The sequence below is a fragment of the Ruditapes philippinarum genome, unplaced genomic scaffold (genome assembly GCF_026571515.1).
Source record: "Ruditapes philippinarum isolate M1 unplaced genomic scaffold, ASM2657151v2 ctg3470_1_1_1_1, whole genome shotgun sequence".
Classification (NCBI taxonomy): domain Eukaryota; kingdom Metazoa; phylum Mollusca; class Bivalvia; order Venerida; family Veneridae; genus Ruditapes; species Ruditapes philippinarum.
The window spans coordinates 6510-78598 of NW_026864916.1; the positions used below are offsets into that span (position 1 = coordinate 6510).

At 32.5% G+C, this 72089-nt stretch overlaps 1 protein-coding gene and 1 long non-coding RNA gene across 2 annotated transcripts; one reads left to right on the top strand and one right to left on the bottom strand.

Moving 5' to 3' along the window:
• Window positions 1-12237: 12237 nt before the first annotated feature.
• LOC132727273 (zinc finger protein ZFP2-like) lies at window positions 12238-49065 on the bottom strand. The gene is made up of 10 exons (XM_060712703.1): window positions 49003-49065; window positions 25300-25429; window positions 24278-24431; window positions 23544-23723; window positions 21945-22024; window positions 20377-20485; window positions 18550-18626; window positions 17104-17301; window positions 16222-16489; window positions 12238-15802 (listed from the first exon to the last, which is right to left on the bottom strand). Exons 2-10 carry the CDS (start codon window positions 25321-25323, stop codon window positions 14517-14519), a joined length of 2376 nt encoding a protein of 791 aa, XP_060568686.1. The 5' UTR covers window positions 25324-25429; window positions 49003-49065; the 3' UTR covers window positions 12238-14516.
• On the top strand, window positions 38616-40642 carry LOC132727274 (uncharacterized). Its single transcript, XR_009625323.1, has 3 exons — window positions 38616-39053; window positions 39459-39524; window positions 39845-40642. It is a non-coding gene; the product is annotated as an uncharacterized LOC132727274 (long non-coding RNA).
• Window positions 49066-72089: the final 23024 nt, after the last annotated feature.

Consider the following 72089-nt stretch of genomic DNA (forward strand, 5'->3'; position numbering starts at 1 on the left):
CATTTTCTATTATCATTTTATCATTATTATTATTATTATTATTATATTAAAATTTTTATATTTATTCTTTTTATCATTATCATTTTTTTTATTTATATGTTCATTTCTTCTTATCATAATTTTTTTGTATTCATATATCAAAATATGAGCGGAATACACATACATAGGGTTTCAGATAATATTTTATAAACAATGTTAACCAAATATCAAACATTGCTATGATTAACATTTGACTTATTTGTTGGCAGAACAGCTGGTTGTGCACATGACTGGCATAGTGTTAGGTATGAGTGTAGAAATAAAGTTAAATAATCATCGTTTGTTCTAATTTCTAAACAACTACTACGTCTCAGATTAGACAATTAAATGAAAAGACAACAAAGTTGTTTCATCGCCTGACATCAAACGATATACCTCCGCGAATGTTGTGCACATCAAATACTTCTCACAATTTGTTGAATGATAAAAAAAATCGTTATCAATTTCATATAAATTCAAGTACAATGCACTTAGTTGTCTTTTCATGATGTGATATTCACCGGCAGATGACATATTGACCGGGGCGATAGCCATGGTCAATATGGCTTTCTGTCGGCGAATATCACATCATATTCAATGGCACAATAGTCAATAATTGTTTTATCAAATGAATAGGCTCAGAATTTAAATTTAAAAAAAAATCACAAAAAGTACAATCTTATATAATGTACATTGTACAACTTTTGCCTGACTCGTTGAAGAGCGGTTAAAAAAGACGCACGTGTCAGGCGTGCAACGACTTCGCAAACGCTGCGCAAACAAAATTATTGCAAGTATATACTCATCATTGTGGTGTGGCCATAAAGGATAAAAGTAAAGTAATGATATTTTAATCGAGACATATACATGTTAAAAAGAACAAAACGCAACAATTATATTTAACGGGCACGTGTAATTTACAATCTACGGTGTATGGTCATTGAATATGAGTCTCAATATACTTTTAGACTGAGAAAATCCACTTCAACCAGAGAATATGATGCTTCGCCCTTTATAAAAGGTTCTGTCGATTACTGTTTTGACCAATGAGATTTCAGCTTTATTTAGATCATATAATAATATACAATTATAGACTAGTGTGCCATTGAATACATATGATATGATAATAACCGGCAGATGACATACTGACTGGGCCGAAAGCCGAGGTCAACATGACTTTCTGCCGGTGAATTAAAAAAATTCAGTCATTTTGAACAGTTTTAACACGGGCCATATGCATATGCTACAACCGTTTAGAATTTTTCATGGGGCCATACGCGGCTACTTAGGAGACGCAATACTTTGGCTATGGGGGTAATTTTCTGGTCATTTCAAAAGGGGGATATGTTCCCCTGTACGGGACAAATAAACAAGTTTGGCGTTTAAAACCTCTAAAGTATTTTCATGAGGCCATATGAGTCATCTCAGTTTTTACACGGAACCATAGAATCTATGGTTCGTGGTTATCGTCGAAAGGCAATGTACGTACAGCCCTTTTAGCAGCCATTTAATCGTGATTTGATAGAGTTCTACAATATTTTTAAACATACCGTGATATTTGATGTATGATAAGTAAGGCCCCCACGATTACACGTTTAAACGGATTCGTTTCGATTTTCATTCATAAACGTTTACGATATTTTTTACCGTTTAATCGAAATGACAATATTGTCTTACAAAATATCTTAATTAATTGCCTGAAATCATGCATTTCATCAATTCTTGTGATTTATTCCAAAGTCAAAAACGGAAAATGGGTGTTTACAACCCTCCACACAGCATTACCGTGCAAAATTGCTCGTGACATAATTCATTTTTGGTAAAAAAAAATGGGATACAATTTGTGCTGACTCAACGAAGAAAATGTGTGCTGATTCAATTGTGATGAGCCCTGCACATTCTTTATTTGTACATGCATTAAAAATAGAAAACAAGACATCATTTGGCGACTGAAATACATGGTGTGTATAGTACACAGAGGTGCCACCGTTTAACGGTATCGTTTCGGTTCTTAGCAATCGTGTAAACGTTTACAAAAAATTGTAAACGTGGGAGCCTTAAATTGATAAGCGGATCGAGGAAGAAAATACACAAGCAGATTTAGCGTCCTTCTACCTTGCGATTGATAGACCGCATTTGTCGACACCCAATGAATCCGGGTCAGCTCGGCCCTAAAACATACTCGGCCCCCGAGTCAGCTCGGCCCTATTCCAACTCGGCACGGGTCAACTCGGCCCACTTTTTAATTATCTATATTAAGGCTTGGTTTTCACTTTTTATTGTTATTATTGTAATTATTTATAAAACACGGATTGACAGTTTCAGAACTAGCAGCAGACAGGCTTTTCTGATCAGTAGACTTGCGAGTAAAGATAACCGATTGTGTGTCTCACTGTATTTCTGACTTGTAGTATGTTTAACCGTAATTTTAAATACCTTCAGTGTCAAACAATGTGTTGAAATATATACTGAGAGGTGCCTAAGATCACCAGCTTTTAATTAGTGTAACAAATGTTAAAATCGGACATTTAATCGCCCCAAACTAGCGATTTAAGCACGGCTAAATTTGCATTCTTTTGCAAGCGAAGGGAAACAAGTCTTGCCTTTTCACTCAATATACCTCGGTTATTTACGTAGTTCGACGGAGAGAGTTTATAAATATTAGACAAATAAATAACAATTTATTTCTAAATATACTTTATTTCGGCAGAAGTACAATGTATAACTATATAATAATAATAATAATAATTATAATAAGATATTTCTTATTATTTATTTACTTTACAACATGCAAAGCAAAGAACTAAGGGCCATTATGGCCCTCTTGTTATTATGTTTGACAATATCTTTAAAGTACTTCTCACATGTACTTTTATCACCTCTAGCAGTAGTAATCAATGTGTGATAATAAGTTGACACCTGTTTAAATCAACACTGTTTGAAGTAAAAAATTATCATTTTCAGTTTCATTTTCAGGAAATGGTAAAGTTTGGCATGGTCGTGCAGATATCTCTATAAGACGCAGTAAAATTAAAGTGGTAAAGCATGTTCCTAAAGAGATAGATGGGGAGGGTTGTGGTAACCCCATGTGTTCATGTACATCAGATGACTGTGAGAGTGATGGATCCTTCACCTCTGTTGTAGAAGTTAAGACAGCCTGTAGAGACCACTACATGCCACTTGGTCCATTAAATCTCAAAAAAGGGTTGTACTGTAAGGATTTGTCACAAGTGCTGGCACAAACAATAGTGAATGCCTTCATTCAAAATAGGAAATTCCCGGATTTAAAAGACTATTTTATTCCGTGTTTTTTGCATCTGAAAACTATATCACAATTCATATGTACAATCCATTTTGTGATGTTCTTTTATCACATGGAGAAAGTATGTCAATATTTTCTGAAGGCAAATTAGATATTGACACTATTTTCACTGTTTGGTTGGCATTAAATTTTGATAAGTTTCCTGCAGGGATGTTGAATGAAAATATAAAAGAATCATGGCAAAATTACAAAAGTTCTGGTTTTCATAATGCTATCTCTTCTTGCATGGATGTGTACAGAAATGAAATGGATGAACCAATGATACGTATTGATCCACCGGCTTATCGTATTATTTATAATAATTCTGATCGTATTTTTTTATTGAAGAAAATGTGGGAGAATGAAGTAAATACATAATTCAAGCAATTGTTTGTTCATATAGCTTAGCCTGCATTTTTAGCTCGACTATACGAAGTATATGGAGAGCTGTCCTACTCGCCCCTTAGCGTCGGCGTCCAAATTTCAGATTAAAGTTTATTTTAAAATATTTTTCACTATAACGTTTTCATTTCTTAAGGTACCAACTTCAAACTTCAAATATATGTTCCTTATCATCAACCACATCTTATGTGACAAGGTTCATAACTCTATCACTCATATTTTCAGATTTATCTCCCCTTGAACTTAGAATTTTCCTTGAAAAATTATTTTTACTGTAATTTCTTTATTACTTAAGGGATCAACTTCATACTTCAAATATATGTACCTTATCATAAACTGGGACTAAGAAAACTTATATCCCAGATTGAAATAACACTACATTTGTAAATGTTTTATATGTATTGGAATGTTAATATTAACAAATATCTAAGGATAAAAATCAGCCAGCGCCAGCTTAATTGTTTTTTGTTTTGTTTTGGGTTTTACGTCACATCGACACATCGACACAGTATAGGTCATATCGCGACGTTCCAGCTTTACTGGTGGAGGAAGACCTCAGGTGCCCTTCCGAACATTATTTCAGGCACAAACGGGCACCTTAGTAGAACCACCGACGTTCCGTAAGCTAGCTGGATAGCTTCCTCACATGAAAGAATCCGAAGTCCCTGTCGGGATTCGAACCCACAGCGGTGATGGGCAAGTGGTTTGAAGTCAACGACCTTAACCACTCGGCCACGGATGCCCCAGCTTAATTGTAATTCCTGTTATAAATCAAGTTCCTTATTCCAAATGATCCTTATTTTTTCATATATTTTTTGTTTGGTTTATGACTTGTAAACCTTTGATTGACATTCATAAGAAATCCAGTAGTGAATTATTCACTGCAAAAAAGTGCAAAGCAATTTTCTATAGAGAAATACTATCATATGTTTACGTCCCGCTATCATTAACGAGTTTAACATACAAATAGTATTTTATTTCTTAGATATAAATTATGAATTTCACTGTTGCGGTGATATATGCATTTAAAATTGTAGGGTTTTTTTTTACGTTAACGTCTGATTTATCAATTAACGCTGATCAGGTAGTGAGAAAATGGAGAGAGAAAGAGAGAAAAATTTCTGTCAGGAGTTGAAAAAAAAATCATATTATACATGTTATACAAGCCTCTTTGTTGTAATTTCAACAAGTTCTATAGATTTTGTATTGAATCTACATAAATATATTATTCTATTTATCATTTATTCATAAGCACACTTTAATAAAACAATATATATATAACACGTTTGGGTGATAGTATACAAAAGTAAAAACTAATTAAAAAATCACCTCATATGCATAACATGTATACATTTATATAATAAAAAAATCTTATGGATAAAAAAAAAATTCAACCTACCATGGGTCATGGGAGGGGAAACAGATAGTTTTAAGTCTTGCCATACATGGTCTCTCTTAAGTTAGTGCAGTGTATGAGAGATTCCAATGTTACGCCCTGTCAACATTGAGCCATGATGATTTTTAAATTTGCCATTATGATTATCATGGCATTACAACTATTATAATTTAAGCAATAATACTGAAACCATTAAGATCATAAACCAACCTTAAAATTATTTTATTTGATTTTGGCAAGTTAAGTTGTACTCAAGACAATAATCTTTGTCTTTCATGGGTGATCTTGACACTGATTTAGAATATATCAATGTTTGTGCTAAAGTAAACACTTTCTTGCATATCAGACAGAATTATCTACTGTTTACACCGGTGCTAGAAAAAAAAAACCTGTCTTACATCCCAATGTTAGACAAGTCGCATGAGGACGTCATTTCTATGATATGATATGAATCATACACTATTAGAAGAAAAAAATGTTAAATGACAATATTAGTTTTCATAGTTTCGTTTTGTAATCATTAATTTGTAATATGCAAGAAAAAGAATCAAACGCTGCAGACTGTTGTCACAGACATATCTATCTCTCTAGTAACTGTTTAACAGAAACTCAGCAGAGCCTTGTTACTCCTGTAAACAGTTACACTCTAGCAGCTGTTGTAAGACCATTATAGGGCCTATTTGGACAATAGACATTTCTCTGAATGTTCTTACATATTTCTATATTTTGATAAAAAAAAGAATATAAAAGGCCCATTATTTCTCAAAAGTGCGCAATAAAAATGAAAAAAACAGCACTTTGCCTCAGTGCTTTTAAAGTTTGAATCATTTGTATCTTGTTACAAATTCCGAAAAATACTCATTTGCCATATAGATAATTCATATGCTTTGTTGGCAGTTGGTACAATAATGGTGAATTAGTATTTTGTATGAAATTCAAAAAGAAACTTTGTTTACATTATGAGCACTATCTTTACTACACAATACTGCACATTCAGCGCTAAATTTGTTCAGCTGTTAAACATCTATCATACTCTAAATCCATTTTAAAACTTTATTAAACACATGTATGATATTTCTAAAGAATTTAATGAATTTGGTTTTCTGAGACAAAATGTAACATTTTTCTTTGAAGGCAAGGTAATAAAACTCACTCAATTTCTTTTATCAAGAAATTACAAAGAATGATTGAATTATGCAAAGAAATACAGTTTCACTGGAAAGGAAATTTTGTAGATCCAGGTCCTTTTAGACTGTGGCATCAACTAAATATATAAGAAATTATGGTGGAAATACTCAGCTTCCTAGATTTCATTTGTAGAGAAAGAAACGCAAGAACAATTTGTTGCAATAAGAATGGTAACTTTATTCATGAACAAATAAACTACACAAATTTAGTAACAATTTTACATAACAAATTTTCAATATAGTAACACAAACACAGTGCAAAAACAAAAAGTGATAATAAATGACAGTGGAGACAACTGAACTATTTTCATCATAAGCAGATAATTAAGGGAACAAGATACTACACCCCCAGACATATCACCCCTCAAATTTTGATGGTACTTCAACCCCTCAAGACACTTACATGTATTATTATGTACTAGTCTCATGATAAGTGTGTAAAACATTATCTATAGTATCAAAAGGGTTGGAAAAATAAAAATTCCACTCCACTCATCATGGCAAGAAGACCCAACTAAAGGGTAAGTGAATCATTTTTCCCTAAAGTCATCCTGCAGGACAAGTAACATATTTTATGACCGCATTCAAAGGCTTCCTTATCCTTGTTTAAATGTATTTCTAGATCTAACTGCTTTTATGCTGTTATAAAATCCAAAATTATTTCATATGCCAACATTGTTAAAAATTTAGGTATTAAATAAAAGAGTCAGTGAGTTAAAATGAGCCGTGTCATGACAAAACCAACATTATGGGTTTGCGATCAGCATGGATCCAGACCAGCCTGCGCATCCGCAAAGTCTGATCAGGATCCATGCTGTTCCCTATCAGTTTCTCTACTTGTAATAGAGTTGGTAAGCGAACAGCATGGATCCTGATCAGACTGCGAGGAAAAGTAAAAAGTTCCAAGATTCAAGTAATATTTTACATTATTATTTGCAATTTAATGACTGATTTTTCAGTATTTACAACTATATTTCTACAGTGTTATTAACACATTAAAGGCTTTTTATGCATATTTTGACCAGTTTTTTTTGGCAATTGACGTGGTTGGTAAGTGCCATTGATAATGTGTAAATTGCCTTCACAATATTACACATTCAAATACATTTTCAAAATTTTCATGACAATAAGCATGAATCTTGAAGTGTGCTGCTTTAAGATAAAAATATTTTATTACAAAAAAAAGAGAGAACATAATCATATCTATAGCCATAATTCAAAATAGAACACCCACATTTCTATTTTATTGAACAGTTGAGTGTCTTCAGCCATTCAATAAATCAAAACACCAAAATTTGTCATTTTTCACCATCATTGTGATTTGTTAAAAAAGTCTTGGCAAGCAGTTAGCAGTTTCTTTGAAAACATGATAAAGTAATCATTTATGATAGAGAAAAAAACCAGTAGATTCACTTTGGCTAACAACAAGGGGCATTTGTTCCATTGAACAGGTTTTTACTTCCGCTTGCTGTTGATAAGCTACATAATTTTGGAGGCAATAGATTTTCATTATCTAATGTGTCTGAGGGGCAGGCTAAATTATTTAAAGTTACAGTAATGATTATTATTTCATTACTCTTTTAGAAAGGGCAAACATGAATTTGCTTTCAATTTTTTCCAAAAAAAAAAGTGAATGGTTTGGTCCGAATTGAAAGATGGACAAATCCATTTAATATATTAAGCATGGTTAGACACTTTGGGTGAAAAATACATTTTTATCGATGTTTCAATGTATTAAACAATAAGACAGAAAAACAAATAAATTAACTGTATTTTTATGGCACAACAACACATAACTTGCCATATCGTGCAAATAATTTGTAAAACATTGTCAAAACACAATGTACATTTCATAAACAAATTCAATAAAAATAAATTTACATGTGCATGTAAAATACTGACAACTACTATAGCTACATTGTCATTTCTCTAAATAATGACAATTATTTTCATCTGAAACATGTATATGCATTCATATTTCACAATTTTACTTTTTGTAATGTACTAAATGCTGTACAGAAAATCAATGCCATAATTAAATAACATTTACATACACAATATTGTTTGGTAATTTTCACATAAAATTAGGAATATTCAACAAATTTGGCAATAAACATGTGTTCAAAATTCAATCTTGAAAGAACAAAAACAAAGAAAGGCAGAATTATAGAGAAAATATGTGTAAATCCAATTACATGTATATACAAAATATTATTATCTGACAATTTCTTAAGAAATCACGACTTCAGTAAATGCTTAATAAGGAAAGAAAGAAAACAAAAACTTGAGCCAAAATTCAGTATATGTAAAGAGCTACTGCTACGCAAGATCTTTTACTTCATTCAAAATGAAAATCTGTATCAGGCTACTGAGGTTATAATTATACAATCTGAATGAGCTTTTTAATGAGATATTGAAAAATAACACTGATATACAAGTCATATGGTTGCACACCTGAGCACTGTTAATGATACAGTGACTTTCTATTGTTAATTTTGAAGGAAGACCTCGAGTGCCTTTCATGCATTATTTTCAGTCATGTGTAAAGCAACAGAGTAGGACCACCAAACCATCAGTAAATCTGATGGAGGAATATCTAAAGTCTTTTTACAGACACAAACTGCACAGAGGTGATTGAAAATTGGTTAAAAGTTGGCAACCTTACTCTATTTGCCATTGAGATAAAGGCATATCACACTGACGTCTGAACTGTCCTAAACATACATTGTATAAAGCAAAAGAACATATTTGAACTGATAAACATTCTATAATGAGTTCATAGATAATATAATATACATCTTCATATAAACATCATGTTGTACCTATTTATGTAATGTTAAAACCACTTTCAATGAATAACTATTAGATATAATCCTAATCCACAGGAAAAAGTCCCTAATTGAAAGTTACATAATAACAAGATATGTTTGTAAAACATGTATGCCCCCTATCAGCAGCCAATTAGTCATGTGATAAGGTTATTATGCATGACTTCTGACCCAGTGATCAAACAATTAATAAGGGTTATCAAGTATCTACTGGTCATGACCTTAACCTTTGACCCCTTGACCCGAAACTCAATAGGGGTCATCTGCTGGTCACGACCAATCATCATACAAAGTTTGAAGTTCTAGGCCTAAGCGTTTTTAATTAAATGATCGAAACCGTTTTTACCTTCAAGGTCAATGTGACCTTGACCTTTGACCCCTTGACCCAAAACTCAATAGGGTCATCTGCTGGTCATGACCAATATCATACAAAGTTTGAAGTTTCTAGGCCTAAGCTTTTTTAGTTAATTGATCGGAAAACCGTTTTTTACCTACAAGGTCAATGTGACCTTGACCTTTGACCCCTTGACCCAAATCAATAGGTCATCTGCTGGTCATGACCTATCACCATACCAAGTTCGAAGTTTCCTAGGCCTTAGGGTTTCTTAAGTTATTTATTGGAAAGCATTTTTACCTACAAGGTCAATGTGACCTTGCCCTTTGACCCCTTAAACCCCAAAATCAATAGGGGTCATCTGCTGGTCATGACCAATCACCATACCAAGTTTGAAGTTCCTAGGCCTAAGGGTTCTTTAGTTATTTATCGGAAACAATTTTTACCTACAAGATTAATGTGACCTTGACCTTTGACCCTTAACCCCAAAATCAATAGAGGTCATCTGCTGGTCATGACCAATCACCATACCAAGTTTGAAGTTCCTATGCCTTAGGGTTCTTTCGTTATTGATCAGAAACCGTTTTTACCCAAGAGGTCAATGTGACCTTGACCTTTGACCCCTTGTCCCCAAAATCAATAGGGGTCATCTACTGATCATGACCAATCACCATATCAAGTTTGAAATCCCTAGGCCCTAGGCCTAAGGGTTCTTTCGTTATTGATCGGAAACAGTTTTTACCTACAAGATCAATGTGACCTTGACCTTTGACCCCTTGACCCCAAAATCAATAGGGGTCATCTACTGATCATGACCAATCACCATATCAAGTTTGAAATCCCTAGGCCTAAAGTTCTTTCGTTATTGATCGGAAACAGTTTTTACCTACAAGATCAATGTGACCTTGACCTTTGACCCCTTAACCCCAAAATCGATAGAGGTCATCTGCTGGTCATGACTCAATCACCATACCAAGTTTGAAGTTCCTATGCCTAGGGTTCTTTCGTTATTGATCAGAAAACCGTTTTTACCCAAGTGGTCAATGTGACCTTGACATTTGACCCTTGACCCCAAAATCAATAGGGGTCATCTACTGATCATGATCAATCACCATACCAAGTTTGAAGTTCCTAGGCCTTAAAGTTCTTTAGTTATTGATCGGAAACCGTTTTTGCTTACAAGGTCAATGTGAACCTTGACCTTTGACCCCTTGACCCAAAATCAATTAGGGGTCATCTACTGATCATGACCAATCACCATACCAAGTTTGAAGTTCCTAGGCCTTAAGGTTCTTTAGTTATTGATCGGAAACTGTTTTAGCTTACAAGGTCAATGTGACCTTGACCTTTGACCCTTGACCCCAAAATCAATAGGGGTCATCTACTGATCATGACCAATCACCATACCAAGTTTGAAGTTCCTAGGCCTTAAGTTCTTTAGTTATTGATCGGAAACCGTTTTAGCTTACAAGGTCAATATGACCTTGACCTTTGACCCCTTGACCCAAAATCAATAGGGGTCATCTACTGATCATGACCAATCACCATACCAAATTTGAAGTTCCTAGGCCTTAAGGTTCTTTAGTTATTGATCGGAAACCGTTTTTTGCTTACAAGGTCAATGTGAACCTTGACCTTTGACCCCTTGACCCCAAAATCAATAGGGGTATCTACTGATCATGACCAATCACCAAACCAAGTTTGAAGTTCCTAGGCCTTAAGGTTCTTTAGTTATTGATCGGAAAACCGTTTTTTGCTTACAAGGTCAATGTGACCTTGACTTTGACCCTTGACCCCAAAATCAATAGGGGTCATCTACTGATCATAGACCAATCACCAAACCAAGTTTGAAGTTCCTAGGCCTTAAGGTCTTTAGTTATTGATCGGAAACCGTTTTTGCTTACAAGGTCAATGTGACCTTGACCTTTGACCCCTTGACCCCAAAATCAATAGGGGTCATCTACTGGTCATGACCAATCACCATACCAAGTTTGAAGTTCCTAGGCCTAAGGGTTCTTTAGTTATCACTCGGAAACCATTTGGTCTACGGACCGACGGACCAACGGACCGACGCACCGACAAGTGCAAAGCAATATACCCCCTTTTCTTCGAAATGGGGGCATAAAAATATTGAATTAAAAACCATAAATCTTTGAAATAAAGGCTTCTTCACTGTTAATAGTGATTAAATGTTTGAAGATGTCATCCAAGACAGTGATTGTTTGCATTCATTTAATCACTGCAAAATTTCAGTCATGCATTTTTTCCCCAATTTTAATAAAACATCGCTGAAATTCCCAATTCCATGGGTATGGGTCATGCTCCCAAAATCCTGGCAAAAACCCTGAGTTTGATACATTGCATATAAAACAAGAGCTGTCGGTAGGACAGCAACGCTCGACTATTCTTAGTGCTTGATAGAAAAAAAGCCTTGATAATGTAAAATTTTCTAAGTTAACAAAAGGGTAAAATTTTTCTTTAAATCCATGTTACAGGCCTTGAAGAAATTAGTCCTAGTACATGTTTTATGCTCTCAAAGAAGAGTAAAAAATTTCAAACTTGTTTCAAAGCCAGATATCAATAGAATATGAAAATATTTGAGGTGTTATGCAAACTGAAATTTAAATTGAAAAAGGGGCATTATTCTGCCAAATGCTACATAGAGTTTTCCCCTCCTGTCTACAGGTTGGGGTCATAATGGTGAACAAGTGTGCAAAGTTTCAAAACCATTGTCAATGAACTTTGAAAATATTTGAGGTACAGTAGAACTTCTATGAATCGAACTTCGATTAGTCGATTTTCTCGATGTGTCGAAGAAAAATGAAAGTCCCGACTTTCCCCCTATATATTCCTTATAAAAACCTATTTATGAGTCGAAATTTTATGTGTCGAATTTTTCGATGTGTCGAGGTTTTTTCGTGGTCCGTATAAAGTAAATCTAGTGCAATTTACCACAAATAAGTCGAAGTCGTATTTTTTGACAACTTTGATCTCGAGACATTTTTCACACCTTATCTGGCTACGAAGACGATTTCCAACAACTTGTGTGATAGGTGTTAATTACACAGCCGTGTGTTCAAACAGCCTTTGTTTGCGATAAAATGTGTGATAAAATGCTTTAATCGTAACTATTTTAATTACCGTAGTGGTATTTGAAAGTAAACAGTTAGAACTTCTTTCATTTGAAAACATCCTTGACCCGGTGTCGCGTGAGAATAACACGCGAAATATTTACTATAAGCTAAGTTAAGTTATCACCCTTTCGTATAAATACGCCTTTTGTAACTCTTTTGTATATGTCAACGGGTAGTCCAAATAATTAGCCGTGAAAAACGTCATTTAACATGCTATATTTATCATTATAAAATGTAAATATCAGATTAATGATGGAAAAACATGAAATAGGTTACGTTATAGATCTTATAATTAGGACTAGTCACGGGTTGAAATTTTGTCATGGAATTGAGCGCGATTCATGAGTCGAAGTCCCGATGTGTCGAAGTTTTTACGCAAGTCCCTTCAACTTCGACTTACCGAAGTTCTACTGTATTACAAAAACTTTAACGTAAATTCTAAGTCCAAAAAGGGGCATAATTCTGTCAAAATGCTTGATACAGCTACCTCCTCCTGTCTAGAGGTTGGGGTCATGACTGTGAACAAGTGTCCAAAGTTTAAAAGCCATATGTCAATGGACTTTGAAAATATTTGAGGTCAGGTATTACAAAAACTTTAACATAAAGTGGTTATTCTGACGCTCGGGTTACTTCAATAGCTCTACTTATTCTTATCAAATAGTCGAGCTAAAAACACTGTGTATCATGAGCTTTATATATACAGATTACAGCTTTAGTCTCCATTTTTATGGGGACCAAATAAAAATGTATGCAAAATTTATCAAACTCTTTCTTAAACTTTAACACTCTGTTTCTTTTAAGTATTTCTGACCATTTATTGGTTTTAACAAAAAAATAGAAATATTTATTTTAGAGATAGTTTCAACCCAAAAAATAAGGAATTTCTATTTCTTCGATAATGTTAAAATTCAATTGAACCAAAAAATTATTGAAAAGATTTGCACATTCCATGTTTGTAATATTATATTAGGGTATTAAATATAAATGAATATGTTAATTACTTGACTTTTTTTAAAAACATATGTAGCACCTATGTATAATATAATTTTAATATACATGTTTATCAAGGGTGTCACATTAATCTGTTAACTGCATTTGGTTGTTTTTTTAGTCCAAAACAGGTTGTAAAATTCAAAAACCAGTAGCTTTTAGACCAACAGCATAACAAAGCAGATTCATTTTAAAATATTACCTTTGTTTTACTTTTAAAAGATATGACATTTGTTTTAATAAAGTCGTACAGACTTGTAATTTTACCAATTGCAAACTAACACCTTCAATATCACCACCTGATGCCAATTTATCAATGAACCATGTTGTAATATTTTTTTTACAAAATGTTTAAGTGCATTACATTGATAAGAGAGAATAATAGCATTAACTTTTTATTTTTTGGACAAAATACACACATGTTGGTACTCATTTTCTTAGTTAGAACATTTCCCATCTAATAGAGGTGGTTTCAAAGTGAAATTTTGGAAAAAGTGTTTTTTGAAAGAATCATTTTCAAATTCTCAAAATGCCCTACAATGACAAATAGCTTTTAATTTTTTTTATTTCTGGACAAAACACACCCATATTAGGTACTTATTTTCTTAGTTGGAACATATCCAATCTGATAGCATTGGTATACTTACTGAAATCTGAATTATTTTCTTTGTGTTACTGTAACTATTAGCATGCATGCACACAAAATTAATGTTGAGAAGTGAATGTGTACATAACTAAAGACATGAAATTATTCGATATTCATTATTTTCAATGACTAATTAAAAGTGTTCTAAAACATGAGGTAGTCTACATTTGGCACTTTTTGTGAATACACACCAAACAACAACAACAACAACATCAAACAAAAATTCATTCAATATTTTAAGGTTATTCATTGAAAAATCACATTCTAAACTTATTCTATTTTATCTATAGTATTTCTCTGTATGTTTTTTCTTATGTGTCTTTAGAGCACTACTGTCATTACTTGCATAATCACAAACATCACATTTAAAACATTTCTCTCCTGTATGTATTCTCTTATGTCTCTTTAAATTACCACTTTGATTACATGCATAATCACAAACATCACATTTAAAACAATTCTCTCCTGTATGTTTTCTCTTATGTGCCTTTAGATTACCACTGTCATTACTTGCATAATCACAAATATCGCATTTATAACATTTCTCTGCTGTATGTATTCTCTTAATATGTGTCTTTATGTGACTACTATCACTACTTGCATAATCACAAACATCACATTTAAAACATTTCTCTCCTGTATGTATTCTCTTATGTGTCTTTAGAGCACAACTATAATTACTTGCATAATCACAAACATCACATTTAAAACAATTCTCTCCTGTATGTTTTCTCTTATGTGCCTTTAGATTACCACTGTCATTACTTGCATAATCACAAATATCGCATTTATAACATTTCTCTGCTGTATGTATTCTCTTAATATGTGTCTTTATGTGACTACTATCACTACTTGCATAATCACAAACATCACATTTAAAACATTTCTCTCCTGTATGTATTCTCTTATGTCTCGTTACAGCACAACTAAAATTACTTGCATAATCACAAACATCACATTTAAAACATTTCTCTCCTGTATGTATTCTCTTATGTGTCTTTAGAGCACTACTTTGAGTACTTGCATAATCACAAACATCACATTTAAAACATTTATCTCCTGTATGTATTCTCTTATGTGCCTTTAGGTTACTATTTGTATTACTTGCATAATCACAAACATCACATTTATAACGTTTCTCTCCTGTATGTATTCTCTTATGTGCCTTTAGGTTACCACTATTACTACTTGCATAATCACAAACACCACATATATAACGTTTCTCTCCCTCATGTTTACTTTTATATACTGCACTTTTACTATCTGTGCAATAAAGATTATTTTCCTTCCACAATTTTTCTTCAGCATTTTGATGTGTATCTTGACCTACTTGCTGAAAATTTTGATTTGGTTTTGTAGGTTGTCCAGAGTGATTTTTAACACTCATATAACGTTTTATTTTTCTTTCTTTAGAATATCTCTCTGCATCATTTCTTCGTAGCCATGCATCAAGCACTTGAATATCAGTTTGAGAAAGTTTGTTTTTACCATGCATGCGAAGGAGATGTCTAACATTATAAACTGCAGTGGTAAATGATGTCTTACAAAACACACAGGAAAAGCACTCTGAAAATAATATTAAGTTTTTCATGATTTTTTTTTCATTTGTCACTTCTGTACTTTTTGTAGATCTACTTTTCCTTGTAAAATATTGTTTAGTATTACAATTTTACAAATAGCAATGATTTTTACTTAATGTTTAATAAGAGCAGACTTTATTTTTAAATTTAGCATGGTTACAAGAAAAGAGAAATGGGATTATTGCACAAAACCTTTAAAAGCATTCACTTTTCACTGACAGTAGATATTTAAGATGCATTTCAACAGATCTGTGAATTTAGAAAAGGCCTACATTTGGCATATATTTTCGCAAATAAGTCAGTGAATTAAAATAAAAAATCTTTATCAAGAACAAAAAAAAAACAGCCTTGTAATTCCTTTTATAATTAATCTATTGAGAAAAAATGTGAACAAAATACATGTACCTTGTCCATTTACAAGTTTAGGTCTAATTAGTAGGTTTTTATCTCGCACAAGTCCAAGTTCCCTCCCATATTCATTGCCATACCAGCAAAGCAGTTCAGTTCCAGGGAATATGGTTTTGTATGACCGATAATAAATATTGCCCTTGAACTGAAATGCTACAAGATTTTGTTCAGATTCACTGGGTGCACAATTCACATATCTCATCCAGTTTGAAGTTACTTTATCTCTAGCATCCACAAAATGGCTCGGTTTGCCATTTGCATAAATCTACAACAACAAAAATAAGCCAAACTTCCAAAATATATGTTGCTTGATTATGTAATGGGATACAAGTTTTTTCTAGCTAAGAGTTTTAAACTCAACAGTTGATTAAACAATTCAAATTTTGGTAACTATGCTTTCTTTATTTGAAGTTAAGATAATTCTTTCTTTGAGGTTTAGACATTTTGTACTTAGCCAAAAAGTAAGATATGGTAAACAAATAAAAGATTTTTTTAAGATGCTTTTATAACAGTGTGTCGTACATCAACTAATTGACCCAATAGACAAATGAAAAAAAATAGCAAGCTGATAAATCAAAAATTATTATCTGAAGATAGTTGAAATAAAATATGTCACTGTCACAGGGCAAGAAAAATGTGCAGTCCGAATGGAACTCAACCAAGGTCATTCTGAATACCTGTTACCAGCTCTACCAAGTGTTCTGAATTGGGCTGCTAATAATTGTTTCGTATAAGTTAACAGTTATATACTGACATATAGTACTATCCAAACATAACACTGAAAAATAGAAACAATATTGGCTATAAAATTACAGGCCACACTCCTTTGAGAAATAAAACCATAAAATCTAATCATGAACTCTATGTGAAAGTTTTTACCTGCCAACAGTAGCCAGAGTCATGAGCTGTCATCTCATCGTGTATCTCAACACCTCCATATGGTCCAAACATGACACGAGGTGGAATTTCTCTCTCAGTAAACACGCCTAAACCAGCCCCAATAATACTAGATGGCTTAACAACCAAACCTGGAGGCAATGTATGTAAAGCTCTATCTTCATCATATTCTAGGCTAACCTGTGTAACAAAAAATAACTTTATATAGTTTACTTGAAATGTGTGCACATGACAAAGACACACCCACAATTTCCACTGTTTTTTCATATCAAATGCATACATCTACTAGCAGTATATACTTTTTTAGTAACATGTCTGTAACTCAACCATGCACATGCACTGGAGTTGGCAAAAATGTTAAGCACAATTAGTGTATCATGACAAGACCTAGACGCCTAGCTCAAAGGTCAACATCATACTTAGAGGTCTAAGGTCGTCAGTTATAAAACATTGTCTGGGCAGTGGCCTAGTACTGTCATACCTCAAGCAATTTTGAAACATTGGGCAGAAAGATGCAGTGTCATGCATATCCAAGACTCAGACACCTGGCTCATACTTAGAGGTCAAAGGTCAGCAGTTAGAAATCTTGTCTCACCCATTACTTTCTCTCATGCCAAAAGGGACTTTAAAATAACTTGGCAGCATGATTGCTAGACCTAGAACCCTAGCTCAAAGATCAAGGTGACTCTGAGGGGTCGAAGAGCAGTTAAAAATCTTGTTCAGCCCATTACACTTTCATGCATCAAGGGATCTTGTAATGATTTAGCACAAATGCTAAGCATGATGTGATGATGTGTCATACTTAGACCTAGATCTCTAGCTTTCAAGGTCACTCTGTTATGCACCAGGGATTTTGAAATTACTAGGTAAATTAAATGTGTAGTATGATGATTCATTGTTATGGGCAGATCAAGAACCCCAACTCTAAGGTCAAGGCCACACTTAGAGGTCAAAGGTCTGAAGTTTAAAATCTTGTCCACTTCATAGTTTTAGTTTATCATGCATCTTTTTGAAGTCAATTCGCAAAAGTGTTAGCACAATGGTACCTTGTGATCCTGAACATTTGTGATAATCAGTTAATGCTTTACTTTGACAATATAAACCATTGCTACTTATGTGCAAATCTATTGAACTGACAACTCTTATTTATCCAGTTATATGCTCCAGTAAACATTGTTGTTTTTTAATCAACACTGGCCATCTGTCGTCTTTTACATAAAAATTTATTACATACAAACTCATCATAGTGAACAGAAGACTAGATATAAAGGATGGCGGAAAGGTCATGATAATTTTAAGTGCGCTGAATCTGATAATTTAATATTCTTCAGGTTTACATGTCTTATCAAAATTTACCATTTATCAATTACTGGGAACTTTAAATGATCTTTAGAAAAAGAAAAAACTCCTATAGAAATAAAAGATTACCACTGTATCTCTAATATACTGCAATGGTCCATGTATAGGACAATCCATGTCATACTCTTTGTTACAATCCTCACAGTCTAAAACATGAATTAATTAATTTAACATATGATTTATATTGAGGAAAAAATATCATTTGATGATGAATATTGTGCAAATTTAAACAAAGAAATTATAAGGCACTGTCAAAAATTTTCATTATGATATTAATCATTGATACAGTTTGCAATCTCTGTGAAGAATTACCGTCTCTTTCCAAACTTTAACACACCAATAAATAGTTTCAATATGAAGTTCATGTACAATAACCATGGAATATCAAATGAAAGACAATTCAAGAGTAACATCTTTACCATACATGCCATAATTTTTGGACAGCTTTCCGGGACACTTTTCATCGCGGCAATAATGGATGTGTAGGCAGTTGTGGAAAAGGGGGGGGGGGGGGGGGGGGGGGGGGGGGGGGGGGGGTGTCAATCGTATAACGTTATCAATTTGGACGACTTTCTCCAGAATTTTAATGATAAACAGTTAACTTACTAGTTTTATAAGTAGTCTTTTAGGTCGACATAATTATCATTTTATAGTATTTCTTTATTTCATTTATTATTCCCTAAAAGCAAGTAAGTTGAAAGTTATTATTTATTATAAACCCGGTGAATGGGCGCAGCCATGTTGTTCACCCGTTGTATCTTAAAGTCGTGATGATTACTACATGTCACGTAATGCAATTCTTCCAGTCATAAAAACAAACACAGCAAGGTGATTTATTTGACACCTTTAATTTTTTATTTGATAGATATATTTACATTGTTTGTAATAATTAGACTTTCGGCAAGTTAGCGATTGATCTAAAAATTAATGATTATCGGGGATTAACGATAATTGTTAAGGGCCGTAAACCATTAATTAACCCGACCATTAAACGCTGCCGAATTCAACAGAGAATGTTAATTGCCGATGCATGAAGAAAGTATTGCCGAGGGGAATCGACAGTCGATAATTGGGGGGCTGTATATTGTAAACTTGTGTCAACGTTCCTGTGTATTATGTGTACCAGGTCAGAATATGTTTTACGATCTAGAGGTGAAATGTGCGAGATTTGATTTAAGAAAATTTATGAATATTTTGCAAAATATCATGATTTTTTTTCTGGGATCAAATCGATGCCCGGGACATCTCCGGGACAGACATCCGATTTCCGGGACAATCCCGGGCATCCGGGACGTTATGGCATGTATGTCTTTACTGACAAAACACAACTATTATTGTCTGCTCTGTTAGTTGGAAAACTGTTTGTTGGTGTATAATAATGATACAACTGCTGTAAAGGGAGTAATTGCTCTACAGATGGCCACCGCAAAACTATTAATATAATTATTACTTAGGTTGCATTTTACCAACAGTTGATGATCAGTTAAAACTGCATTTTACAACATAAGCTAAAATTTAAGTGTAAATGGCATCAAATCTCAGTAAATAAATATTGTCTATTTAAACATTTTGATACATTAAAAAAGTGATGAAATATTGGTTTTCAAGGCCAATTTGAGGCCAAAATAGGGCCCCATTTCACACCTGTACATTTTAACCAATTACAAAACAAGTGTGAAAAATATCACTATCAATTTGATGGAACATGAATTTTGTGATTTTAACTTTTGAAGATCAGTCACGTTTAACCCAGCTATATTTTGTTAAAACTGTGACATGTAACATTTGATTAGTTTTGCTTAAAGGTGTAACCAAAATTCTTATGTTATGTAAATTTTTTACAGTGTACTATAATGATACTAATAATAATGTATCCTATTCAAAAATATATCATACACAGAAAATGGTCATCATCTGGAGCTTCAAGATGCATGAAATTCACTGCTTTTCTTTCTCTAAATTCATATACCCTTTTCTTTGTACTGTCACTAGATTTCTTCAAGACCTAAAATAGAAATTTTCAAATTTATCATATTAATTCCCTAATATACAAGCATATCATTAGATGCAACTAGGCCTTGTGACAATCATTCTCTGAGTGATTGTTTTGAGGAATTCAGACTAATTTGTTTGATTTGAATGCTGATTTCATACATTTTTTTGTCATATCTCCCGGTGGTCAATATACCCAGATTTCCTGGATAAACTAACCAGTTATAAGAATTACCAATTTCTCTACACATGCCCAACTTATTCAATTGTCACAGAGATATTACAACAGCAATTTAATGCAAAAAACGGACTTGATGATAGTCAATTCTAATTGGTGTTTTTGCACCAAATGAAATACATACCACAATGTGTTGTTCTACTGCAAATTCTGCATGCCAAATATCTATACTCTTGACATCAAATCAGACATCTGACCAAGATTTGAAAGAACCTCAGGTCATTGGTCCACATGATTGGCCATTTTGTATCAGGTATTGGACATGGGTAATAAATGTCAACTTTATAATATCTTTAAGTTACATAAAGGATTGTACATGTATTTACATTTTCAATTTATCATTGTTTGGTAAAAAGTTTTTAAGACCATTTTTTATAATTATATACATGTATTCATCATTTGACCAGTCTTAATATTTGTACTACAAGTTTATACTGCAGACAAAAAGCAACAACAACGACCGCAGCTTGATTTTAATTTAATTTACAATACACAATACTCAAAGAACTATTTTAAACAACCACTGTATTTTTTATGTACAAGAACATTTCATTTCATGACATTCAAACATTTTAGGGCTTATCAATTGTAGATTTAGGTATTATAGTTGATGTTGGTATAGTTGAGTATTGAATATGTCAATTAAGGTTAAAAAAATACATGTAATTTATTACTGTTTGTCATATCTATGCATTTAAGGCAATTTTATTGTAAAAATAGATTTTGAACATCATTATAAAACCTGTCCCTGTCCATAATAGTTTTACCTCAACAGACAACGACTAAATACATATCAGCCTAACAGACAGGTTTTGTTTCTGTGCCAATACAAGTTTGGCGCCTTTGTTTCCCATTGTACTGATTTTCTGTCATTTTTCACTACTGATGGCACGATTAACACTGTATTCTCAGCAGATATTTTAATCATGTTTACAATGTAAGTCTTCAAAATGTGTGTATTGAAGTTTCGGATGAAAAAAAAGTCTAGTTTTAACTCCTGTTACCTACTTATTCTTAAACCATTTAAATAGAGGGCTACCTTTGTATATCCTGTGAAGTTTAGTCAAAACCCACATTGGTTTAGGGCTAGATGATGTGGATAATAAGGAACCACTGAAGGTGGGCATGCATGCTGCCATCACAAATGCTCACCTCTGAGCACTTTGTGATTAGGTGAGCTAAAATTGCCTCAAAGAAACCTCTATTTGCTATGATATGACTACTAATCACTTACCTTGGTTTTTTTCTCTCTTATATCATCAACTTTACATTTTCGCTTTCTTGGTGCTGAGAAAGTAGGATAAACCTTATTTTCTGGAAAATAATTTTTGTTAATATAATATTCTATTTATCACATATATAAATTAAGGACTGTGAACTGTTAAAATGAGTCATTTTTCAACAGGAAATCAAATTCCAACAACTAAGAATGAAATTTACCCATACATTTTTTATAAAATTTCAATTTAACATGGATGGTATAAATATAGGCTTTCTATAGTAACATTTTTTGTCTTTCAGTTCAACTACAGTGATTTTTTTTCTTGCATTTTACAGCCGAATAAAGGTTGTTTCCCTAAATAGGTTTATTTTCCCCTAAAAATGCTACTATTTTCCCCCTAAAATGCCCTTTCCACATTTTTCACTAGAGACATGACTTAACAGCAGTTAGACAGAAGCGCTGTCCTCTACAGATAGCCCCTGCATGTATCATGGATGTTAAATTGAATTGAAATTGAATATTCTAAAACATGTGTGGGTAAACCATTCTCAGTTGTTAGAATTTGATTTTCCCCTTTTCTGATTTATCGCACTATATTCTCCCCTTTAGAAAGCCACAGGTTCACAGTTTTGAAAATTATAAAAAAAATCACTGAACTAATTGATACATTAAGTCAGCTGCTGTTAAGTCATGGTTCTGCTAAAGACTGTGCACACTGACGGAATTTCAGCGGAAAATATAAAAATTTAGGAGAAAATATACCTAATTTGGGCTAAGGGAAACAACTTTTAATCGGCTGTAAAATATAGGGAGAGAAATCACTAGCTTCTGTCAATGCAATGTTAAAAAGTTAACGAAAATCTTAATTTCAATGACTTCCTGACATGCACATTCTATATACCATATTATATTAATTTAAACACAGAAATTATTAATGAAATTAGTTGGTTTAAATTTTTTCATCACATATGAGCTATTTCCATGTAAAAGTAACTTATCAATTTCAAAAGTACATAATATTAGTTCTGTCTCCAAAATTTAATGTTGTTTCCAACATACACTGAGAGTAATGACAGATTTATGTCCTGAAAAATGCAGGAATGGAAAAGAACAAAATCTGTTATTTTTTTGATACATTTGAATTTGACTTTTCTTGTGATTTTGCTTATAACACATTTATATTTCCATCATCATAGAACATACCAATACATATGATACAGCCATCTGAAAAAGATGATTTAAGCAAACTTCAAAACTAAAACCTTAATGGTCAAGGTCATTTATGACTTAAGATCAAGTTCAGTCTGGCCAAACTGAAAGGTCTTGTTCAAAAGGTTGTTGTGTCTGTGACTTCTAAGTACGAAGGCAATCCATTGAGAAATAAATAATGACCTAATGCATTATTTTCAGACAGCAACTTCAATGACAACATAACAGTAACAGTAACTATAGAATTAAGCTCCAATTTTTTGGCACAAAAAACTAGAGCTTTAAAAAATGTTTCCTTTCTCAGATTCAATTTTGTTTTGTTGCAAAATATCTAAGCTTTCTTGAAGAGAATATAAAGCAAAATGGAAAATGTCTTGCTTGACTTGAGCAATCACAAAATACCTTTAGCTCTTTTCTTTCTTTCTAAATCTGGAGTCCAAGTTTCATCACTGTCAGAATCAGAACATGTGATTTTATTCTTAGTAGGTAGAGTGGTAGTATGGCTGACCTGGTTCCTTCTTTTCAGTTCCTTGGCTCTATTAGAACAACCTTTCATGAAGTCGGGTTTAATTGCAGGCAAACCTAACAAAAATAAATATAGAATTATAAGACTAAATCAAAACACAAATACACCCGTTATAATGCCACCTATACATGTCAACAAGTGTAAACAACAAACTGTGAAAGTTATATCTGGACAAATTGATAGTTGACAACGATAAGGGGAACAAATTCTGAAAAAAATAGTAATCAAGTATTATAGCCAAAGGCAAATCTTGCGGCAAATGGCCGATGTCACTCCTTGTCTTTCTTAATAATACCATAAAATTTGAAACTAGTTTTAAAACTAACAGATTGTGTTCAATTGATAATATATTTTTGAGGCTACATACTCGGATAATACTAGAAGATATTTAGATGTAGCAGAAACATTCTTAAAAACCGTTACACAATCGAAAATATGTGCCGCAATCTGTGGCTCCTTTCTCAAGTTCCTACAGTTAAAATGAATGAGTGAAGTGTTGTGTTTGAGATAGGAAAACTGCATGATTTTAAAGAATATTTTCTTTCACCCTATGACAAGTCCATGCTGTAGAAGGAAATATTAAGCCCTGAAAAGTCTATAACAGTCTTACCCATATAGAGCATAATCTCATAATTCTGTGCAATGTTTTTCAGTCTTGTTTGCTGATGAATTCCCATATCATCCAGCTCCTGTTGACTGAAGAACTGAGTAAGGTCAATATCTTTGTCCAGAAACTGGTTCAGATCCAGATTCTTCATGGCCTCCTATGGAAAGTAAAAAACATGATCATTTAAACATATTCAACAGTGATTCCCACTTGGTTGACCGTTCGGTCACAGGGCCAATAACAGTGACAGATGACTGGAAAAAAATAAGCTCAGTATGCCCATTCAGGTGAGGTCAGAGAAAATTACTGCTCAGACATTATATGACCAAAGAAATTTCTTTGGTAAAGGTCAATACACTGTTGAATAATATTAAATCTCCAATGACAGCAGCCACACTGTTTTATCAAGAAGGGCTATTCGAGAGAAAACTTAAAAGATGTATTTGAAATCGCTGACACTGTTAAATACCAAGCAATTGGTGCTGTGATTCTACACCTGCCAACCATTGTCAGGTGGCTGTATCCTTGTTTGGACACCCCACCCACCCTGCCCCTGGACCCCTGCTACCACCCTTAAAAAGAAATTTCAGAAATATTTTAGGCTTACAGTATAAGATACTAAATACAAAACCACCGATAAAACTAAGGCTTACTGTAAGATACTTAAAATGCAAAACCACCGATAAAATTACAAAAAAAAAGTTCACTATCAAAATTATAGAATTCTATAACTATGATTTTGATAGTGAATTTTTTTTATGATTTTATCGGTCACTACTAAGCTGCCAAGAAAAAGAGTAAATTAACTAAATGTGGATTCCAAGAAAATAACTGCAGCCCTTGAGTTCACATACTGGGTAAAAAAATCCTAACTTAAATCAATATCTTAAAAATTTGCATTTTGAAAAATCATTGTGTACTTTGGTTGGCAAAATTTTATACAATTTTGAACAAACTTTACAATTTTGCAATGTTTTACAATTCTACAAAAAGATAAAATTTATTTCAACAAAGTTTTATCTCACCAAATTTGGGCCACCTCTTGCCATTTTCTTTAGCAGCTTTATCCACTTGTTATTCTCTTCTTTAGCCTTCCAGAATTAATGAAAGTTTGAAATATCGCCAGGTACGCTAAATTTGTCCATAAACAGTGACCTAATGTTATAAAAGAAAAAGTTTAATAAGTCCCATAAAATTTACTTGTAAATGTACTGGTAAAAAACACTGATAATAACAACCCTCACGGGGCTGTTATTAAGAGCCAGCCATCGGTAAGGGTGAACGGTTTACCAGTATACGGATATACAGTCGAAACTGTCTTAAGCAGCCAGCCAAGGGATGCAGTCATTTTGGCTGCTTAAGACAGGTGGCTGCTGAATGGAGGATCCAGCTTTTATCCAAATAAATTATTCATTTCTTTGTAAAATAAATCTGATTTAAGTATAAATAAACCAGTCTGATTCATCATCATCATCATCATCATCATCATCAGTTTTTAACCATTTACAAACGTATGCTTTTAATGGTTTAACATGTACACAATCCTTCCAACATATAAAGCTTTACATGAATGTAACACAGATAAACAAATGCACTCACGATTTATTATGTCAATAATTGAAACTATGTATCCCATAAAAATATCTTCTTGCACAATAATTTAAAATGCGTAATATTTTATTCACAAAAAAAGTATGACAGTTTCTTTTTCTAACTTTTGATCAATAGAATATTGTGTACACATCATCTAAGTGTCGGCACCCGGGTGTAGATTTTCCAAGGTTTTTGGCTCAGAATCCTTGGAAAAAAACCTCAGAGTATTGGAACAAGAAAATGCAAAACTTTGCTATTAAAAAAACCTTGGAAAAATAGGGAGAGGGTGAAAAACCTTGTAAAAAAATTTCCGAGTTTTTTAAAAAAAAACCTCGTAAAAAGTAAGACCTCGGAGTATTGGAACGATTTCCAAGGATTTCAGAATAAAAACCTCGTAAAATAATTTCCGAGGATTTTGTTTAGAAAACCTTGGAAAATGAGTGACCTCGGAGTATTGGAACGATTTCCAAGGATTTTTAAAGTGTTTCCGTGGTTTGTTTTCCAAGGTTTTTAAATGAAAACCTCGGAAAGTTTCTCACAACTGGGAATACTGTTATATTTTCGAGGATTCTTACTTAAAGGCATCAGAGAATTTTCCAAGGTTTATTTGAGCAAAAACCTTGGAAATTTCTAGAATATCCATGGAAAATCAGAAAATATAACATCCAATGAAATATTCTGAAAAGAGCAATTATATTGTCCTGTTAAGGAATTAAGAAACTTCTTTGTAATAATACAGAGCAAAAAAATGATCACATGACTCACTTAAACATTTAATGTCAGTGTGAAGTAAATAGTAATGCACTACAAATGAAAAGTTAAGTTAGAAGTCTTTAATGGTAAATATTACACTCAATGTTCAGTTATAATATTTTGGTATCCGGCTATATTTTAATGTATTCAAATATCTATCTTTTGAATTCCTGTTTACTCTTCATGATTTTTAAATGTCCCTTAGTTTTTCCCTCACCATCACAGGGGTCACATGTGGAAAATGCTCCAGGATACAATTCCTGAAATAAATAAAGTAAATATTTAATAAAGTACAGCCATTGAAAGAAGTTAGAAAAACAGTTATATAAAATCACCACTGGGCGCTTCCCTCTCCATTGGGCGCTTCCCTCTCCATGTGGTCAGGATCAAAGACTTCAAACTACTTGCCTTACAACATTGTATTTTTGACTCCTGAAGCCAGGATGGGCTGCTTCCCTCTGAGGGAGCTATCCAGCCCAGGATTAAGGAACACCTGTGGTTATACTCAGGACAGTTCAGTATGTGTAGGCAATCAGAATTACATCATTTAATTTCTTTTTTATTAATCAATAAAAAAAATGATACATTCCTTAAACGTTTCCATAGACAAAAATATCAGTTCACTGTTGATATATATTGTTTTAAAAAATCAGCACTTTTGTGAAATCCAAAACTACTTGAATTACAAGTTGTTCAAGACCATTGATTAAAATGAAGGCTTTAATATTTTCAAATGACCTTTTCTGTAGTTACTTTTAAATGTTTGTCTACTGTTTTGAAATAGTGAATTTAATTTTTTTCATGTTGATTTCTTATTTTTCTTCATCAGTACTTAGTGTCAGGATTTCAAGAAAACTTTGGTAAGCAGTGTGACAATTCTGCGATGTTTAGAAAAGAAACGATGTCTGTTACTATTATTTTAGATAATGTCATACTGGATGTTACAACCTAAAGCACTCTAAAAATATTGCAAAAAATAACGCTTTTCATAAGGTGATTCCGATTGCCTACACTAATTGTATCTGTCTGCTCAAAGTGACATCTGCATCAATAAAGCTGGAGAGTCATCATGTAACATTAACAGCATTTTCAACAAAGTATCAATAAAAAACCAACAAAGTATCAATAAAAAAATCAGTTCCAGAAACCTTCATTCATTCAAATTTCAAATTGAAATTTTCAAAATCTAGTTTTAAAACAAAAACATACTGTAATATATTCCTTGAAGCCTTTCCTGGTCTACAGTTGGCTTCCTTAATCGATGCCTGGATGCCAATGATATACTATGATAAAACACAGCAAAGCTGGATTGCCATCTTCTTGTAGTTTGGAACAGTCCTGCAAACTTCCTTACAAGCTGACTCTGTAATTAAAAATTTGTAGATTCAAATAATAGATGAAAGATGAAAGTTTATAAATAATGTCATCATAGTTTCATGCACTCATCTTGTTCAATACAATCATAGACAAAAATAACATTATAATACTCATAAAATATCCTCTAAACAATTGTATTTGAACTAGCCTACATTTAGGTTAAAAATATAGATCTAAAATAGTTTGTATTTAATACTTATTTGAAAAAAAAAACAACAACAGATTTTATGCATAAATGTATTTAAAATTATTTACCTGAACCTTTTTACTATCATGTTTCTTTTGTTTATCTTCCTGTCCCAGGTCATTGATCTTTAGGTTCAATTACAACAACCAAACATTTCCTGAATCTTGTCACACTTAGATAAATGTTTTCTTTGAAAATTCCAAAATATGCTCCCTAACATTTAAAACAAGATATGTCCAAAATTGCTTAAAATAAATCCAGGTTTGCACTACTTCCAACTATAACCACTTGACCCATTAATGTCTGAGATTCAAATTTTTCAACAGTATAACTGAAGGGGCAATCATAATGTGAAACAGGGGTGATCTCAAAATATCAAAGCCATCATCATTTTATTTTTACATTAATTTTATTGAAGGTACAAATATATCAAATGATAAATAAAAGTAAAACTTGAAAATTATAAGAGAATCACAGTTGCAGTGTCATTTTAGACTGTTTTGGATTGTATAAAAACCCAGACTCCCCCTGAATAATCACATGGAACAATCTGGTCTATCCCAGAATGCTCAATGAGAAGATTGATCATGCATAGATTATAAGAGGGAACCACCTGGGGTGCCATTAGTTTTATCTGATCAGTGTGTTATATTCTGTCTGTGAAAACTTAGTGGATGCAGTATTTATTTATCTTAATTATAAGAAAGTATCAAGCATACATGTACATATTTTACACATTAATTGTACATAATTATATATTAAAAGGACAATTAATAACTATTTATGTTTATTGTACACATAATTAATGGCAGAGTAAATTGTTATCTGAATGTATGTCACAGACTTGCTTAGTAGAATATACTATTTTATATGGCATAAAAACATATATTAAAGATTAATAGCATTCTTATTTCAGTGTTGCTTACAGGCTGTCAAGAAACCCTAAGTTAAGTCTATATATAGAAAGAAACTGCAGGAAAAATACTGATGCATTTAGAAACTAATAGACAAAAACACTGATTGTTAAATTCTTTTTGTATAATTATAAGTTTTGCTCTTTTATCTATTCTTAAAAATGGAGAAGATATCTAGTAACAATAATTATAAGTCATAAATAATAAAAAAAATATGAAAATAAAAAAAATAAAATTTTCAAGTCTTTCTGATCATCAGTTATTTGAATAATCTTTATCTTATTATGATTAGTTACAATACCTTTATAGCCATTAATAAAAGGTATTTTATGGCAACAAGGAATTTACATTGTATTTAACTTTTCCAAGTTTTCACACTTAAATTTTTTTAATTGATTCCTCCCACAAAAATGGCTTCAGAAGATTAAAGTACAAATTTATTGAAAAGGAAGTTGGCCATTGACAATGTCCATACTAAAAATTGATTCCCTGGACCAAATCTCTCCTTTCCATGCTGTTGGACAATTGTTTGCTCTGACCATGGATTAAGAAATATCCATTGGCAATCTACAGTTGGGTTGTTATCTTAGTTTGCTTTAACTGTTGATTATTGCTTTTGATGCCCATTATAAGTTAAATCATGATTATGTCTTAACATTTTCCGAGATGAAATTTAGTTAAGTTCAATTATCCGAGGTCATTTCCAAGCTAAATATTGGCAAAGTGTTTCCAACAAATTTTACGTAAATTTTCTTAGTTCTTTTCCGAGCAAAAAAATGACAAAGTTCTTATTTCCAAGCTTTTTCCGAGCTGATTTTTGGCAGAGTGTTTAATTCCGAGATAGTTTCCAAGGTTTTCTTTATTTCCAAGGATTTTTATACAAAAACCTTGGATAAAGTTTCCAAGGTTTTAAAAAAAACCTCGGAATTAAGAAAAAACCTTGTAAAACTGGTTTATTTCCAAGGTTTTTGAAGCAGTTTCCATGGTTTTTTTCATAAACCTCGGAAAATCTACACCCGGGCACTTCCTTTGATGTTTTGGATAGAAACGGCAGGGCTACAGGTTTGTAAACATCAAAGATTCCTTTGAAGAGACCGCTAGTTACCTCTTAGAGGTCATCTAGTGTGTAAACTTAATGGGTGTGATTTAACGGTGACCTCATTATATTCATGCAATTTTATTTTCACACATGGAGCAAGTGTTTTTATGAATTTATTACTGAGGAATTTAGACAATCGGCGATGTAATTCATTTTTATTTCTTTGGTAAGTACCATGTACGCACAAAATTTATCTGAATCGGGATAAACTGAAATTTCTTTCTGCCATCGACAATGCATTTTTTTCTTCTTTCTTTTTTTCTTAAAATCGGTAAATTGAAAAATAAAAAACTAGCGTACAGTAACTCAAAAGAACGAATTGCAAGTGAGTTGAGACGTTCCAAACGTTTGTAATTACGACACGGATGAGCAATTATGCAAACTTCTTGAAATGTTGTGGTTTGTGTTAATATCTAGCCCCAGACAAGTAGCTTTTGTTAATCTGTGACACGTGTCATCTTTGAAAATAAATGACAGAAGATTGGCTGGCCGTTTCACCTGGCTGACCGCAGAAGATTGCCTGGCCATTTCACCTGGCTGACCGCTTAAGATGACCGACTTTAAGATTTGGGAAGCATTTTAGGTGACCGTTGATCGCGGACAGCAGGTGACCGTTGAACAGATGTATAAAATAGAGTGGTTTTCGTCGGGAGCGTCACAAAATGGCCGTTAAGGTCAGGTGACCGCCGATAAGAGGTGACCGTTTGTACAGTTTCGACTGTATTGCAATATGAAAAAATAAATTTCGTACCGCAGTACGATTTTGGGAAAACCAGTATTTTATAAAAACCATAATTTTCAATTAATTGCCTTTTAATTTCGTACAAATTTCGCATAAAATCTTTAATTGGCGTATTTTATTGGTGCCAAGGTAAGATAAAAATATTCGACAGTAAGTACACTTAAAAGTCAATAAGCGGCCGAGTATTTTACATAAGCAGATGTAAAAGGTCATGTGTGACTAGTTTTGTTTATCAAATTGAGTGACACTTTACTTTCTATTTAGTCCTTACATTTTTATTAAGTTTCTACTGACAGTGAATTTTTTTCAAATTTTCAAAACAACAGTCAACAGTTGATTTCTAAACGGGGAAACTATAGCGCGATAAATCAGAAAAGGGGAAAATTCCAACAACTGAGAATGGAATTTACCAACACATTTTATAAAATTTTCAATATCAATTCAATTAAACATGCATGGTACATCGCAGAGCTATAGGAACAGCTATCTGTCTTCTAGCTGATATAATATAATAAGTCAGATGCTGTTAAGTAATGGTTCTGGTGAAGAAGTGCACAGGACATTTCAGGGGAAAATATTAGCTTTTTTAAGGGAAAATTTACATTTGTATCTATTCTGAGCTAGGGGAAACAGCTTTTATTCGGCTGTAAAATACAGGAAAGAAATCACTGGGCTAAGAATATTTACATATATTATAAAAATGGGTCAAAGACAGAAAAGGCCGGGTTGCATTTGTACACCAAATATCATGAGGCTGTGATGTTACGAAAAAAAATTTCCATTGACCCATTAATGTCGAAAATTTAATTCAGTAGGTAAACAGGTAGTGGATTAGCTACACACCTAAAATCGAATCGCACAGTATAGGACCATGTGTCAATGCTGTATGCCAAATATCAAGAGGCTGTGATTAGTAGTTTCTGAGAAAAATGTTTCGAAAATTTCCTTCCATTGACCATTAATGTGAACAGGAAGTGGATGAGCTGCAGACTTGATGTTGAACAAGAATGTCGAACGACACATATACCCCCCTTTCTAGCCATTGACTCACATAATTGGTAATTTTATTAAAGAAACTTGCCAAAAATGGGTACATGGAAGTGTTCAATTATGGAAAAACCAACGGAAACCATTTTGACATTTAATGCCCATGTGACATTGACCTTTGACCTAATGACCCCCAAATCAATAGAGGTCATCTAATACTTATGACCAATAACTAGGTGAAATATGAAGACTTTGTGATGAATAGTTTTCAAGATAATCAGCTGAACCTTTTGACATTTAAGGCCTCTGTGACCTTGACCTTTGACCTAGTGACCCCAAAATCAATAGGGGTCATTTACTAGTTATGACCAATCACTGTGTGAAATATGAAGACTTTGTGATACATACTTTTTAAGATAATCAGCGGAAACCATTTTGACATTTAAGGTCCCTGTGACCTTGACCTTTGACCTAGTGACCCCAAAATCAATAGGGGTCATCTACTAGTTATGACCAATCACTGTGTGAAATATGAAGACTTTGTGATACATACTTTTTAAGATAATCAGCGGAAACCATTTTGACATTTAAGGTCCCTGTGACCTTGACCTTTGACCTAGTGACCCCAAAATCAATAGGGGTCATCTACTAGTTATGACCAATCACTATGTAAAATATGAAGACTTTGTGATAAACACTTTTCAAGATAATCAGCGGAAACCATGTGGTCTACCGACGGACAGACCGACGGACGGACCGACAGACAGACAGACAGACAGACCGACATTAGCAAAACAATATACCCCCTCTTCTTCGAAGGGGGGCATAAAAATCTAACTAATTTAACTACGTAGATAAACAGGAAGTGGATGAGCGACAGACCTGAAATCCAATCCCACGGTATGGGACCATGTGTCAATGCCGTATGCCAAATATCAAGAGGCTGTGATAAGTAGTTGCTGAGAAAACTGTTACGAAAATTTCCTACCATTGACCATTAATGTCAAAAAATCTAACTAATTTAACTAAGTGGATAAACAGGAAGTGGATGAGCAACAGACCGGAAATCGAATCCCACGGTATTGGACCATGTGTCAATACATTACTGCATGCCAAATATCAAAAGGCTGTGATAAGTAGTTGCTGAGAAAACTGTTACGAAAATTTCCTACCTTTGACCATTAATGTCAAAAAATCTAACTAATTTAACTAAGTAGATAAACAGGAAGTGGATGAGCGACAGACCTGAAATCCAATCCCACGGTATGGGACCATGTGTCAATGCCGTATGCCAAATATCAAGAGGCTGTGATAAGTAGTTGCTGAGAAAACTGTTACGAAAATTTCCTACCATTGACCATTAATGTCAAAAAATCTAACTAATTTAACTTAATGGATAAACAGGAAGTGGATGAGCGACAGACCTGAAATCAAATCCCACAGTATGGGACCATGTATCAATGCTGTATGCCAAATATCAAGAGGCTGTGATAAGTAGTTGCTGAGAAAACTGTTACGAAAATTTCCTACCATTGACCATTAATGTCAAAAAATCTAACTAATCTAACTTAATGGATAAACAGGAAGTGGATGAGCAGCAGACCTGAAATCAAATCCCTAGGTATGGGACCATGTGTCAATGCCGTATGCCAAATATCAAGAGGCTGTGATAAGTAGTTGCTGAGAAAACTGTTACGAAAATTTCCTACCATTGACCATTAATGTCAAAAAATCTAACTAATTTAACTAAGTAGATAAACAGGAAGTGGATGAGCGACAGACCTGAAATTGAATCCCACAGTATATGACCATGTTTTGATGCTGTATACCAAATGTCAAGAGGCTGTGATAAGTATTTGCTGAGAAAACTGTCACGAAAATATTTCCCAGACCGCCCACCCATCCGCCTGCCATAACAATTTTATAATCAAGGTTTGCACCTGTGCAACCCGGCCAAAAATTAGGGCTGGATCAATATACCTGTAAATCGGTATTTATCGATTTTCCGTTTTTCAATACGGTACGGTTATCGGGTTTTAGCTATACAGATACAAAGGGAGACAACTTAATAAAATATGTAACTTATAAACATGATGGCTTTACATTAAAATTATCGTCTTTAAAATGTCCGTTCAAACGTCAAAAGTGTGGAATTTTCTCTAAAGTAAATGTTAAGAAGGCCCTCAGCAATATTTGAAAGGCTGCATTGATTAGTTCAGGTGGAACAACGATTGTGTCCATACACAAAATGACGGATAAATCCGTGACAAAATTTATCCGGCCATTCAATCTCCTATTTCTAACACTGGTAGAAAATACTTTCAGGTTGGCAGTAGTATGTATTAGACCAAACCACTTACTTTTTATTTAATCAAACACATCTTGTATCATAACACATAAATCCTACAAATTTATTGATTTTCCAAGATGTAGTTTGCTAACTAAATAAATGTGACTGCGCGAAGACGTAGCTATACACCGTTTCCTGGTACGTTACGGATTACGACACCGCAACATCATTACATTATATTTATATTTTTATTGTAATTTTACCGTTTAAGATAAAAAAAACATGATTTGTTAGAAAATTTTTCAATGTTCCAATACTTTCTCAGCGTATATATTTCAAATTCTACAAAAATTTGATTTTATTATAAAGATCTTATAATTTAGAACAGTTGACTTGTAGACAGCACTACGCTCCTGTCATAATAAATAGTGATGTTTTAATTAATTTCTGTGTTAACTTTTCCTAGTATTTACATAATTATATTTTTGCATTGAATTATTTCTCTACAATTTTTTTTTTTTAAATAATTGTTTTATCTAAAAAAAGGGGGCCATCATGTCATTTTCAAAATATTATCTCAAATGTACTAGCACCTGCTCTGTATTATATATCATCATTAACAAAGTCAAAATCTAAAACAGATATTAAGAAAGATTCAATAATATTTCACGAGGGAATCTATGAAATGTAAATAGTACTTTTACTACATCCTAACAATGAAGCATCATTGTACTGTATCGTCAAAACGTATTGTGTATCGTTGGTCTGTATCGCAATACGTATCGTATCGAAAATTTCTGATCAATACCCAGCCCTAATAAAAATATATAATGTTACCCCATCTTTACATCATAATGTTACCCCATCTTTACATCAAAACATAAACACTACAATACATATTGCAATATATTGCAATACGCTTCGGCAAAGTGGCAATATATTGCAATACGTTTTTTGCCGTATTGTTACACCCCTAGCCATCAGCCAAATTTACCATTTTAAACTATCTTTGGATCCAAATCTCAAATAAATGAGTAGAAAAATGACAGCACAAACATCTGGAATACAGAAGGTTTTTCTTCCATAGGTTGGGCAGTCTGCGAAATAACTTTTTTAGTTCATAGGCCATTTGAGCCTTTAACTTAGGCAAAAGTATAGGCCAGGACAGATAATCATTACAGTAGGCTCAAAACATTTTAAAATTAATATATTGTGCAAAATAAAGACAACAGTTTATTTTATGTTTAATTTACATCAACAAGATTAAATTATGGCACAAATGCACAGAAAGTCAGTCAGCCAATTTTCATTAACTCATTCGACCCGTACGCCGAGTATAGTCGTCGTCTTTATCTGTTATCGTGTACCGCGCGCCGAGTATAGTCGTCGTATAAAATTTATCGGCTATCCCGCATGACGAGAGTAGTCGTCGCGTATTGAACTACTACTGTATATCGCGTGACGAGTTATGTCGGCGCATTTCATTGGTTGTTTCTTCGGGTTATATTTAGATTTGAGGTAATTTGACCAATCAGGAAACGCGTTATATGTATAGTATAAAGGATTACCTATACGAAAGTGAAAATTTTATCGAAATATCTCTTTCTGAAAAAAAGTTATATTGCGTTAAAAAAATGGAAAATCGGAAGAATTTATTTGACATTATGTTTGATACGGACACGGAAAATGGCGCAAATTCGGATTGTGACATTAGTCTCGATAGTGAAAGTGAGATAGAGTCAATCGGATAGATCGAGTGACTGTGAGTCAAAGTGAAAATGAAAGTGCGGACGAAAATGTTGAATATTCTCAGTGGAAGACAAACGATCGGTCAGAATTGCCTAAGAGACCATTCACAGGCCCAAATCCAGATCTTGATTCGGACTCAAATGAATTTGATTTCTTTGAACTGTTCTTTTCTGTGTTTCTGATTGAGCTACTGAATTGTAGACAGTAATTTTGATTTTGTTTACAAAAACATTTAGTTGATGACCTTTTTTTCATTCCTTTTTATCCAGAAAAAGTAACATAATTGAAAGCTCTAGAAAATAAGAGTAACTGTTCTAATGTAAGGCCATCCTTAAAAAATTGTTTGTTTGTAGTGCTCCGACCCTAAGTTCGTGAGGTGGGTAGGTAGGTAGGGGATTTTTTTTTTTTTTTAAATTGTTACAAAGTTGGAGCAAACTGAGTATAGCAATACACAGTTTATAGTCCCCCATGATATACTGTGCATGATATTTTCTTTGTTTAATATTTCAAATAATAACAGACATACAATGTAACACTTTTGTTGTTGTTTATTTTACATTTATTTCATCTTTAAACAAAATAATTGAACTATTGAACTTGTTCCTTATTTACTGAAATTAACAATGTCTGGAAAAAGGTGACAATACCTGTAATAAAACAAGTGGTCTGAGAAAAATATATATAATATGATTACTTGACAGATTTAGCCCTTTGAGAAAATAGAACGGAATTAGTCTCAATACCAGTATTTCAGTGATATTTGAAAATGCAATTTACACTGCAAGTATAGGTGTTTTGTTTGTAAAATCAATGATTACCACCTGCTTTAATGACCACCTAAGATTTCATTTACTGGTCCTGACTTGTCAGATTCTAAATGCACAAAGAAGGGAGGGGTGTAGCAAATCCATTTCTCATTACTATTGAATTAAAGGAATTATCCTGCAAATAATATTAATCTGGTTAGAATATAAATATTTGAAATTAAATGACTAAGAACAGCAGAATTTTTTAGCTTTGATTTTTTTGTTATTGTTTGCTTTTTGTTTGTTTGTTTTTTTCTTTTTTGTTTGTTTGTTTTTTGTAAAAATTTAGGGGTACACTTGAAAATTTAGATTACCTTGCCACCATACTGTATTAACCCAGTTAATTAACTCCATTCACTAGCCAGCATAATAATAGATCATAATGTATGTTACACCTGTCACACAGTTGTGTGTACTTATCCATATATGGCAGTTTTGCATGTAGAAAAATCTACGTCACCTGCTGTATACATGTATAGTTTGTAATCAACAGGTCCTGGAGCCTGGAGTTTGTTTTGAAAGTTGGATTAAAGTGAGCAACAATTAATAAACCCATTTGGGTGTTTAAAAGGGAATATAGTACGGACAATTACAAACTAGTAAAAAGGAACAAAAACAAAAGAAAAAAATAAACAGTGCATGATTTGTAAAATTGTTTGCATCAAAGATTAAAAAATATGGCTATTAAATTACAATTTAGGAAAAGGTAAAATTAATGAATAATTATCATTCTTATAAAGAAAAGTATCGGGAAAAGACCCATAAATTTCCAGCGATTTTCCCGCGAAAATTTTATCAATCAACATGTTTTTTCAACAAGTTTTAGTGTAACCTCATTTTTTGACAATCCTGAATGGCTAAATGATTTAAATTAATTTATGTCAACTATAAAGTTCTTCTAGTATTACCCAAACCAAAATGCATGCCTGCGACAAGCTTGCCGCAAGCTTGTCACAAGCTTGCCGCAAGCTTACAGCATAAATACAAGGTACCTGCATGCTTGCAACAAGCTTGCGCAAGCTTGCGATGACTTTTGAAATATATTGCAAGCTTGTTTAAAATTCATGCAAGCTTGCAAACATTTGATGTAAGCTTGCAATGCCGCAAGCTTGCAATTAGTAGACACTTAGAAAATTTTTGTACAAATCTACACTTAGAAATTTCTTGTGAAAGTAATTGAAACACTTAGAAAATTTTTTGTCAAAAGTGTACACATTAAAATAAAAATTCCAAAAATGATAGTATCAGTGATAATTAACTAGTTTAACTAAATCACCACGCTAAAGTTTATTATTAGTTATTAGTTATTTTATATATTCAGCTCAGTATTGTAAATTTACGAAGAAAATATAAAATCATCATCTATTTTAATGCAAGTTACTGTAAATGATTTGAAATTTGACACTTTATACATTTCATGTAGTTGGAAAAGGGTATCTCAGAAAAAATGTCTGTGCAAAAGAAGTAAATGAATTGATTGTTAAATACATATTATTATTTCAATAAATCTACATGAAGTTATGTACAATGAAATAATATCCATTTAATTACAGGCTTTAAGTTTAACTATAAATTAATTAAAGTCTGTGATTCAATCATTCAGACACTATAATAATCAAGATGGGATTGCATTGCTTGCCATTTTTAAATTCTAAGAATTCATGTTTTTGGATAACAATAAATAAATAAATAAACAAAACAAAAACAGTGCATGAAATAATCTCATATATATTCTATATTAAATTAATCAATATATTGCTTTTATTTAGGAAAATAAATACTCCACCACTGAGATTTTACGCTACACACATCAGAGCCTTGATAAAATTCATTGACCATCTGTGCATGACTAATTTACTCCCTGGTCATTCAGACAGATCAGGCTGTTCCATGTGATTATTTTGGGGAGAGATAACATTATAAATTTCATATGCAGAATGTGTCTAGAAGGACATTGCAATCTTTTTGTACAAAAATTTGTAATGATTTTTAAAATATTTATATCTATTAGATATTTGATATTTTCTTTTACGCTCAAAGAATGAAAGTTAAAATGATGAGTAGATTAACCCTGCTTTACATAATGATAGACCTGTCCAGTTTTACAGTAACTGTTGTAAGATTTGAATTCTAAGATATCTGGGTCAGCAAAGAGAGCAGAGGATGTACTTGATATTTTAGCAGTTTTGGAGATATTGTTTTGTTTAACATTTAAAGTGTTTAAGTATTGGTATGATAACAATCAGAATCACCTGGGACAAGGATATATACAACAGAATCAGGTAATTATAAACCTTAAGTTACATTAATGCAGAAACAGGTTATATATCAAATTATTAACATTTGTAACAAGAGATCAAGGTTGTTTTTATATTTTCAACTTCATGCATTTGTTTTTCTGATAATTCTTTTTAATCTATACATGTATAATCTGTAACATATAAATTATTCAATGATTTCTTTTTAATGATTGTTTATATTGTTTAAATGGCATGTTAGTAGATCTTTTTCATTTCCTGCAAATTAAACAAATTAAATAAATTTGATTAAATAGGACTTATTGGTACAATCAGTAGTTAAGTTGTACAGCTGAGCAGGGTCAATCATAATCATTTGTTATTTTACATGTATGTGTTGTGTTTTCAATGGAACAATCTAAAATTACATTATACATAAATAATTTGCAGGCTGGTGCTGACTGTGAGAAATAGCGGCAGAGTTTAATAATGATGTGCAGTATTAATCCTGAAAAGGTATATTATTAAATCTCAATACTTTTCTATTCCACATCTTTTCTTGAAAAAATACATACTGGGTAATAAATATTGTCACAAATTTACTTAATTCTCATACAGAGAAATTCTTAAACATTTGTGCACATTGAAATAAGATATACTGCATTGCTTTAGTATTTTTTGAAAATGCATAAGCATAGTTAATATTTAATAGTTAATACTGTTGAAACATTAGATTCGATGTTATTAAAAGATATGTAATATAACTGCATTTATGCAATAAAACATAGTTCATTACTGCATCTGTATTTAATTAATTATGAATTTTATCTTTAAAGGTCAGCACAACCATAAGAAGTTCTAGGAAACACAGGCAGAGGACTAAAAATGGACACCGATAAAAGAAATAGTAATTTAAATAATCAGAAACATTTAAAACAAATTTAAAATTGAATAGTTTGTCACTGACAGACTAAGAGCAAAATAATTGCTTAAAACAAAGTGTTGGATTCTAAGAAAACAAGAACCTACCAAAACCTGCAGCTAGAAAAAAATTGTTTGTGTTATAGTGAATGCAGGGTGTTCTATTCTGTATTTGGACTAAAGGATATGTATTAAATTTTGTGAAAGAAATATGTGATCATGTTAAACTCATAAAAATTCTACCCCAAACATTCCTGTGCTGAATTCCATCCCAGAATTTTACATTTTAAGAACATTTAGGGATGCCGGAATTAGGCTGGATTTTTTCAATGTCATTCCATCAAGGCTGGACTATTTACCATGGTAATTGGAAGAAAAACATTAGTATATGAAAAATTTAACATCAGCTTCTTTTTACAATTTATGATTAAATAAGTTTATCATGGTAATCAATGCCTTTTTTTTGCATGTTATATAGGATTCAGAGACTGTTATACGTAGCAGCTCCCTTTCCAAATAGGGTTTACAGTTTTTGCAAGCCTGCGATTAAGCTTGCGCAAGCTTATACATTAAGCTTGTAGTTATACATGCACAAGCTTGCGACTAAGCCTGTGCAGGCTTGCAGATAAACCTGCGCAAGCTTGCAAATAAGCTTGCGCAAGCTTACGATTAAGCTTGCGCAAGCTTGCGATTAAGCTTGCGCAAGCTTGCGATTAAGCTTGCGATTAAGCTTGCGCAAGCTTGCGCAAGCTTAAATATTAACTAGTTTGCAGTCAGATTTTTTTAAATAACTGATCGCAAGCTTGCCGCAAGCTTGCCGCAAGGTTCCAATTACTAGCCAGTAGCAAGCTTGCAACTTAAGCTTGCAGCAAGCTTGTGACAAGCTTGCAATGTTAGCTTGCGATTTTGGTTTGGGTATTTTGTGTAAAAAAATATGTATACAGTGGTGGCCTATGGTTACGGAGGGTAATCCATTTTAACATTCATTGATGTATGTATATTAACTTTGAAGAAAGGTTGCAATCTTTTTTTTTCACTTTTATACCCCAAAAAAATCAAATTGTATTCAAGTTAGATATGTCAACTCATGTAAATAAACTTTCATGAGGGTACCATTTCTGTCCACTTTCACATAACAAAGTTGCAATCGTTCTTTTTTTTTCACTTTTATACCAAAAATAAATCGAATTTTAGTCTGGTTTAATAGGGCATCATTACCGTGTACGTATATATATGCAGTATTTACAGTAGTGGAATGAATAGGAAAATCGAGTACAGCTTGACACAGTGTGTAAGAGATTCATCCGATCGGCATTTATTTTAGCTAATATCTTCGAAAGGGAATCGACTTTTATAAGATTTAATGTTAAATAATTAACAAAAGAACAATTCATTCACATGTTTGGCTTGGAAACTGAGAATTTTTATGCCCTTTGCGAAATTTTAAGATTTCTGGCGAATGTGAAATCGCCGATGTTCGGGGTCGAAGTTTGGCAAAATATCGATGAAAAGCGTGCGTTTATTTTGGTTTTAGAATAAAATTCTTTTACTCTTCTACTTCTCAGTTCAAAATTTTTCTGAAAAGTTATTGGAGAAAGTTCTTTTTAACAGAATGGGTACATAATGATGATCTAAAAAAAAAAAAAAAAATCCTCGAAGGTGTAAAAAATTTTTAGAGTCGGGGCCATTTTCATGGGTCGGTCGGAGCACTACAAACAAACAATTTTTTATGGATGGCCTAAGAAATACAAAAATGTTAATACCTTACAGTTTTTGTATTTATTTTGTAATTATTTTTATATCATTATTATATATAATTTTTATAATTATTATATATAATTTTGAAATTATCTAAAATTAATCCACACATATAACAATTTTCATTCATATTTCATCGATTATTTTTCCGGCTAATATTTTCTTACTTTTAGACACTGTAGTAAAGATAAATTATTTATTGTTTTCTTTGAAATTTTCTTTAAAAAAAAACAACAGGAAAATAAAAGTTTTTTTTAATGAATATGAATTTCTGATGTATATACACCTCTGCACCATAAATGTTACATTTCTTGTCTGTTTTTATGAGCTCCATAACATAATACTTATATTTGCTCATTAGTCATTACTATACTTATTTATTTGCATAATGCTTCCAAAGTATTCATTTCTAATTTGTAAATTAGTAGTAAATTTATCAATATATTTTTTAAATTATTATATTATGGAGAAGAATGTTTTAATAGAAATTTATACAATAAATAAAGTTCTTTTATTACAAATAAACTGATTTTATGTTGAAAATCTTCTTTATTTTATTGATAATAAATCAGTCCATTGAACATGTTGCCATAGTGATGCAGAGCTCCAGATAGCGTGCGTATAAGCGTAAAATACGCATAGAAAATCTAAAATACGCATCACTTTCAAAATTCGTGCGTCACAGTTACGCACAACAAAATGAAAATACGCTCGTATGTCAAAATTTATGCGTAAAAGAATAGAAGTGTAAACATTTGATATGTAGAAAGAAAATGTTTTGAGCATAAAAAACAATATATTTCCATTTAATTGCATTGAAAACTAAAAATTCTGTTGTCAACAACGCATGTTAAAAACGAAAGTAGCAGGAAATACAGAAGGGAGGTAACTCCCGTAGATCTATCAACCTGTGAAATTATTAATGAAATTTGTGCCAGATAATCATCGTAGGAGTTAACACAGTATTAAGTTAGTTTAGGCATCTATTGACATACTCAATATAACCAAAAATATATTTTAATTTCTTTAACTTTAGTTGTTGGAACAAAATAACATGTTATTCACCTGCAGTTTTGTACTCAATATTTTCGTACCCAGTCTACAGTTACGGACAATTTTCTCTCAGACCAATATTTTTTCTAAGGAAAGATAAAAAAATCTTGTTTATGTTTCTTTAATTCTAATTTCAACTATAATTGTTCAAACTGGAGTACATGATAAGGTACATGCCAACAAAAATAAAGAAAGAAAAATATTGACTCCTAGAAAATAAAATAACTTGTGGGATTCCACTAGTGGAAGTTTGGGAGTCTTTTACTCCTTCAATTGGCCTGTGACTTCCAAAAATCAATACTTTCCTTCTTTACCTATATTATGTGACTTCCAATATCAGAGATTTTGAAGTCTTTGACTTCCAAATTTTGAAAATGGAAGCCCTGATAATTTTGCTGTGTATCCTAAACTTGAGTTCCAGTATACTCTGGAAGTCTGACTTTACATGACATGTTTTGTATTGTTTCACATTAAATCAGTATTTAATTTGTAAAGGTTTATCTAAAAAAAAGAAAATAAACAAACAAACAAACACAACAATAAGTTTAATTTGTTTATAAAAAATGCAAAATGCTTTTTTGACAGATTTTACCCCCTAAGTTTTTCAGAATTTGCATTTTACCCCTCACTCTAAATTTTGAGGGGTAAAAACCCCTTGGCCAAAAAAATTATCTGGAGCTCTGATAATACAATTGATATAAATATTTCCAATCAATTCACTAAATAACTTGTCTGCCAGTGCAAAGAAATGATAAATTATGATTATAGAAACTACGATTATGTATGCAAAATTTCATAACAAATAAATCTGTGTGAATAATGGCTATTGATATGCTGGTGGAGCTTGCGTTGAAAGGCTATTCAGTTTAATGAACCTACTGTGCACTCCTCACAGAAATAGACTGGGACAAAACAGTCTTGACAACCTGATAAGAATATGCAACTATGATGGACACTTAAACATTGATGACCTGAATGCTGTCATCAATGAGTTTGATAATGACAGTAGGGAAATGAAATTGCACTGAATCAAACTGAACTGAAGTCACTCATTTAATAAAGTTGTTAACTAATTTCAATTAGTTGTTTTATTTATTTTATAGGATTTTTAAAAAATCATGTATTTTTAGTCTTTTTATTGAATATTAATAACACTGAAAATTCCCCTTTTTTGGCATTTACGCGCTATTTTTCCCCACCCAATGGGCACTGACCCCCTTCCCCCAAAACTGAAAAAAAAAACACTGACAGCACATTTTACTACTTGGTGGATTTCCATTTCTTCAATCAGCTGATAATAAATTATTTTTATGTAGGAAATGATAGATATCTGAAAAAAATGTTGGTCAGGTCTGAAATAAATTATTGAACAATGCTGTACCATCGGGTATAAATATTTTTCTAGCTCAGGTGGCATTATAGATATTTGTTTTAATATACCAATGTATAGTTTGAGAATATTTTGTATAAAATGCAGAATGCAAAAAAAAAACCCTCCACTTTCAGGAAACATTTGTGTAGTGTTGTCTTCACATTAAATTTCGCCACCTGTACAAAATTTTGGCATGGATTCTGGGCGTAAATGGCACGGAATGGGGATGGAATCATTGCTTTCTGGGCGGACTAAGCACGGAAAAGCGTTGATGAAATAATGTCTCAAAGATTATCAGTGGGTTCGCATTTCGATAATGCTGCCCTTATTATCACATGACTAGCTTGAATTAAGGTTCCAATACCTTTGCATGACATTTTGGTGACCCGTGAAACTAATGTTATTTTTTAATTGAAAACATGACTTTGCAATTATGTCAATAACAGTGTATTTATATAATAACATTGTACCAAAAACATGTTGGATTTATATTGTTTTGAGTGATGATTCATGAATTATTTGTTTGTTTTTATTAAAATTGTACACTTACTAAAAATAGTTTATGGTCCGTTAATAAAAATAGATGCTAGAATTGCCAAAACTTGAAGTTTTGCGAGATTTCATTTGAAAGCAGACTCCATATTGGTAAACTTTCTCTACATATTTCCCCGTACACAATGTCATTGAAGTTTCATTTACAAACAAAACATCAATTAATTCAAAATTGATTTGTTTATCAAATGGTATATCTATTTCTTTTTGACCCAAATTTGATTAATAAGGGTGATTTTAATAGGTTTTAATGAACTGTCAAAATTCTGGTCGCCTTTGCAGTGATTCAGATTGGGTCGGCCCTTTGGCCCATGGCCGATAAAAGTCACGGATGACCGGGAAAATTAAATTCAATACGCCCATGGGACCGAGAAAAATACTATCTCTCAGACCATATGACCGACGAATTTCCATAGTAAAGAGTCAACATTTCATTGAATAATATAATCTTTTGATGCATTGCATACCAGCAGAAAATGTAAATTAGCATCGACGAAAAAAAGTTAAATCCCAAGCAATTATTGATAAGTGATTCGGTAACCCGCCCACATATGTGACGTAGAATGTCATAAGCCTATCAGCATTCCTGTTACATTTGCGGGTGAATCAATTGACCGTGTAGAATAAATTTTGTTTGCATTCAACAGCTTGTGACAGTGCTTTTGGCATATTTTTTTTGTAGATCAATAAGCAACAAAAAACGATTTAGTATTTCATTTTACTTGTGTAAATCTTGAAAGAGGCTAATTTGAAAATAAAAATAGAATTTTTTCAATTGATCCATGCTTAATGACCCAATTAATTATTTTGCCGAGGAATATGCGAGGACCTGTGTTTTCCAGAGGGCTTTTTTGGGCGCATTTTTTTTATAACTTTGACTCAATGAGATTTAATTAGTGCTTTTCCTGTGACAGTTATTTATTCTTCATCAATTTACAGAACATCTGAAATTATGCCAATTTCAAATCCACGGCAAACTGTTTTACAAATCATGCACTGCTTTGTCCTGATTTTTTTATAACTTCATTTCTTTCAATTGTCCGTTAATCACACCAAAATTCCCTGTTCAAGCAACCCAGAGAGGCAATATAACTATATCCAATTATTGTTCACTTTTTCAATTGATCAATTATCCCATTTTCACAATAAACTAGTCTACACAACCCTCTTTCAATCATTACACATTTTACCTGTATGCAGTACAGCTAGTGACGTAGCATATATACTACCAAATATGGTAAGCATGATGCAACTATGTAAACAATTAACTCGCTGATTAAAAGTGAAGTTGTAAATGTACATACTGGCTTGTGAATGGAGCTAACTGAGGTAATTCATTAAAGAACTTTTTTCAGTTTATAGAGAATCTTCATATGATTTTCTACAACATTTTCTTTTCTTTTCATTTTCGTTTCCAACGGCTTGAACAAAATATAGAGAAAGGCCTGATATATTCAAGTATACAGTAGTGGTTCCAATTCTTTTTTTGATTAAAATAAATTGTTTGGCATGACCCTCTAAATTGTCAAGTGATCACTTAAATCTGATACAAAAATTGGAGCTGGCAGAAACAGTGTGACGGACTGCAACTTTTGTCTTTGTTAAATAGATATTGAATATGCATTTAAATATTTTGTTTATCCTTATTTTATCAGAATACCAGCCAACCATATACATTACTTATTTAGAGATACCGGTAAAAGAAATTGTCCGAAGTTTTTCAGGGTTCGACATTAACGGGATCCCGGGATTCCGAGGATCCCAAAAAGTCGGGAGGAATCTCTGTGATTCCTAGCTGGGGATTCCGTTGGGATCTCTGAAAAATTGCTGTGTAAATTTTTGAAATTGTCTGAATTAATATCATTGAATCACAAATATTCAAGAAAAGTGTTAATAAAGACTGGCACAACTGCAATGTTCAAGAAAGAAGAGAAAAATCCCGCCGGTAAAATCTACGCTCTTGAATCATGTACGCCAGATTTCCTTCGTGCAGTGACTGCTATCAACTCATTTGTGATATATAATGAAAAATATTTTGGCTAAAGAAACATTCTTGAATAATTTTATATCATGCATTGACTTCATAATATTAAGTTGTGAAAATTCAAGAAAGAAATATAATTAGATCTATCGTATAATTTTTTTCACGAGCGGTGTGTACTTCAAATATGTGCAGATCGGCGGTAGCTACGAGGTTAACAAGTACGTGTTTGTTTGTTTTTTTGTTGTGTGCCAAAATTCAGCATTTAAAGTGTGATCATTGTAAATTTTCGTAAAAAAATGTGAAAAAAAAAAAAAAAAGATTACTGATGTATTTTTTTCTCCCTGTAGTACAGCAAAAGTAGAATTAATAAATAGAATAAAAAGAATCCATACTTTTCAGTTTAAAATCCTTTTTGAAACTCTGCAGCCTTAAATGCTAAAAATATTAGTCTAACTAAAGACTGAAGTGTTCTAAGGTCAATCAAGGTCACGCATAATTTACCGACAAAAAAAAAGAAAAATCCTTAGGTGAAACATACACCAAATGACGTATATTTCATCTGACAGTTCTTTGGGCCAATCAGTGTTCTGAACTACATGACTGCTGTATGCGGTGAGTGCCTTTGATGTGGCATATGTCAAAACTTCAAAAAAAAATCAATACACACAGGGAGGAAAAGAATCGGACATTTCAGTGTAAAAATTGAGAACAATAAATTTGGATATTACACATCCTGTCATGGACTTGGAGCAACTTTTTACTTTTAAAAACGAAATCGTTTGAAGGTACCCTACTTGTAATGCAAACAAAACTTTTTTCTTGATATTTTACCTTTAGTAAAGATTCAACAAAATATTTAATTTATAACAATCTATGGGATATTTCCTTTTAAACACAAAAAGTGTACAGTAAGCTGATTTTTTTAAAGTGATCATAATTTAACATTTCTTTTTAAATGACATGAAAGTAAATATTTTCTAAAAGACTAAGTTATCCATACCAGAACTTACAGGAATATGGAGCCTAATCATTACCTGTAAGTTTTTAAAGATCTACAGATGATATGTTGGCTCTATTTCAGTGAACCCTAAGCTATCTGAAAAAATGTTTCCCCAGTTCCTACTTAACTTCAAAAGTTCAAATCCTAAGTCCCATTGCCCAGGCACTTGCATTATACCTTCATTTACAGAAACTGGTTCACAATTATCAACCCCAGGGAGAAAACAGGTTTTATTTTCAAATCGAACTCTTGTTCAGTGGGTGGTATTCTGTTTACATGCATGTAAAAAATGTATTATGTTTTAATTTATCTTAGCAGTCCAATTATATATTTACTAGTAAAGTAAACACTTTGAAACACTTTTAAAACTTTAAACAGCAATATTTCCAAAGGGCTCATATGGCCAGTTATGTGTTGACGTGCCGTTAAAATCCAAGCAAACAAAAAAACCAAAGGGCTCATAAACTACATTAACTGCATCTGAAACAAGGCAATATATCATGTATGTGGTCTTTAGAAAAAGAATTTGAAATCGGATTGCTGCACTCCCTTGTTATTCTTAGCCTTTATATTTTACTATTTTGATCTGAGGAATCCCTGACATTTAGGAGGAATCCCTGAATTAAATCTCAGGGATTCCTTTGGGATCCCTTGTTAAAACAGTTAGTGTCGAACCCTGTTTTTCCTATGATTTAGGACAAATGACCTAACTTTTTTTTACCATTAAGGACACCTGTCCTAAGGAAAGAAGATCCAATCTGAATCACTGCTTTGCAAATAGGGTTGACTCATAACTTTACTCTCGCACGTCAAAATAAAAGTGACATAGATCTATAAAGTTATGGAAGCCAGAACTAGCCAGAATGGGATTTTACATGCCTCGGGCATTGGGCGTGTGCCTTCGTAGACTACTAGATCTACTTTGGGAAGCAGCCCTGCCCTTAATTTTGAGAAAAAAAAAACAGGGTTTATTTTCGAGAGGGGGAGAAAAAACTTGATGTTACTGTAAATTCAAGTTTTGTGGAAAACTGCATGATTTTAAAGGATTTTTCTTTGGGGAAGCAGCCCTATAACGGCCCGTGAAAACAAGAAAAGATCTATATTGATCTATAAGGTTCATTGCATTTTTTTAAGTGCATCTAGTAAGTTTAACTTTTGAAATAAACGTTCAATTGCATGCAACTTGAACTTTCCGAAAAATACAAGTGTGGAAACATTTGGACTGAAAGAGTCTCCGTTATTTACTGGGGTTCGGGTGTTGTTAAAATGAACTGATGATTATTGAAAATCGTATTGAAGATAAATTAGATTAATACAGAAATAAGTTTAATCTTTTAGTAACAATTCATGATACCTCCGGAAACACAATTTTGTTTTCCCGCACATCTATGCAGACGACAACTCATCCGAGTTAACAAACGCTTCACAATAGCTTTATTCCGGAAACCGTATTCCGGCATGACATGATTAGGCCTATAACAACACTTCGTACAACTAATGGGAACCTTAAGATTTTACTTATTCAAAAAATTTTTAAAGGTACATATAATACCAATTCTATTCTAAGGTCAAATTGCTAAAATTGCCAAGGTTGAAAACATTCATATTCAACTGCAAGATAACTTACAAGTGTAAACTTAGAACTTTTCTTCAGGTTCATGGGCTGCTCTACTCAGATTTCTGAATTTCTGAAAAAAAGAAAGAAAGAAATAAAATCAACAAAAAACAAAAAGTAGATTCTATTTCAGATATTTTTTGTATTTTTAGTGATATGTTAAATGTAAATTCTTATAAAAGAAGTAAGGATTTGTTAATAATTATATTGACGTGCGTAGGAAAGTAAGCAACAAATGAACACGTGGTTGGGAAGACATAATGAAATATAATCAAAGACGGATAAAAAACAACAACAAAACAACAACAACAAAGAACTACAAGTCAACAGAAAAACAACCACTTAAATCATATACTTTTATTTTCCTTCTAAATCGAATGCGACATCTTGTTATGGCCTAAAGTGTGTGAAGTTCCAACCCATTCCAGTCAGTAGCTTTGAATATACGAACCTTAAGTAACCGTCGTGTGACAACTGTGTATGAAGACAACAACTTTCCCTTTTCATAGTCCAGCTGAATACTTTAGTAATATAATAGTAAAACACATGTCTGCAAGTTGGAGCGTGCATCGTGATAAATTGAAAGTGTGATATATTTTGTATATTTATTCTTTGATCTTCAAATAAACGCATATCTATTCATGGATTCACACTTAGGTATTTTCATGTTTGTACAATAATTCTTGCTTACATATCTCGCGTATAAAATTTATGGAGGCTATTCGTTGCCAAAAATCCAGCCTTTGAAACTTGACAATGCACACTTCGGTTCTACTTAACAGATTAGTAAAAATCTAATTGTCGATCCGAGAGTTAAATACTGCAATTGTATTAAGCATTTTGATTATCTCGATTTGATAAAATGGAAGCTGTTAACATGCAACTTAGATAAATTGCAAACTGAATTTATAAATGTATAACTTCAAATATGCGACGTGTAGAAATGTAAACGATAGAACGTACACAATACGTTTAAATAAAACGCTGTGCATCATGACGTTGAGAATGTAACTGCATCAACTTGACATACTCAGGTTTATATGGAACAGAATTAATGCATTTATTCTATCTTGCTTGATGACATTGGAACTTGCATTATGCTTAATTCCATCTTGCTTGATGACATTGGAACTTGCATTATGCTTGATTCCATCTTGCTTGATGACATTGGAACTTGCATTATGCTTAATTCTATCTTGCTACATGACATTAGAACTTGCATTATGCTTGATTCCATCTTGCTTTATGATATTTAAACTTTGCATTATGCTGGTTTCCATTTTTCGTTATTTCATTCAAACATTTCGTAGTCACCAATTCTTTCATTGAGTGATAACTAATAAACTGGAACAAGCCATTTGGAATACTAAAATGTTAACGTCATATACCTTTATGCATAAGCTACCTTTCTTCATGCTCTATACAAACCATTTACGGTTTAGTTTTTTTGTATTACTTTAATGTATAAGTCATTTAAAATTAACTATTTAATGTTCCCTGATGGATTTTTTAAAATATGACTTATAGCTCGCATGGCGTGATTACTATTAGCTTTCGCTTATATCCATTATGCAGTGTTTATGCTTAATAAAGCTCGGTGTCTGAGGCTTTGTGGATAATGTTTGATCATCTTACATTATGATAAACAATTAAAACTATGTACTGTTAAGGGGCGAGAACTCTGTTATCGATGTCAACGGAATTTTTTCCACGATTCGCCTATCATCGGAATTTTCCGTATAGATACTGCGTACATGTATATATAAATACGTACTAAGCGTTTAATACATACATTGCAGTTGAAAGAATATAAATACAAGTAGTAAAGGATTATGCAATATAATTTTATATATGTATACAGTCTAATAGAAAAAAATATGCTCGTAAAAAGTGATGCAATGGGGCAGTTACACGTACAGTCAGTGGCGGTTTCAGGCCCTGGCTTAAGGGCTGCACCTACCCCCAAATATACGTGGAATATATACGTGTCAGTTTCATGCAATAGTCTTCTTAGTGTACTCCCTTACCAAAACATATTATGCTGTCATCCAGTTGTCTAGCACCTGCCTAGGTACTGCGAAGGTCTTATCTAATGACTTGGACATTAAAAAGCAAAAATTATTGGCCTTTTAACTTAATAAATGTCTCAGAGTCACTAGTAGTGGCGAATAGGTATGTAACGCATTAAAATATACATGTATAATAAGGAAAGAAGGAAGTTGTTTATTTTTGTAACATGTGCATAGTCAATTACAAATGAGCCGCGTCACGACAAAACCAACATAATGGGTTTGCGACCAGCATGGATTCAGACCAGCCTGCGCGTCCGCGCAGTCTGATCAGGATCCAGGCTGTTCGCTACCAGTTTCTCTACTTGTAAAAGAGTTGGAAAGCGAACAGCATGGATCCTGATCAGACTGTGCGGACGCGCAGGCTGGTCTGGATCCATGTTGGTCGCAAACCCATTATGTTGGTTTTGTCGTGACGCGGCTCAAATGTTGGGCATATGTGTGTCTGATTATAGATCAGACATCCCGCACACACCACCACATTCACATACATTTGTGCTTAATGATATACTATGCACATCTTTCAGTAACATATTTTATCACAGAAATTTATTGAAATCTATAAAATTCTTACTAAATATGTTTTATTTAAATAATCAAAGGGCTGCATGCTCTGTGGTATTTTCTGATCTTTCCTGTATAAGTTTATTTTTATATACTATTATTCATCTTACGCAGGGACTGCGTTTAACATGCAGTTTGTGATTGATACATATGGAATTTTGCATGCTTAGAGTTGCATCAAAAATCATTTTTCATTTTTTATTACAGCCACACTTTATCCTTGCATATCGTGGCAACTTCCTTAAAAAAGCCACTTCAAAAAAAATGTTGCCTCGACAAGGATTTTAACCTCAGGCCTCTCACACCCTAAACGAGCGCGCTACCTCTGCACCACAGTGAAGTAATACGTATGTAGCGTGAATAAAAACAAATATATTGTAATTCTAAAATTGAGAATTTTCATTTCGTATTTGTAATCCTTATTTAATTCGAGGTATTTTGTTCACGATAAACCTGTTGTTAAACACTGATGAAAATAATTTAGCGAAAATCTTCTCGCCAAAACAGTCCGACATGTATATATTCCATTACTCGACAGTCAGATTTATTTGTGTGCTACGCTCTGGAGTATTCGGTAATCGACATAGCTAAAAATAGCATTTTCATTGATTAAGCTTTACGGAAATAGTGGAACATTTTTCATTGGGTAAAAAAGATATTCATCCGCGAAATTTGTGATTGTAACCTCATATTTCTATTGACTAATGTAAACTTTTAATGCACTGTAATTCGTTCAATGCCTACATTAAAAATTATTATTTCTTTAAATTGCTGGTTTTTAAGCAGTTTTGAGTGAGAACTACTTTGCGTTGTTAGGTCTGTGAGGAAATTTTGTGTTAGACCGTGGATGTTAGCTATGTATTTACTGATTTTGCGATCAGAAAATACAAAAACACATACACATAATGTATAGGAATCTGCTTTCCTTATTACGGGTCAAGTAAAGTTGTGTCTGTCTTTAAAAGAAACTTCCATATATTTTTTTTTGTAATAACACTATACGTTTACGAATGTATATTCATACTGCCCACTTACAGTGTAAAGGATTGAAAGCACAATATTTGTATGAAGCCAAATTATATTTATTTTATTCTACAGAAAAAAATCAAGTTTGTACTGTACTAACTACTAAGTCGTGGCCACGAGTTACTAGATCGTTTAAGTCGTGGGAACGAGATAACTGTGTCGTGCAGACGAAATAATTAAATCAGATTACACCATGATTTTCTAAACTTAGAAAATTTCTGTTTAAAGATTTACGTGCAACATTAATTTTTTGAAAATACTGAAGTGTTCACTTTGAACTTGATACATGTCTTAAGGATCATCAGGCCCATAAACCATACATTAATTTTGACTTAGTTATAGCCCTTTGTTGGAATAATTCTATGATAGAATTGGTCATTTTGTACGTACAACGGCCTGTTAACATTTGAGAGGTACTTAGTCCTGGTTTATTTTATTGGGTAGGGACATTGCCCATGGACAGTAGATATCCTATGAGGATGTTTGAGGTCACGGGTCAGACAAACATGACACTTCATGTAAAATCATTGTCTGATCGTTGAATGATTTAGAAAGAATAAGCTGTAGTTTATATAACCTAAAAAGATCAGTAGATGACATCTAATATTTTTTAGGCAATTTGGTCAGAAATCAGGGTCACAATGACGCTAAATCTTTGACCAATCAATAACCTGAATGAATGTACGTACTTTTACGGACAGGAGAAGTAGGGGCATCCTTGTTAGGAAAATTTATATAAATAGTGTAATTTGAATGGTTATTAAATATCTCGTTCGCACGACTTAACTTTCTCGTGGCCACCGCTAAACTCTCTCGTGGCCACGACATAGTAACTTGTTCCAACGACTTATTCCTCTCGTGGCCCCGACTTAGTCATCTCGTTCCCACGACTTAATTATTTCGTGGCCACGACTAAGTAACTCGTGGCCACAATATAGTATCTCGTTCCCATGACTTAACTATCTCGTGGTCACGACTTAGTAACCCGTGGCCACGACATAGCATCTCGTGCGCATGAGATAAATAAAAACACACACATGTCACCTTTGTGCCACCGTAAGTTTGAGCATAGTATATCTTAAAATTCAATTTCACTATTGCTCATACGACTATCACACACGCCCAAAAAGAAATGTAAACAATTATATAAGAGGTGAGTTGCCACTTGTAGGATGAGTTATTAGAGAAATCTATAACATTTTTTTTCACATGGTGGCGGAATCTTCAAAAACACGCACTTTTCGTCTGTCGCATCGTGTTCTCTTGTTTTCCAGTAAATTTTACCTTTACATGTCAGTCTCCAAATAACACTGTTCTGTATACGCCCTGTATAAAGGGGACGTAACTTTGTTTTACTCCACGTGCCAAAATACGGGATCATCCGGAAAATAACGGGATGTACCGATAAAGCGACACCTGCTGTCATAATACGAACACAAATTATTGCAACTCGCATTATGCTTACTGCCAACTGCTTAGTACGTACTGTCACATGCGACTATAATATCGCTATCGTTGTCATCTTCGTTGTCGATGCGCAGTGATCCTATATTGCATTATATTTGTAATCAGTGAATATATTGAAGCATATGAATGCTAAGACACATCAAATTCGCCAATTATTGATAAAAACTAATAATTTATTGTGACATAATGTCGACAATATAAGGCAAATTAAAGGTACTGACAGAAACTAACCATGTGACATTTAGTTATATCAAGAACAAGCAAAGAATGTTATCTTAAACACCAAACATAATACGTTGATCTTTATAAAAGATGCAATTAAACATATAGCATATTAAAATATGTGAGTTTGATGGTTTAGTAGGGAACACATAAGGTTGCAATTACATTAAAGTGCATTCAGTAATCATAAGGCTAATTTAATTCAGCAAAACGCATGTTTTCATTGTCATAAAGAAGTATAGAAGCAAGCATAATGTAAGTTCCGATATCATAAAGCAAGATGGAATAAATGCACTTATTCTGTTCCATAGGTTTACAACACCGCACTTTCCTTTTACATCCTAACGCGATTAACATTTGTAAACGATTTTGCAACTTCCATACATGGAATTTAATATATGTAAGCTGACGTAGGTTAATGTCTTTTTATGCATTGTACTGAATCAATAGCACCTCTAAAATATGTGTATACATGCTGTCAATAGCTGTTGCATGTACCTAGACTTGCTGTCTATCTGATCAAAAGCAGAGAACTATTTTTATGTACATGAAATACTATATTTATTAAGTTTTGTAATTGATGGCTTTCTAAGGGATAAAATAACAAGGTATACATAAATTGATAATTAACATTCATACATTTGGACTCATTTAAATATTATCAATGAAAAACAAAATGGGAAAAATGGGAAAATATATCTATATAGTATGGTAAAAATAAAATGTTATGTACGAAAGGAAACATACAACTTTGGTTTTAATTTTACTAGTGTTAAAAGTTTTTTTCTTGTCAGGTCATACGCTAGAATTAAGGGCATTAATATAATAGTAAATGCTACTACTACGAAAGACAACAGCCAGAATTTAGTCTGTATTAGTAATTAGTCGTATCAAAATCTCTATCAGATGTTGACTTAAAAATTTGAAAGTGGTAAGGTAGCAGCTTAACTGTAAATGTTACTCATTCCTATGTAAATTGGAATACCCTCAGTAAAATTCATTTGTCGTTCAATATAGTCTTCTCAATAGTTTTTACTTCCTTGAAAAATATTTAACCTCAGGCAGTAAGTAGCCTGGTGTGGTTTTTTTTTTGTTGTTGTTTTTAATTTCTTTTTCTAGGAAATATGGTATCTACAACGTTTTAAAACTTGTATGCCTATTATCCCTTAAAGTCCGCTGATGTTGATTGTATAAAGGCATAGAATGGCAATCATGCAAGTGAATTATGTTTGGTGAATAACTAACACCTAAAAGGTATGGTAAACGGAAACTACCCCGCTTCTTGACGCCGACGGTAAATACCGAAAATGAGCGAATGAGTACGTTTATCTACGATGATGTAGTGGATGGAAAAATGGGCGGAGCTTATTTTATCTCGTGTAAAGCTGGATTATGCTGATCCGAATCATGATGGTTCGACAATGTAAAGCTAAGAATGCAACTTGTTTTTTTGTCGGCGTATACACGAAGAATGAGTATCCGAACACTTGGTATTGCTACTATAAGTCAATGTTTTGTCGTTAAACAAAATGCATTTAGTTGAAATGCATGTTTACGTACAATGTTAAATCGGCAAACTCAATCCAAGAATGCAACATTGGAGTTTACATACAAAGAAATACAATTGTATTTTGTCCGTTAACAAACTGTTCAACTCAAAACAACAAGGCTGGATTTTTGGCAACAAATAGCCTCCATAAAAAATTGCTATGGTTTCAATTTTTTTGCCGGGTGTGTTACATGTCGATCAAGCAGTTTGAATACAAATGTACGTTCAACACCTTCATTCCACATTCTTTGGATATCATAATTATACCGTGTTACATTCTAACTGTATGAATTTATTCAGTTTTAACATTTCTTCACAAGATATAATTAGATAATGCACGCGCTTACTACATCTCATCGTTAGTATGATTAAATCTAATTACTCCAGGCTTTCAAGGTTGTTTTTTATACAGTATGCTTATATTATAATGCAAAGATTGGTGCATTGTTTAAAATATTTACTTTTTTTCTTTCACTGTTTGTGATAATAGAAAGCAAATTCAAAATGAACAACTTGAAAAAATCGTTTTGAGGAATGTATCTAACTTTTCAATTACATTTATTGCAATAATATGCTCAATAAATGAATTTATTATGATCTTTACTCCTTTTGATTGAATTGATGTTGTAAATTGAAAACATTTCATTCATATTAAATATAGAATTTTAAAAATAATCAATAAATGTAGGGTAATGATTATTAAAGAAAAAAAAAAGAAAAATAGTTAATGAATTTAGTTATTAATATTCTTTTCCTTCCTTCCCTTCCGCCGGTTTCTTCGTTTTCTTTTGTTCGCTCGTTCTGCCCCTTCCGTTCCTTTCGTTCGCTCCTTCATTTTCCTTTCGTCCGTTTGTTCTTTCTTTCCTTTCTTCTGTTCCTTTCATTCGTTTCTTCATTTCCCCTTCAGCCCGTTCGTTCTATCTTTCCTTCCTTCCTTCCGCCCCTTTCATTTATTCCTTCATTCCCTTTCGTTCGTTCGTTCGATAATTCATTCGTGCATTCGATATTTCGTTCGTCCATGCGTCCGTTCTTTCGTCCGTTCCTTCCGTCTTTCCTTCATTCGTTCGTTCCTTCCTACATTCATTCCTTCCTTCCTTCCTTTCTTCCTACATTCCTTCCTTCCTTCCTTCTTTTCCTTCCTTCCTTCCTTCTTTCCTCCCTCCCTTTCTTCTTTCCTTCCTTCCTTGAAGCAAAGCAGAAGCAAAAACGTGCAGACAAAAACATTTAAATTTTTTTAAAAATAAAACAAATTGTGTGATACAAAGTGCAGTGACAATAACAATGAGTCACTATTCGAGCTATGATATGACTTGCCACTATTGCCTGGATTCGGCAAAGTTTTTTTATGTTTCAGGCATCGAAACCACTTAAAGCGAAATGAGAAGGTAAAAAAATCAACATGTTTTACTAATCTCAAAATGCTTTAATATATTGTTATATAAAATTAAATGCAAAATCAAGTTACATTTGAACCTGCGAACAATGGCCATGACGGGAGAGACGAATGTTTTTTTATGGTCTTTATTTGCAAGGTTATCGTTATTCATGGGAGGTCTTTAACACAGGTTTGACTGTACTTTTGTACTTTGTATGATTTTAATACTATTGTATCAATACAAAAATACAAGTATGGCTAAAGATATGTCATGTAATGAAGATTTCGCCACAGAGGTAGGTACGGCATATTTAATACCAATACTATTCTAAAGTCACATTACTAAAATTGCCAAGGTTAAGAACATTCATATACAACTGCAAGATAACTTACGAGTGTAAACTAAGAATTTCTCTTTAAGTCCCTGGAATTAAATTTTTATTGTTACATGCTGTAATATAGACCTCTGTCTCAAAGGCAGTAAGTAAGTTGCAGTTACTTGAACTGTCAGCGAAACAGTCAACTATGATCAAATATTTTTCTTTGAGGCTTTGATAAATCAAGCAAAATAGAAAAATACAAACAACACACAAAAGAAAAGAAAAGGAAAAAAAAAGTTCTGCGTAAAGCGTTATATTCAAAGAAAGACAACTCCTGTTTACTAAAATCATTTTTACCTCTGGGTTGTCCTTCTTTCAAACGTGTTCGTAATGGCAAATTATGTCAAGGAGTATAATGCTTTAAGAGATAGAATAATTATTGATCGAAATGTGAAGCACTTAGATGACAAGTATCATTGTGTTGTTCAAATGTATGCATTTATAATTAAGCATTAGCTATAGCAATTATTCTGGCCAAGAAGATTGGAACATGAAAGTTACAATTTGAATTGCTTTCGTAAATGACCGCTTCAATAATGAATGAGGTATATGCTACGAGTTTAGTTTTCTGTTAAAATCAAATTAATTGTGTGTGTTTTTTAAGTATGATCATATTTCTAGGGGAAATTATTTATCGATAAAATAAAAAATAAACGTTGGTCCTATTCTAAATGTATATAATATCATAACAGTGTCTCCGTACCTATTATGTCACTATAAACTATGTCAAAAATTATACGAGTTATTCTTTCTATTTTAGTAATAAGAACGCAATGGTCTTTTGTATGCAACCTCAGTATTTGTTTGCACCTCATCAAAGAAAGATTATTTGTTTTGTAAACTTAATCCTAAAATATCATTTATTTTATTATCAAATTTTGTTCATTAAAAAGCTTCTGAATCTGTGCGCAGTGTTAGTAACAACAGGCAACAAAATTGTAAAACCATAAAAATAACAGCCCAAAAGAAGTATTATTTTTATAATGTTTTGAGTTCAAATAAAATAGTTAGAGAAAAACAACAACAACAAAAGGAAACAACAACAATATTAATATAAATTAAATGTATTTACATGCGTTATCATAGTAAAACCTAGTACAATCAGTGCACGAAGTTTTGACAATCATTCATGTCGAAACACTTAGTTTTGAAAATTATTCATGTCGAATATTGTCGGATATTGTTCCTCTTGTTGCTGATAGCTGAAGGGTTGTCTCCAAGGGTTATAACATCAGAATTGCTGCCACCGTTTATCGCTTCGTTATAATAAGTGGCGATTAAATGGGTTCGAATGGCTGGAATATAATTATGTATCTCTTCGCTCCAGCAGATGAGCTGGATTTGACCCCTGATGTTGCTTTAAGTTTGAAACCCAAAGTTAGTCAAAATCGACCTGTCAGATAGTGGTACTGTGTATTACACTATTGTATGAAGACACAGATTATTTTGTTGTTTCCTAGGAGACACCTTCATAATGACTTAAACTCAAAATACATTTTTACGACATTGTCGAACAATTTGTTTATTAAATCGTTGGATATTTTACAACGTTTAAAATGTGCGGGTGGGTGCATTTCTAAAAAAGGTGTGTTTAAATTTAATAGGATTCATGCTGCAATACCCTTATAGAAGGTTAGAGAACTTGCAGAGTGAAATCCATTCTACTGGCTCAACGGGAACTGTTTCTGACTTCGATCAAGTGGACGTAAATGTTATACGTATTTATAAGAGTAGCGTCCCTTTGATAAAATTTTGAAAACTGATTCAATACATGGATGTTAAAATACATGTTAAGATTTTTTAAAATTAACTTGAAAACGACACTTGGGTAAAGTATTTAATGATAAAACAACGTGTCTTACTTTTAGAGTTCTGTAAAAATATACTAAGGGCTATTCGGGATTCTAAGATGACGAAAGTTTCATTTGTTATTGATCTAAATATGAATTATTTAATTGTACATGTATATGCTTTGTGTACTAGATCCTAGATCTAATATGTTTCCAGCGTTTTGAACAAATCATTGAATTTCCATTTAATATAATGATAATATTTTCTCCTATAGCATGTATAGTTTCAGTATTTATGTGTTTTCAAATGTTCATTATAGTGTGTTTTAAATGTATTCTTTTTTTCGGAAATGAACCGTGAATGAGATTTTTACGTGTAGCATTTTCTTTTATTTTAATCAGGTATTGTCCTATTTATTGATAATTATTTTTGTTAATTAATGAATCTGAAGAAATTTGTCATCCCTATCAAGAAGGAAAATATTTCCTGAATCAATAATCTTGTGGACATTTGCACTTCAATTAAGTTTGCATAATGATAATAATAATAATAATAATAATAATGATGATGATGATGATGATGATGATGATGATGATGATGATGATGATGATGATGATAATAATAATAATAATAATAATAATAATAATAATAATAATAATAATAATAATAATAATAATAATAATAATAATAATAATAATAATAATAATAATAATAATAATAATAATAATAATGATGATGATAATGATGATGATGATGATGATGATGATGATGATGATGATGATAATAATAATAATAATAATAATAATAATAATAATAATAATAATAATAATAATAATAATAATAATAATAATAATAATAAATAATAATAATGATGATGATAATGATGATGATGATGATAATAATAATAATAATAATAATAATAATAAATAATAATAATAATAATAATAATAATGATAAAAATGATGATGATGATGATGATGATAATGATGATGATTATAATAATAATAATAATAATAATAATAATAATAATAATAATAATAATAATAATAGTAATAGTAATAATGATAAAAATCAATACACTAGTATTATACCTTTTCATCATTACGAAAAAAATGTATTTTATTAAGCTATATATAACGTGTTACACATGAGGAAAAAAGTTAGTGTTGCCCATGAAAATAATACGAGTCTAAATTGTACTAATTCTCGATTCAATTTGCACTACTAGTCACGGCAAATTAAGCAGGATCTTATTTCAAATATTAGGTTTAACGTGTTTCTATAAGTATATTATAATATATAATAGTATATTATATTGCGAGCATGTATAATACCTGTTGTTTGAGTTAAATAATACCAAAACAGACAAAAGATGCTGGAATTTTTTTAAATGAATAAAATATAATTCAGGGCGCCTGTGGCTGAATGGTTAAGGTCATTGAATCCAAATCACCGTTGTAGGTACGAGTCAAAGCAGGGATCTCTGATTATTTCGCGTGTTAAATACATCTTATGTAATTGCATTATAAAGATTGATTAAGGAAAATAAATGAAAAAGAACAATTGGAAAATAAACAGTCATAGCTTTCACTTTTGTAATTAGCCTGGGTTCCAGTCTGTCGATTTTTTATGTGCTTCTGTTCGGCATTGATACTATCAAAACCAGAGATGTTGTGTTATCTATGACGATCGAGTATGAAATAGCGCGTAAGTTATGAATAAATAAAAAATATCAACGCCTGAATCCCAGGCTATTTTGTAATTTGAAAGCATATAGATAACTGATATGTCAAGTTTGTGTCGTGAATGATGAAAAAGGGGCAAATGATGAAGAACTGCCATATTAAATGGTAACGTTTGCAAGACACATCAACTTACTTATGTTAAAACTTGATTTACGTAAAAAACAACCACGATCAGAATGTGTAACAACATTTTAAAAGCCTGTTCTAGATGCAAACTAATTGAAATTTCAGGTCAGTAAAAAATTACTATGGAAGATCACAATTTTAACATAGAAACATTAAACAATATCATTTTCTTCAAATGTCAAACTTCAATATTTTTAGTACATAAATCTAAATGACGTGATATATTGACGTTGCATTGTCCATTTATAACAAAATTTACATGATGGTTCGTTTCCTCTTAAACGATGTTCGCTATTAGTTTCTCTACTTGTAATAGAGTTGGTAAGCGAACAGCATGGATCCTGATCAGACTGCGCGGATGCGCAGGCTTGTCTGGATCCATGCTGGTCGCAAACGCACTATGTTGGTTTTGTCATGACACGGCTCAATTTTTATTGTTTTAATTGCACAGGGACTGTCAAATCACTGTCAAATACATAGTAAATGCATTGTTTTTGTTGCAGTAACATTTGAAAGAAAAAGCACAAGGCAATTTAATCACGAGTTATGTTTTAAAAATGAAATTAACAGGGCCGTTATTGCAGTAGGGTGTTTTTTACATTCCACTGGAATTGATAATATTCCATGCATTTGAACAATTTTGCTATTTTTTGAAACAAACTAATATTTCATTGAATCCCTATGGGTTTGTACAAGTTTATTCGTCGTCTATGATTTAAATCATGGATGCGATTGTCATCGCATTAAGTCAACTACAGCGACTGCAGATATATCATCGTTTGTCACGTGACTATCTGAATACGTCATATGTTTCCATAGCACGTGCTGATGATGCAGACATGTAAATCATCATTATGCATAAAGATACACGATAACAATACAAGCTGTATCATATCTATCAAATTTAAACGGTCGTTTGTTATACAGTTATTTGTCAATGTCATTCTTGTTAGATACCCCAGACTGTTTAGATAATTGCATTAAAATAAATACAAACATACATCTTAATAGACTAATTGTGGATAGATAAGAATCATTGAAATTCATCATTCATTTGCATTGCAAAAAGATTTATTGATAAATAATAAAAGAAAGGTTAAAACAATTGATTCACAAACCTATCATTAAACGGGAATATTGATTAAATTTTAAGTACGATGTATATTAAATTGCAAAAACATTTATTTTTCACAATTCAATAATAAACAATGAAGAAAGTTGTTGATCTACTACTACTACTACTGCTACTGCTACTGCTACTGCTACTGCTACTGCTACTGCTACTGCTACTGCTACTGCTACTGCTACTGCTACTGCTACTGCTACTGCTACTGCTACTGCTACTGCTACCGCTACCGCTAACACTACCACCGCCACTGCCACTGCCACACCTACCACCACCACCACTACCACTACCAGCAGCAGCAGAAGATGAAACTTAAGCAGATCAGTTAAAAACATTTGTATACAGGTTGTAAACTATGATGTGTTGAATTGTGATTTGAGAGAGGAGCAAAGAGCGTTTTCAAATATGTGGGTTAGGGTAAATGCGCATCAGAAATAAAAACGAACTTAGATTAAATACATTGAGAAATTGCCCTTCCATACCGTACAATTGCCAGATAGATGTCAATGTTTTAGAATGTAGAACTAATGATAAGGATGATTCCCGCCCTAGTCGGCCAATTTCCTCTACCTCTGAAAAAGACATCGGCACTGTCAAAGTCATAGTTGTTGAAGGTGCAAGAAACACCGTGAAAGAAATAACGTGAAAGAAGTGACACATCGGGATTATTGATTTCCATCTTAAAAGAAAAATTACAGGTAAGGAAATGTACTCCCGTTGGAGCATTTGCTAAATTCTGACCAGAAATGGGAGCGGTTTGAAAAAAAGGTCACGGCCTCATTGACAAGGTTCAAATATCGATGCCCTAAAGGCCTAAGAGAGATTGTCAGAGGAGTTGAAGCGTGGCTTTATCTATTTTTTTAATTTATTTTAGCCAGATAACACAAAAAAACTTCAGCAATAAAATGTGGGTAGGTAAAAAACAGCAATCGCCCAGTTGTTGCTCGAAGTAACAGTAGCGGTAAGAGTTATTCACGCTCTATATTTTGACAGTGATGTAATAGTAACCCTTGTCACTGTGTCTGGGAGAGGTAGAATGACTTGAACATTTTACCGTGACCATGTCCTCACTGCTGTAGTTAATCACTACATTACAAAGAACTCAAGGTTCGGGTGCGCAGGATCAAAATACTCCGCCATAATGCACCCTGCGTACCGTGCAGCCTTGGTTGAAGCTTATTTAGAGGAGGAGAGAACTGAGGTTTTTGATACAACCCGCTTAGATCCCTGACCTCTTTCATTGTGACTAAAGTGGTTAAATCCATACACCAAAATCTTGTCTTCTCGGTCGCCGGTCTATTAAAAGAATACCTAAGAAACAATTCAAAACCGCTTTTTTCAGAATGGATTCTGAGGCGGCTGGAAAATGTCTAGAAGTTCATGGCGAATATTTTGAAGGACTCTATATAGTAATCATTGTTTTACAGGTATGACTTATTAATAAAAACTAGCTGCCGTTGCCACAAATTAGACCCCTAAGACTTGTGTTTACATTAATTTGTTCGCAATGAATTTCAAATAGGAATTGGACATCTGGCTCTAAGTTTATATAATGGCGGTGAATAACGCTGTCTCGAAAATATTCATCCAGATGTGTAGTACTCATTTTAAACAACGAGACGGAAATGTCGCGATAGAGAAGATAGAATTTTACAAACTATACACTCAGCAAAGGTCTCACGAGTATATATGTTTTGTATGGAAATATGACATTTGCATTAAATATTTAATTGATCTGGTATTTCTTCCCTTCTATATCAATTTCAAAGCAGAAACGATCTCCAAATGGTATGAATATCGTATTCAGAAATTAAACGCACAGATCACGTTCACATCATGCCACAAGTATAAATTTTTTACTTCAAAAAAACGTAATGACTGTTAAGAGATAATTCATAGAGGATGCATCGCACATGTCTTTTTTTATTTATTTTTTATCAATTGTCATTTAAATCTTGTTTAAAACCTTTTAATTTAATTTGTCACATTGAAAATAAAGATAAGTATTGAACAATAAGTAAACGGCGTTATCAAAAGAGTTGCCCTTGAAGGAAAATTTACTGTCACAAGTTAAATAACAAATAAGTAATAGAAAGAGCACCGAAACACGAGGCTATCTGATTTGTACGAGGGGGCGTAGCCCCCGAGTAAAAATCAGATTGCCGAGTGTTTTGGTGTTCTTTCTCTTTTGTATCATAGTAAAACATGACAGCACGTTCCCTGTTGTCATAATATGAAACCCCAGAAAAAATTAACCAATGAACGAGCATTTGAATATGATAGTTCTGCCCCTTTCCCTTTCTCTGCCGTCACAATATGTAACCCCGGCAAAAATGAACCAATCCACGGGCATTATCTGGAGTGCGGGTAACTGATACCTGCACTCCAGTTACCGCACTGTGCATGTATATGTATACGATTTAACTCTGACACTTTTTCAACAGAAAGGTCCCCAAACTATGATACAAATCATGTATGTACTAAATGAAGATTCTTTGCTTACATTACCAAAGTACAACCCGCCAGTTTATATTGGAGCAATCAATGTGTTTAACATCAGCGTTAAATGTTTTAAATTCAACACAACACTACATGTAAGCTCACACATGTTTTTTTTGTTTTTGTTGTTTTTGTTTATGAATAAATAAATAAATAAATAAAAAATTAAATAAATAAATAAATATATAGAAAACTAAATAAATAAATAGATTTAAATGAATAAAACTAAATAACTAAATAAATAAATAAATAAATAAATAATTAAATAAATAATAAATAAAGAAATAAATATAAAGATAAATAAATATTTTTATTTTATCTTTCTTGAATATTTCATATTATAAACATTAATTTGTTATTATATAATGCCCTGTAAAGTTCAACTAAATCCAACATGGTCACAAATAATATTTTTGCCCATTTTATTTACATTTATAAAATTAAAGGTGGCGATGCTAAATTCAATCCCAATTGACATTTACAGAAGTATACGTCTGCTAAGGTCTACAATGACTGCGTATATGTTGCCTCTTAGCGTTCCAAAAGAGTCTGTGCAATGTTGCTAGTTAAGAGACTGTTTTAAGTGCTTTATTTACGAATTTAAATGCACACGAATAATACGTTTATACAGTCGTGTGTAACAATCATACAAAGAAAAAGTTTACTCATAAAAAAAATGATAAGCTTACGCGAACATCCAAAAGATCTGTTTTAGTAAAACTTACAATATATGTGTATCTGGCTTTAAAAAAAGATATGCATTTCTTTAAATGTGTCACGTTTATGATGTTTTACATTAAATATGTTAAATATGACGTGATGTAATATTTCTGATCCTTAAAGATCGTTCAGCACAACATTGTTGTTGTGTTTGTGGTACTTTTAGTTCTTACTTTTTGGTATTTTTTAATTGGGCGGTTCCAATATTCCTGCTTGAATAATGTTGAATCACCCTTAGGATATGTTTCCTGCTTTTAAAATTTGTCTTTTGACTTCATATCTGTGATATGCAGGCTTCATAACCTCTGATCCCCTTTCAAAATTCCATTCTATTTAGTTCCACCCATTGTTTTTGGGGAGGCTATGCCGACCCAATGTTAATAACTGTCTGTCAAATCTTACTGCCGCGGTAATCAGGTCAAAAAATAGTACCTTGATTTTTTCTAAGCTGACTCATCACTCATCACAGACATTTACAATATGAAAATATTTTCATTCTTTAATTTCATATCTGCAATTTGTAAAGATAATTATTCTCTGAAAAATTCTTGATTTTTTGTTTAAATCACTACTCCGTGACGTCATACTGCCGCGGTAATCAGGTCAAAAAATAGTACCTTGATTTTTTCTAAGCTGACTCATCACTCATCACAGACATTTACAATATGAAAATATTTTCATTCTTTAATTTCATATCTGCAATTTGTAAAGATAATAATTCTCTGAAAAATTCTTGATTTTTGTTTAAATCACTACTCCGTGACGTCATACTGCCGCGGTAATCAGGTTTAGGCAAACGTACGTCTGTAATAAATAGTTCTGGTATGAAAACCCTTCAAAATAATAACTTTATCCATATTTTTTTAACAAAAAGCATAAATGAAAATTTATAAGTAAATGCTTTAATTCAGTGGCAAATATTCTTTATTATTTTTGATAACAATTTTCCAATTACTACGCAGCGACCAACTGTTTATGACGGGTCATTAACTAGAACGTTGCAACTACGTATTCTCAATATCATGCATGTTCTTTTGTTGTTATAAACTATTAATAGTCCTTAATATTTTTTAAAGACAAATAATTGTAAACTGTCGCTTACATCAGAGACATGGATCATGCTTGCGTGATAACTAAGGAAAACTAACTTATTTGTACACCCCAGGAGGCTGTACGCGGAAAACGCTCATAAACCGCTAAATCATATAGCTGTTTAGTAAATATTTTGCATACATTTAACTAAAAATTCACTGATGGTGATGAACATATAGTTTAAAAACATTATATTCTTTAACCATTATCGCCGAAAAAAAAAACTATTTAACTACAAAACCCCTAAGGACCTCCGACAAAATTCCAGCACAATATTACATTTTACATTAGCAAAATAAAAAAAGCAATACTTATATTTTCATCTTACATAATTCATTAATCAAACTTTTAACATAAAAGTATCTTTGGTAATTGACAGATCCCTACTCTGATCTTTTATTTGTATAGGAATAAATTTTAACATGTGCTCTTTTGTTTAGGAATATTTTGTAGTGAAAGTCTTATATATTCACTAATCTCATAATTAGAATTAGACAGGTCAGGAATTTATACAAACAGTTGTTTAGTTAACTATGCTCATTTTAATCCCAATAGAAACATTCAAATATTTGTGATAAAAAACATGACCAAAGTACCTAGTAGTCGTTTTACTACCTAGTAGTAGTAGTCGGTGATCCCATTAAACTGATTATAGATTCGAATTGATTAGAAAACACAAAAAGAAACATGTGTTTCCGTACAACAAAATCGGAAGTAAAGTGAACAGTTAATTGACAGAAATATGTGGTCAAATATGTTTTAACAAGGAAATAATTATTTCAGAGAAAGACGCAAAGATCAGTATGACCCCGTATTGTGTAATTAGAAAGTTTATTCAATTCTAGGGCATACATCATAATTTGATATTCCATTTGTAATAAAATTCAAATTTTCAATACAAATTATGAGATACATAAAAAATATTAAAGAATAAGAAGCTTTAATTAAAAAACAAAAACAAAAACAAAAAAAAAACCGCATACATATACAAATTACTTACAGTCGAGCATCGGGTAGTCATTAACATATCTTACGAAACTTTAATTTGAAACCGATATTTGCTCGCGCTGAAGTGATAAATGTTTATTTGAAAAATAAAAAAAAAGAACTTTTATGGTTGTGTTCTAAAAATAATGGGCGGCATAAGAGGAATTTCTTATTCATTTTACAACACTTGAAAAATTACTACAGAAAATGTGTTGTTGTTTTGTTTTCAACAAAAGTGTGTGTGTTTTAAGTTTATTTATACTCGGCGCCGGAATAACCATATGTCCGAGATTATAGCATCTGGGACGTCTTTTTCAAGCAGATTCTTCCTGGAAGCCCATTCTTCGTTCTTTGGTGGTAAAGGAGACGACAATACCGTCAAGGCATCAACTTTCTGACTGACGACAACAAAAACGGCATCTATTAGCGCCAAACATCCAGAGTAAGTCACGACAGGTCAACCAATCACCTCTGGTACTTATGATGACTTGACTATGACCTTCCGTGTGCCTTCTCCGCGACGTGCACGCCTCTGGAGGTATTTGGAGAAGTTTCAACAAACACTTCCAAAACACGCCATTTATAACACCATTCATAGCACTGACGGCTTCGATGTTCTCATCTATTTGCGGGAAATGGTCGACAGGGAAAACCCTACGTAATAACCGCACACCCTGTTAACAACAGATTTTCCGCAGTATATATTTCAAGCTAGTGAGGTTTAAAAATACACGTAGAATCTATCGATTAACTACCATAAGTTGGTTGAGTGTTGAGTGTTGGCGGTAAAAAAAGAAGATATAACTTCCTGATCAATTTTCTCTTAGGTTGATTCAGTTTTAAATAAGCTTTGCACAGATGTATTTTTTCAAGAAATATTTAGCTTTAATATTATCCGACGCCGTCAGTAATGAAATGGGATTAATTTTCTGAAACGTGATTTTATTCGAGATTTGCTTCTGAAGAAGACAACCTTCTGTCCGTAGAGCATGAATGTTAATTAATACTCATCACAAGACAGTATCTTATTGATCTCAATTATGGTACATCTAAACGTGTATAATTTTTATGTTCAATAAAAATGTTGCATCACTTGCAGTTGTTATTATCATTCAATAATATTAAAATGACATAAAATATTTATGATGAACAGTCCTAGAATATTTTGATAAGGAACCGTCAGTTGTAAAATGTTATTGTTATCTGATAATGAACAGTCGTCATACTTGCTGGTATGTCATTTATTATTGACAGTTTAGGTTTTTCAAAATTTGCATGATTAACAGTTCGAATGTAGACCTTAATTAAATGTTCTGGAATATTAACAAAATGAATAGTCAACCTCATTAACCATATATATGAATGGTTGAACACAACAGTAAGGATAAATAGCGCAATGTGCATATCTTTTTATTTTGGTAGCATATTTTAAGCAAAAAGAAAAGAAACTATAAGTCTGAAACATTCTCTCATAGCCTCCCCATCAGTACATTCAGTGCTTTGATCTCGTTTAGGACACACGCTCTCGTTTATTAGGTACCATACGCCGCTTTTCATGAAATGGCACGAACGTGTCACATTAAACAGTGTTGAAGGTTCCATGGTAACCGCCGTATGAACACATCTTCTGATGTTTCTAAATTCAAAATTTCACCATTACCATGATTAAATGTTGAATTCTTCTTAAGCCAGTGCTAGGTGTGTGGACGGTAACTTGCAGTTTCCATCACCGTCCATGAACAGGCTCAATCAAACCGAGTCTGCAACATTTTCAATTTTGTCTTGTTGGGCTTTCTTTAAGGAATCTTATTTCCCTCTATGTATGGAATATGTTGACATCTTTTGTTAAAACATGCAAATGAAACGTGAATTATATAGTTACATACGTTTCAATATTTAATTACTATTGTTAATTTATCCGACAATTAAATGTGGCGCAAATAAATATTTGTGACTTGACTTGACTACAAGTATGACAGTACTGTACAGATAAATTACAATTATTATTTGATTGCTATTTTGTTACAGTCAGCTATTGGTAAATCATGAAACAGAAAATCGGATTAAATTTCAACACTTTCTTACCCGAAAAAACACACAATGGAATGCATCATATATCTTTTTTCTTTTCTTATTTTCAACGCAAAAATAAGTAAATCGTGAAAATACAACAATAAAAAAAATCATTGGCTTTTTTCGAAACGGTTTTTTAAAAAAAGAAGATGCAGGATATAAATGACCTATCTCGTTACATTATCCAGATGCTGTGTAGTATGATAGTCAAAATTACTTCAATCTACGAGTGGAAATTATTGCGATTGAGGAGGAAGAATTTCCTGTCTCTCGAGTATTTACTTGATATTCGGAAATACGACATTTACATTAGGTATCTATTTGAGCCGCGTCATAACAAAACCAACGTAATGCGTTTGCGACCAGCATGGATCCAGACCAGCCTGCGCATCCGCGCAGTCTGATCAGGATCCATGCTGTTCGCCTACAAACCGTATAACAAGTAGAAAAACTGATAGCCCTGATCAGACTACGCTGGATCCATGCTGGTCGCAAACCCATTATGTTGGTTTTGTCGTGACGCGACTCATATAAGCACTAAATATGGAACAATCAGCTAAAGATGTGTACAATTTCCTGAAAATCGAAGAAGAAGAGCAATTTCCTATTTCTCAAAAAGATATGTATTATTCAGAAAGCTACGATCTGCACACGCAAAAAAATGTCTGAGTTAAATAAAAACATCTTTGAATTTTAGACTGCATTTTTGAAAAACAAATATAAAACAAAAAAGACAGTTTGAAAAAAAATGCTAGTATCCCTTTTATCTAAAAAATGTATGTCTAATTTAAGCATCGAGTTTTCGAGAAAGTGTTTTCTGTCAGGCAAGCATTTGCTCTTACTTGTACCTTACTAAACAAAATTTTGTAACGAATAGATAGGAATAGTGATCAGGCTTAAACATGAACAGATTAACTTATTAGCTAAATGCATGTCGTTAAATCAAAGCGCTTTTTAATAATTAAATATGAAACGTTAAAACTTTGTTACATTTATTCGTCACATACATGTATATTTTAAAAATGCAGTTCCGATGGCTGACAAGTGACATGTAAATTGCCAGTTTTATTACACCGTTAAAAATTATTAAGGTAGTCGTATACGAAATACAATGTATATACGATATACATGTAATGACATGTAATGTACTTATGTAACGGTCAATATACGGTTTTAGGACATGATAAAAGTCGTATTTTCCACGGTCAATATGACTTGTCTAAGGTTCGAAATTCTATTTATAGACCTCAATGGAAGTCATCGCGTTTTTTTTAGACAAAAATGCAATTAAATGTAAGCATTAATTAAAGTATAACACATTAACAATCAACAGTTTTACTCTAGCTGACTAACATCTAATCGCTGCTTTAATAACAACGATAATACACGCAATTGTCTTTAAAAATAATAATATGTTATTGTGTAAACATATCTGACCTTATAACACTTCACACTGTTTTTGTTTCGAACATGAATATCATATTAAATACACGCAAGAAAATCAAAGCATAATCAACAATTTCCTCGTTGTAATGATTTATTTAAAGAAACTAATTCATACTTAATAGTTGTACCTTCTTTTAAAAATTTGAAAATTCTCAAAATGTGTTCACCCTTGAAAATTCCGGATCCTTGTTGCCCAATCTTCTGAATATATATAAAAATCGTGTTAATATTTAAGGTATTGGCACAAAAGAGATAAGGCTAATTAAGCAAGATGTCACCAAAGGGCCCGAAAGCAATATTCGGCCAACTGACAACCGATTTCGAAAAAAACCCAAAGTTGTTTAAAACAGATACTTATTCAGTGATCAACACTAATCTAGATAATACACGATCTTTTCACGAATGAATTTTATACTTCATTTTGGAAATATGTTTACATGCTTCAACGACACAGACAGTTCAAAATACCTTAATCAATTATAGACTTGGTTTGTTCTCCCATATTATCATTTTCTTAGAAAATGACTTCATCAGTGTATCCCTGTAGATTTAATGGGTCAAAATGTCTA

Excerpts from the sequence above, each read along its gene's own strand:
- LOC132727273 (XM_060712703.1), bottom strand. The coding sequence starts at position 25,323 with ATGGCAAGAGGTGGCCCAAATTTG. Across the intron at positions 23,724-24,277 it reads TGAGATTATGCTCTATATGG|GTTTGCCTGCAATTAAACCC; the intron begins GTAAGACTGTTA and ends TATTTTTGTTAG. Across the intron at positions 15,803-16,221 it reads TAAACTTGTAAATGGACAAG|AGTGCTTTTCCTGTGTGTTT; the intron begins GTACATGTATTT and ends TATTATTTTCAG.